Source organism: Petaurus breviceps, unplaced genomic scaffold (genome assembly GCF_028583685.1).
Source record: "Petaurus breviceps papuanus isolate PSGF00001 unplaced genomic scaffold, PetGlider_PUasm1.0 99, whole genome shotgun sequence".
Lineage (NCBI taxonomy): Eukaryota > Metazoa > Chordata > Mammalia > Diprotodontia > Petauridae > Petaurus > Petaurus breviceps.
Window position 1 is genome coordinate 24,187,921 of NW_027187465.1, and position 70,898 is coordinate 24,258,818.

The window sequence follows — 70,898 nt, forward strand, 5'->3', positions numbered from 1 at the left end:
CTTGTCAAGAGATTTTCCCAGTTAACACTCTTTCACGAAAACAATAAAGTGGGGAAGGGAAGGGTATGTGTTCTTTTTTCCCCCTTCTCTTTAAACAAAGGGAAGAAAACAGCTGTAACTTTTCCAAAATGAAGTTTGAGCTTTCGGCCAGCAGACGAGGGACTGGCCGCATAGGAAACTTGCAACACGGCCTGCGCAGTGCAAGCAATCCCGGGCGGGAAAGACCACGAGCCCGGTTCCCCCGAAGTCCAAGGAGCGCCCACAGTGCGCAGGGATCCCGAGGCTCGAAAGCAGAGCCTGCGAAAGCGCTCGCTCTCGGCGCTTTTGAGGAAAGATGGCGTGGGGGAGGGGGAGAGGGGCGCCAGTAGGTGGGGAATGCAGCGTGCCGCCGCGTCGGGCCCTCCCTTCCCCCACGCTCTTGGCGAGGGCTGCTCGGCACCCCCGCTTTGGGGGCGCAGGGAGTTGCGGGGGACCTTTTCAGGTCTGCATTTGTCAAAGGGCAGGACGAAGCGCGGGTCACCCAGCAGCCCCCCGCGCAGAAGCCTTCCAAGGCCTCTTTACTGATTTATTTATTAAAGGGGAGGGAAATGCGGCAGCCCCCGGGGCGTCGCACGCTCCAGAACTTGGCTCGGGCGCGTCCCCGGAGCGCAGGAGCCCCCCGCGGTCGGCTTCTCCTTCACCGCGGTGACCCGGCCGCTGCAGCCCGAGCCGCTGGCCCTGCTCGCTGCTGCCTCTGCCGCCGCTGCCCGGAGCTGCTGCTGCTGCTGTAGCTGCCGCCGCCGTTGCTGCGGCGGCTCCTCCTGCCGCCGCCGCCGCCGCCGCTGGGCGCCTGCGCACTGGGCCCGGAGCGAGCGGCGGCAGCAGGCTTTGTGTGTATGTATGTGTGTGTGTGCGAGTGTGTGTGTGCGTGCGGGAGTGTGTGTATGTGTGCGAGTGTGTGAGTGAGTGTGTGGATGCATGCATGTGTGTGTGTGTGTGTGGATGTGCGTGCGAGTGAGTGCGCGGCTGAGGAGGGGAAAGCGAGAAGGGCCAGGGCGCGCTCCAGCAGCCTCGCTCGCCTAGCCAGCACCATGTCGGGCCGGTCGGTTCGAGCCGAGACCAGGAGCCGGGCCAAAGATGATATCAAGAGGGTCATGGCGGCCATCGAGAAAGTGCGCAAATGGTAAGGGGGGGCGGGCCCCCCGGGAGGGGGAGGGGAGGGGGCCCGAGCGAGCCGGCCGGCCGACCTCCGGGCGTGCGCGCGTGTGTGAGTGTGGCCGTGTGTGCGCGCGGGAGTGTGCCCGCGGGGGCCCGGGCCCGGGCCGGGGAGGGGAGGCAGGAGGGAGCCGAGCCCGGGTCACCTGCCCAGGGGGCGCCCGCGCCGGAGCCGAAGCCGAGCGGCTGCCCCAGGTGCGCTCGCGCCGCGGCTCCCGCAGCTCCCCACCCCACCTGGCGCGGCGGCAGCGGCCCCGAGCCCGGCCGTGCGCGAGCCCGCAGCCCGCAGCCCGGAGCCGCTCCCCGGGGCGGAGGCAGCAGCGGCGGCGGCGGCGGCGGCAGCGGCGGGGAGGGGAAATCCAGGCAGGACCCAGAAGCCATTTCGTTCTCTGCGAGTCACATGAAGGCAGCTTTTTGTGCGGCGGCCGCGGGGCCCCGGGCGGGATGCGCTGCGCTGCCGGGCGGCGGAGGCGAGGGCTCCATTGTGCCGCCGGGGGGGGGGGGCGCCTCCTGCTCCCCCCGCCCTTCCCCCGCCGGCGCCCCGCAGTCTGCAGAGGCCGCTGAGCGCTTTCGGAGGGGGAGCGAGCGAGCAGGATTGGGGGCCGGGGCCGACCCCCACCCCTTCCGGCCCGGGTGTAAGCCCGGGGCGCGGGGCTGGTTAATTTCCTTGTAATTGACCCGGGGCACTGAGAAGCGCCAGCCGGGTCCGGTATTTGGAGTGCTGCTTCTGCTCCGGAAAAGAGGGTGTTTTGAAACGGGGGTGTGTGTGAATACACCCCAGCCGACTACTGTTGGGGGGCATCCGCCTCATTCAAGCAGATGGAACCGCTCGGCTTCTCATCAAAACTTGACTTCTTGTTAACCTTGGGCTAGTTTGGCTCCCTTCGGGGGGTGGTCAGTGAGGTGGGGGCGCCTACCTTGGTTTCCAGACGCCGGCGTGTACGAGGTTAGCCAAACCCACTTGGGTGGAACCCTTCCCCGTGTGTCCCTCATCTCAACTTCACTTTCCCATGGATTTACCAGCCCCCTCCCCTTGGCCTGTGAACTGGGAGGAGGAGTGTTCCCAGAAGTTCGCTGGACCGCTCTGTAATGTTTCAGGATGTTTTGACCTATATGTAAACACGCATACGTACAACTTTAGGTTTGGTTGACAAGTTTAGGGGATGGTGTTACTTTTTTTAAAGTCCCCTCCCCTGTTAAGGTCGCTGTGGTCTCAGTTTCTAAACACTGGAAGCAGTGCTCCCTCATAGGTTGTCAGAAGTTAGTAGTTACCCTCTGGAGCCAAACCCAACCAAAAAAAAAAAAAAGAAAAGGGGAAAAAAATCAATAACGTCCACGTGCTCCGAGCCCTCCTATTGAAATGGGCTGCCTCCGAGTGGCTAGATGCCGGGACAATGGACTGATTTGGCTTACCAGGGGACAAAGAATATTCAGAACCATGAGAAGAGGATTGTGTGGCTGGGCCGTTCCAGTCCATTCTGACTCACAACCCCGGTGTTAAAGGATTACCAAATTCCGGAAATGCATCCCTATAAAATGATGAAAAAAAAATCACCATCCACTAAAAACCAAAAAGAGACCTTATCATAGAACCTTCTTCTGTCGCTTGATGGGTTGGGTCAGGAAAGTTTTCCTTTAAGAAAAGTGTTGTTTTTCTGGGTCCCCTTATCTGTCACTACGACCACCGGGTTTCCTTTAGGAGAAGGAGCCCAACGTTTTTCTCATTGCCTTTGCGTCCAAACATACAAATAGGGAGAGTGGACACGTTTCTTTCTGTTTTTTTTGCCTCTTCTCCACCGTGCCGGTGGGCCCCCCACCCCCACCCCATTCAGAGGAGAACCTTGTGGAGGGCCCCAGCGACCTGACAGCTGCTCCAGCTGGTTGCTTATTAGGCTCTCAGCAGCCCAGCAGGACTCTCCAGCTGCTGCACCAGGGGCAGATGGAGCCACCTCATTTCAACTCTGAGGGGCTGTTCCTTGTTGCCTACCCCAGAGTTCAGCCTGGACGAGAATGGGTGAAAGCCAGACCACTCATCGTCTCCTGTCCCTTGTCATTTTGCTTTTTTAGAATTTCATTTTGGGACCTGCTTTTTTGAGGCTGGCTCCCCATCCCCACTTTGCTTTTGTTTGTTTGGTTACCAGAAGAGATTTTTGGAGTGGGCCTAGTTACTCCAGACCTTTTTGCTTCTTTGGAGCCTTTGAGTGGAGCTCTCGCAATGTGGGGGCACCAGACCAGCAATGTACATAATTATATCTTAACTGGACCCGGGGCTGCAAGGAAACTTGCAGCACCTTGGTGGTTGGTACTCATCCCTTTAGAAAATCTGATTTGGTGTATCATTTGGCCTACAAGCTCCACAGCAGCGATCCTTCAAAAAAAGTTACCCTTCCACCCATACCCCATCCCATCAAGGAGCTGGATGCCCTTGACTCTTCTGTTTCCAAGGCAAGGTCTACCATTTCCTTCTGTTGAGATAGCAAACCCATTGTGGCATTTCCACAATCTAAGAAACCCAATGGTACACAGCACTACCAAAAGATATCTGTGGGAGGAAAAAATACCAAAATGGTGGTGTCCTCTTTGATGAACCAGCCAATGGAGAGGAAAAAGAAACCCAACCCCAGTGGGTTGGAGGTTAAGGGAGAGAAGGGCCATGGGTCCCCAGAGAGGCAGAATTGTTCTGTGAAATGTTCTGTTACAGATTAGAGCAGGTGGCACTGGCCCAGGCTGCCTTCGGTCAGGGATGCGGGACATAAACAGTAGACAGCTGTACCCTAGGGCAGGCCAAGGCCTGTTTCCCTTAGAGTTGGGTCTGAATGTTCCCAGAGTTGGCTCTTGGGGCTGGGAAGGCCAGATGGAGCTATTTTGGGGAGAGAAGTTTTTTTTTTTTTTTGTTAGGGTTTCCATTCCATCTTCCATACTTTAGTTTTATTTACAAGAGGCAGGGTTGATTCAGTGGGAAGAGTGATGGAATCGGAGAGGAGAATTTGGGTTTCAGTGCTGTCTAGGTGACCTAGGGTCAGTCATGTCCCCTCAGTGGGCTTTTCCTTGTTTCTGTAGTGACAGGGTTGGAATAAATTAGTGCTAATGGCCCATTCCAGCTTGAAACCTCTGGTTCTCTATGAACTCATTCTGTTCCCAGATGCCACGGGCTTCCAAACTTGTGTCTCAATGTCTCTGATGTTCTTCCTTGGCTGCTTGGTAGGCATTTCTTTTGGTCAGGTCTGCTTGCCACCCATGTGACCTTGGCCAAGTCCCTTAGTTTCCTCATTTGCAAAATGGTGTTGGGGGTGGGGATAGATGTCCCTTCTGGTTCCAAATCTGTGCTCCTTTGAATGATCTCTAAGGTTGATTGCAGCTCTGAATCTGCCATCCTGTGATTCTACAAGCATTAAGTGCCATTCTCAACAGAGCTTATGTTCGATGGGAAATTTCAAGATAATTCAAGAAGGTAGAGAGCAGTGTCAATGAGGAGGATAGGGAAAGGCTTCCAGTAGGAAGAAAGCAGTCCCTGAACTGAGCTAGGAATGGAGGATTTTGAGAGGGAGAGGTGAGGAGAAGGGAGGGTGTGCATGGAGGTGGGAGATGATTCTGAGTTCTGGGCACAACCAAGAAAGCCGGTACCTTCCAGCCCTGGATTCTGTGGTGGAGGTCCCCTCGAGAGTCCTGTGGCCAGTGGTTTGGGATCCATTGGATGAATAAGACTAAGGCCCTGCTGAGGTTTAGACAGGGCCAAGGAAGGCCGAGGGACAAGCTTCCTGGGAGACTTGAATGCCCGAGGAAGAAAAGCCCCTTTGTGTGGAATGAAATTCCCTTCTTGGGGCACAGAACTCTCTTTGAGTCAGCAGGTCTGTGTGTGGGGGTCATGCGGCATCGAGGCTCTAGGCCAAGGTCAGATGGGCACTTAAGGCAAGAGAGGCTTTTTTTCCTACAAAGGACCTCCTCTGAGCTGGGGGCTTCTCGAAGGCCCTTTTAGCAGGCTGGGGCCGATGGTGAACCCCTCCACCACCCTAGCCTGGAGAGTAGGGGAGAAGAGAGAGCATGCTTCTGTTTTCAGGTGCTCGGTTACAGGAAGTAGCACAGGTGGAGACCGGCTCTAGCAGAAGGCCACAGCATTTACCAGGGATGTGCCATTCATACTCACCAGACATGATTTTGATATTTTTATCCATGGCGTGATTTTTGAGATTTGTGTGTGAAATGTGGCTTCAGTCCCTGCCTCACCCCACCCCGGATTCCTTCCCTCCCTTCCCTTCTACCCACTCTTTGTCCTGTCTGTGGTCCTCTGGGACCTCATTTTGGGGTTTGTTTGTTTTTTTTTAGCTCTTTCTTTGGTCCAGTCTGTCCTCATTTCTTTGTTTCCCTCTGCCCTTGACCTGTGTCTGTGGTCCTGTCTCTTGCTATGGGCCAGTCTCTGCCCACGTGCCTGTCTCTCCCTACCTCTGACCTCTTGTCTCTGATTCATATTCACTCTTTTCCCTTCTTTCTTACCTTTTTTATCTCTCTCCTTTTCCCTTCTCCCTTCTTTTCTTCTCTCCCTCCCTCCTTCCTTCTCTCTTTCACTTCTCCCCTCCCCCAGTCTCCGACTGTCTCTGACTGTGTCTCTTCTTTGGCTCAGTCTCAGCTCCAGTCTCTTTGTCTCCTTTCTCTCTCCCTCTCCTCCCCTCTTCTCTCCTTTCTCTCCCTTCCCTCCTTTTCTCTCATTCTGTCCTCCCTCCTTCCTCTCTTTTCTCTCTCCCTCCTCTCTTCTTCCCTCCCCCCTTTTTCCCCTTCGCTCTTTTCTCTCCCCTCTTTTTCTCCCTCCTTCTTTCTGTCATCTTTCCCCCTCTTTTCTCCCCTTTCCCTACTTCCTCTCACCTTCCTCTCCCCCCTCTTCTCTCCTTTCTCTTTCTACCTCCTCTTTCTTTCTCTTCTCTCCCCCTCCCTCTCTCTTCTCTCCCCCTTTCTCTTCCTCTTCCTCTGTTTTCTTTCCTCCTCTTCTCTCTTCTTTCCCCCTTTTCTCTTCTCTCCCTTCTCTCTCCCCCTTTCTCTCCCTTCCTCCTTCCCTCTTTCAGTCTTCTTTCCTTCTCCTCTTTCCTTCCCCCCTTTTCTCTCCTCTCTCTCTCCCTCTTTTCTCTCACCTTTCTTTGCTTCCTTCCTCTCCTTTTTTTCTCCCCCCTCTTCTCTCTTCCTCCCTCCTTCTCTCTCGCTGTCTCTCTCTGTCTCACCCTGCCTCTGACCCCTCTGCCTGTTTGCTGTGCCCATTCCTGTCTCAGTGGTATCTCTTTGTCTCTCTGTCCCTCCCAGTCTTTGCCACTGCCTCTTATGCTGATGCTTGGCACACAGTCAGTGCTCCATAAATGCTGGTCCGTCCTTCCCCCTGCCTTTGTCTCTCCCCGCCTTCGGCTGTCTCTCTTCTCTTTCTCCCGCTTGGGCTCAGCCTCGGTCCTTTCCCGTCCGGCCTCTGCCTGTGCCTCGATCTCCTCTGGTTCTGCCCCCTCTGGGAGTGAACCCTCTGCTCCTAAAGTGAGGCCCCCCTCCCGCCCAAGCCCCACTGGTGCATTTGGGCACGTGTGTTTGTAACTCGCCGCTGCAGCATCTGCCGGGCGTGGAGCCTCATGGCAGTGACTTTAAAAATAAACTCCCAGAACGCCAGGCACGAAGAGTGACTTCTGATCCCGAGCCGAATGAATGAAAGGGCAGGGCTGGGGGGGGGGGGAGAGCTGGGGGCGAGGGCGATTCCTGTCTGGGGAGGGGCCGAGCGCCAGCTCCCCTCTGAGCAAGCACGTGGGCCTGGGAGTCTGGGGGAGCAGCTGAGGCTCCTGGCTTTGGGCCGCGGGACCGGGGGCACGCACAGGCATGCCCTGGGCCCCAGAGGTGATCTGGGCTTTATTAGGGTCAGACCGGCCGGCAGGCTCAGCTCTTCAAGGCTTAGGGTTGTTTACCGAAGTCTGGGGACCCTCCTTATCTGCCCAGGTCCTTGGAATTGGACCCTCCCCTCCCTTCCTCTCCTGCTTTCCCTCCTTCCCTTCTTTCCTTCTTCCTTTCCTTCATTCCTCCCTTCCTCTCTTCTTTCTTACCTTCCGTCTTCCTTTCCTCTGTTCATCCTTCCCTTCTTTCCTTCCTCCTCTCCTCCCTTCCCTTTCTTTTCTTCCTTTCCTTCCTCCCTTCCTTCTCCTTTTTCTTCCTCCCTCCCTTCCAATCCCTAGTTTCCTTCACTCCCAACAAGCCCCTACTATATGCCCTGTATCCTGTGCTAGGTACTGGAGACTATAAAGACAAAAATGAAATGGTCCCTGCCCTCAAGGAACTTACATTCTCTCCGGAGAGACAACATATACAACGTTATAAAAATATATACAAAATAATTGTAAAGTATATTGGAGACAGGAAATTAAGGATTCTTCAGAGGTTGAGGTGTGTGGGGAGGGCCGCCCTGCTCTGTGGAACCAGCTCTGGGACGGCATGGAGATGAGAGAATGGTGTCCAGTGTTACAAAGTAGCAAGAAGGACAGGTTGACTTCAGGAAGAGAAATAAGGTATAATAAGACTGGGATAGAGACCAACCTTGTGAAAGGCTTTTTAAGGCCAAACAGAAGAGTTGATGCTGGATGCCAGATAAAATAGGGAGCCAGGGTAGTTTATGGAGCTAGGCAGCAACTTGCATGCATACACTTGTCCTTCTCTTTCCAGCTCCCCAAATTGGGGAGTCTCTCCTAGAGAGAGGCCTGATCCTCTTCCTTCCTTCTCAGTTTATCAAGGTTCGAGGTCCCCCCCCCTTGAGGTTTGCTCTTTGAAAAAAATTATCTTGTATATACTTAGCAATTTACATGGTATATTTCTCAGGAGGATATAAGCTCCCTGAGAGAAGGACTTCTTTTTCTTTTTCTCTCTGTGTTTCTCCAGTGTCTGGCGCATAGGCCATCAGTAAATGCTTGTTGAAGAAAGGGCCCCTTTTCACTCAAAATATTTATAGCAGCACTTTTTTTTTCTTATTTTGGAGGGGCAGTTGGGGTTAAGTGACTTGCCCAAGGTCACAAGGCTAGTTTTTTTGTGTGTGTGTTAATTGTCTGAGGTCGAATTTGAACTCAGGTCCTCCTGACTCCAGGGCTGGTGCTCTATTCAGTTCACCACCTAGCCACCCCCCCCTAGCAGTACTTTCTTGCGATAGCAAAAGAAATAGGTACCCATTGATTGGAATAGATAAACAAATCATACAGGAATGTCATGGAATTTAGTGCTGAAATGTATGATGAATACGGAGAATCATGAAAAGACAGCTCAGAACTGATGCAGGGTTAGGTAGGATTTGCTGAGAAAAGTCCACAATGATTCCATCAGTGGAAATAGAACCATCACCAAAAAAAATCTAAAATGAGTATTACAAAATTAGAAAGAATAAACCTGGCCCCAAAGAAGAGATATGAGAACCCCCACCTCAGCCCATCCCTTTGCAGTAGGACAACCCCAAGTGTTATTACATTGTTGTGTGAATTTTCATTTTTTTTTTGAGATATTGATCATTTAGCTAATTGTTTTCCTTTGTCTTCATAAAAATACTTTTTTTAAAAACGGGATAGCTCTCTGGAAGGGGAAGGAAAAGAAAATGGGGAGGAAAGTTATGGTGATGTTAAGAATAAAAGGTATCAATAAAAATTTATTTTAAAAATTATTAAATGTTTGTTGGATTTGTTAGATTTCATCTGCTGATACTCTGGAAGACTAGGTACTTTCTGGCTTTGTGACCCAAGGCTTTGTGTGACTAAATGTAACTGCCTCAGTTTCCTCCTTTGTAAAATGAAGGCAGCAGTATACTACTTAACAAACGGAGTTGTTTGTGAAGAAAGCACATAATTAACCCTGAGGGCCCGTGTGGCCATAGTGGGAAGAGCTTTGAATGTGGCGCTGGACGCAGTCTGGGCTCTCCCTGGGTGACCTCCGGCAAGTTACTTCCTTCTTAGGGTGAAATAGCTATTGTTTATGTGGGGGTTTCAGGTTTGCAAAGCGTTTCATAAATACTACCCCATTTTGTCCTCATAGCCACCCTGGGAGGTAGGTGTGCTTATTATCCCCATTTTATAGTTGAAGAAACTGAGGTAAGTGGCTCAGGCAAGATTTGAACTCAGATTTTCCCCCATGCTCCCAGCTGCCTCTGGGGCTGGATTTCCAAACTCAAAGTCAGATGATCCCTGTGGCCTTGGAAAGTTCTATAAACGTGTGTTCTTTTTGCTGGCTCCTTTATGGCTATTTTAAAGGAGAGAAAAACAAAAGTAGCACCATGAGATCAGGAAGTAAGAGCTAGAAAGCAGGTCAGATCTCCTGATCCAGCCCTTTCCTTTGAGATGGAGAAACTGAGGTCTAGGCACTTGCCAAGATTGAAGCATTGGACTCAATTGAGATGAAATAACAAGGCTGGTGTTTATGCTAGAGAAGGAAAGAGGAGCCAGTAACTTCGATTTCCTCCTGGATGCTGATGACAGTTGTTCCCATATATTGTGGCCAGCTGCCTAAAGGAGACAGCGGTGGGCAGCCGAGTGGGCTTCTGGAGGCCCTGGCAGGGGGCTTTGGACTTGCATGTCCTTTTCTTAAGAGCTTTTTGAGTGGTGGGGCAAGCTTGGAAACCCGGGCTCCAGATGGTTGGGTAGAAACCAGATGCCGGAACAGTTGAACTTTTGCAGGTCGATGGCCAGAGGGAGGGACATCAGCCCTAGGAAGGCAATGGCCAGGGTTTTTAATCCTCATCCTTTTTTTTTTTTCTTTTTGGAGAGGGGAAGGTAGGGCAATTGGGATTAAGTGACTTGCCCAAGGTCACCTAGCTAGTTTTGTGTCAAGTGTCTGAGGCCACATTTGAACTCAGGTCCTCCTGACTCCAGGGCCAGTGCTCTGTTCACTGTGCCACCTAGCCACCCCAGTCCTCATCCTTCTGATCACCCAGAGCACACAAGTGATTTTCTCCAGGGGTCTGCTTACCTGATGGCCCAGTATCACCAAGCCAGAACTTTTCATGCTAGAATGAGGTACCCATGGAAAGACAGGGAGAGGAAAAGGCTGGAATTGCTCTGAGCCAAGACCCAGAGAATGGGAAGGGGTTTGGAGGCTCTGTTTTTTAGTTCCTGAAACAGCTTAGGAAAGAGTGTCCATGAGTATGTATGGGGGAGGGGGGGAGTGAAATATCTGCCACTCTCACTTCCAGCATCAAAAGTTGTTTTTAGGGGGAGTTTTTTAGGTAATTGTTGTTTTAAAAGCAGGTTTTGAATAACAGAGCTAATTAATTCAACCAGTTTTGTTTTTTTTTTGTTTATTTAAAAAAATTTTTTTTTAGAACTGTCATTTGGACTTTGTGCACCCACAAACCAAGACTAGATCGGGCAGCAGAAATGGGGCTGGGTTTTGAAGGGAGAGACGAAAGTTCTAATGTCAGCTCAGAGGCTTATGACCTATATACTGACTACCTCACCTCTCTGGGCCTCATTTTCCTTCTCTGTAAAATGAGGGGTTTGGATGAGGTCCCTCTGAGATATGGGATCCCATAATCCTATTTACAGTGAATACAGGTGGCATACTGTTCTCTGGATTTTTATAATGGGAGACATGGCCGCCTGGGTGGCTGTATCATAGGCCTTCCCAGTGCCTCTTGAATCTAATCCCTCCTCCCCACTCCATCTTGGGCTATCCCAGCATCTTCCTCATTGAACAGCTGTTGAGTTCTAGGCCACTCCGATGAAACCACTTCAATGCCTCCCTCCCTATCCCTTCTAGGACCAGAGATGTCCTGTCCCCCTTCTCTTCCCTCCCCCTCCCCCCCCCCCCCCTACAGCTTTATGATCAAGATCAAGCCCACTTTCATGTTTTATTGCACAGTAGAAGTTTTTGTTACAAGGAGAGTCATCATGGCCTCAGAACCAGGAGGACCTGAGCTCAAATGCTGTCTCTGACCAATTCAGGCTCAGTGACCCTGGACAAGTCACAACTCCTCAGTGCCCCAGGACCCAGAGGTGTCACCGAGTGTGACCCAGACCATATTAAAATGTAATTGGAAAATGTTTAAGCAAAAATACAACAGAGTGCAGATAATGTTAATTTGTGGTTTTCTAAGTCATTATGTCCAACCATTTATGTTTGAGTCTGATACTGCTGCTCTAGGCAATTCTCTAGGACTTTATATTACTTAGAGGGGTCAAGGCTTTGTTGGTAGAGGAAGAGGGCCTTCTTCTGGGGAATTTCCTATATCATAGAAATCACCCGTCCACTGGCTAGTGTTTGATCTGGAGTCAGAAAGGCCTGAGTTCAAATCTAGCCTCGGACACACTACTTTTGTGAGCCTGAGCAAGTCACCTAACCTCTGTTTACCTCAGTTTCCTCAACTGTAAAATGGGGCTAATAATAGCACCTGCCTTCTAGGGTTGTGAGAATCCAGTTTGTAAAGCACTTAGCCAGTGCCTGGTACATAGTGGGCATTTTGAATGGGTTTGAAATTTGGGCAAAGAGGGGCTGGGTCTTCCTTGGCTTGGGTTAATCAGTCTCCTCTGTCTTTTTGCAGTGAGTTTGTCCTTCATCTTCACCTTTGCTGCACTTGGCTGTATGACTAGAACAAGTCATTTGCTATGGGCATGTCTCAGGTTGCCTTCTCTCTTAGCCTAGGTTTCCTCATCTCCACAATGGGAATAACCATAGCCCTTATAATAAATGCCCAATGTGAGGTACACATGCACATAAAGCCTCCCAACTTCCTCTCAGCCTTAGCTGAAATCCTACCCTCTTGCTGGAGGAATTTCTCACCCCCTCAGGGCTAATGTCTTATACTCTTGAATTGTTGTTCTTCAGCCGGATGTGACCCCATTTGGGGTTTTCTTGACAGATACTCATTTAACAAGTGGGGAAACTGAGGCAGACGGGGCTAAGTGACTTGCCCAGGGTAACACAGCTAGGAAGTGTATGAAGCTGGATTTGAACTCAGATCCTCCAGACTCCAGGTCTGGTGCTCTGTCTTGTGTTGCCCCCTTGGCATATCTTGTATGTAGCTAACATTGTCTCCCTCATTAGAGGCATTGTTTTTCTTTTTGGAGGGCAATTGGGGTTAAGTGACTTGCCCAAGGTCACACGGCTAGGTTTTTTGTGTGTGTGTGTGTGTGTGTGGTGTGTGTTAAGTGTCTGAGGCCGGATCTGAACCCAGGTTCTCCTGACTCCAGGACTGATGCTCTATTCACTGTGCCACCTAGCCGCCCCCATTAGAAGCATTCTTGAGGGCATGGGCTGTTGTCTGCCTTCCTCTGTGCGTCCTGGATTATCCCAGTGCCTGCCAGCACTTTTGATGGTAATTAATTGATCAGAGCACTGTAATCTCCTTGTCCCCACCCTGGTCCTCTCCTGCAGATGTTAATGGAGCAGTTTTAGGACCTATGGAAGGTACTGGGCCCTGAAGGACTAACAGTGTTTGGGTTCAGGTGGCCTGTCTTTCTGGAAGGGGAGGGAGTAGAGGAAAGGACTAAGCATTGATTAAATGCTCACAGGCCCTGTGCCAAGCCCTTTCCCTGTATCACCTCATTGGATCCTCACTACAGCCCTTCCAAGCAGGGTTCTTGTTATCCCCATTTTTCAGGATAATAGAATTGTGGCTGTAAAGCCAGAAGGGACTCCAGAGGCTACCTGGCCCAACCCCCCTTATTTTACAGATGAAGAAACTGAGGCTCACCGAGCTTAAGTGACTCACCTGAGGCCACCACACCAGAATTGAAACTCGAGCCCTCCGATGACCAACACATCGTTCTTTCTGATACCACCCTCTGCCAACAGTAGAGTGAACTGGCCCTGAACAGAGAGGGATCTGTGTTCCCCTCATCCTCACATCCCTGCCCCGCTGCGTTGCTTCCTTGAGGATCTAGCCAGCCTTCCGCTAGATCTTGGGGCTGTGTGTTCTACGTGCACGTGTGACCCAGGAGAGGGACATGAATAATATATAATGGAGACAGCCAAGGGCTGGGGGGAGCAGAGCCCATTAGCATGTTGCTTTCCAGTCGGGCTCCTCTTACCCATCTGCGGCCCCTGCCCTTGAGCCAAGAGGCCTGTGTTGAGTTGCCTTTCAGACCACATCAGCATCAATACTGAGCTGGCCCTCGGGTGCAGCCAAGCATGGCTCCAAATTCTCTGCTCCCCCCCCCGCCCCCCCCCTCTCCCCCTCTCCCCCCTCTCCCCTTTCCCTTTCTCACTCCTTCTCCTCCTCTCTCTGTCCTGTCTCCCTTACTGTCTTTTTCCTTCCCTTTCCCTTTCTTCCTCCCCTCCCCTCTTTTTCTCTTCTGTCTCTGTCTCTGTCTCTCCCCCCCTTTCCCTTTCTCACTCCCTCCCCCCTCTGTCTCCCTTCCTGTCTTTTTCCTTCCCATTCCCTTTCTCTTTCTCTTCTCTCAATCTCCAGAGGTGCCTCCCAGTAGGGTTTACGCTCTCTGCAGAGACCCCAGGCCCTTCCTCCCCAGAAGAGCCCAAACAGGAATCCTTGGCTGTTAGACATGTGTGGTGGGTGAATGGCCTTTGGCAAGGTTCCTACCCAAATGACAAACGAAAGTGGGTCAAGCTGGGTCTGGTTAGGGGGTGTTTCTGCCAACTTGCCACCGTGGGCATGGTGCCCAGGGCCTTCTGCCTTCTGCTGACCCAGATAAAGGACCCCAGGCTCTCTGTTGCAGGGGGATGGCCTTTTCCCCAGTCATGGGTTGTGGTGCAGTGGGCAGATGGCTTGAGTTGACGTAGTAACAGTAGCTGACATTTATATAGTGCGTGAAGGCTTACAAAGCTCATTTTATCCTAACAACAACCCTAGAAAGTGGGTGCCATTGTTCCCATTTTGCAGACGAGGGAAACTGAGGCAGAGAGGTTAAGTGACTTACTCGGGCTCACACAACTAGCAGGCATCTGAGACTGGATTTGAATCTCAGTCCTCCTAGGTCCTCAAGCCCAGCACACTTCCCCCGCTGCCCCAGAAGCTCTTTTATTAACTCCCTGTATCATTTTTACTTCTCTGAGCCGTTGGGGGTTGGACTAGATAACTTGAAGAGGGGGGTGTTGGGAGAGTTGGGCTGGAATGATCTTATTCCTCGGTCGTCTTGGCTCTGCCCCCAGAGGCCCTTCCAGCTTTAAATCAGTGATTCTTACGCCCCCCCCACCCCAGCTCAGCCCTCACCATCTCTTGGTTATCATAATACCTTTTTAAAAAAATAAAATTTTATCAGGGTGGGGTTAGGTGGTGTAGTGAATAGAGTACCGGCCCTGGAGTTGGGGACCTGAGTTCAAATCCGGCCTCAGACACTTGACACAGGACTAGCCGTGTGACCTTGAGCAAATCACTTAACCCCAAGTGCCCTGCCCTCCCCCCTCCAAAAAGCAAAAAAAATAAAATAAAATTTTATTCATAATTTTCATTCATAATTTCATTGTTCAGTTGTTTCAATCCTGTCCAACTCTTCGTGACCTCATTTGGGGTCTTCTTGGTAAAGATACTGGAGTCATTTGTCATTTCCCTCTCTAGCTCATTTTACAGATGAGGAAACTGAGGCAAATAGGGTTAAGTGACTTGCCCAGGATCACACAGCTAATAAGGCCTCTGATGCCAGATTTGAACTCACAAAGATGAGTCTTCAGGTGGCAGGGCTTCGTGCACTCTGGCATCCGCTCCCTAGCCCAGATTTTCCCCCTGTATCCTTCCCCCTTCATCTCCATCCCCAAAGTTTTGGGATACTGTCATTTATCCGGTGCAGTTTTCTGTTGTTTTACCCACCACCTCCTTAGGATTAAATTATGGAGTCTCCAATTAATTTTAATGGAGTTTTATTAATTTCTTTTCATCACCTACATTTCTCAGTGAGCCATCTGTCCCTCATAGCTGTGAGGGGGGAGGAGGAGGAGACATCATTGTAGCAAGCTGACGGCATCTGCACATGTATGTGCCAGATGCCCATCATATAACAAAGGATTCTTTTTAGGGAGAGAAGAAGAGGGGAAAAAATCAGCAAAAGTGATCAGAACATTGAAAAATCTGACGGAATTAGAATAAAATAGCCCCTTCCTTTGCACCCCAGCCTTTAGTCTCAGCCCTCCACTCCGTTTTGTGTGCATCTCCCAGGCTGCGGTATTCCTAAAGCTTGGATCTGACCATATCGCTTCCTGTGCCTCTAGGATAAGACCCAAGCTCCTCTGTGCCCTGCTCTTAACCCTTTCTCAGTCTGGCTCTAATCCATCATGCCATAGTGATTTCACATTATCACTTAATGTTCCAGCCGTTTTTTCAGTTCCCCTCTCCAAGCCTTTGCGTAGGCTGTCCCTCATGCCAGGAATGCCTTCCTGTCTCTCCTCCTGGAGTCTCTAGCATGCTTTACGCCTCATCTCAGGGGCTGCTTCCTAGCACTCTTTTCTATTATCTCTCCCTCTCCCCCCTCCCCAGTCTGTTAATTCTCTCTTGAAATCACTTTCTGCATATTTCTGCATCCCTTGTTGTGTCCTCTCAGTCAGCTTCTTGAGGGCAGGGACTGGTTTTTTCCTCTTTGTATTTGATTGCTCATTGCCCAGCACAGCCAACCTGATAAATAATGATCCCCAGATGCCATTGTCATTCCCATTTTACAGTTAAAGAAACTGAGGCAAACAAGTTAAATGCCTTACCCAGGGTAACTAATAAGTGTCTCAGGCAGGGATTAGAACTCAGACCTTTCAGACTCCAGGCCAAGTGTTCTATGCACTGAACCACCCAGCAGTCTAATACAGCTAGATGTTTACAGAGAAAAACAAGAAAGTCCCTGCCTTCAAGACGCTTAACCTTTTTTTTTCTTTTTAATTGTTGTTGATGTCTTTCTTTTTACATCACGATGAGTTCTAGATATGTCCTCTCTCCCTCCCCTACCCAGCGAGCCATCCTCATATAACAAAGATCGAAAAAGAAAGAGTTTGTTAAAACTGGCCCCACTTAGACAGTGATGTATGCGGCATTCCCTACCCGTGGCCCCCCACCTCTGCGGTGTGGAGGGAGCCCAGGCCACGCTTGGGCCTGGTTGCTCAGGTTTGTTCTGTCTTTCCTTTCTGTTTGTATTGTTGTACTGGGGTGTGTGGTCCCCCAGGTCCTGCTTGCCTCATTCTATGGCCTCCCTGCATCCTCTGAATCCTTCAGAGTCATTGCTTGTCCCAGGTCAGTGATATTCTGTGGGGTTTGTGTTTGCTGCGCCATGCCCCAACCCTTGGGCGCACACACACACACACACACACACACACAAGCTGCGGTGAGCATTGGGTGTGTCTGGGGCCTTTCTGTCTCCGACGAGGAGTTTGCATTCTCCCAGACAGACAGACTGCTGAGGAGGGCAGGGAGTGCCCCCTGGCCCGGTGGCCAAGCCCTGCATCGGCCTGACTGGAGGAGTTTGGTCTCTGTGGGCAGAGATTGGTCTTGAGCACCTTGGACAGATCCAGCGTCCTGCCCCCAGAACCCTGCCTCCCCCCGCTCTGCTTGTTGCCGGCCCCCTCCCCAGGACCCCAAGTAACCAGGATCTCTTTGTCCATCATCCACAGGGAGAAGAAATGGGTGACTGTAGGCGACACGTCCCTCCGAATCTACAAGTGGGTCCCCGTCACCGAGCCGAAGGTAGATGACGTGAGTATGCCTGGCCGCTGTCCTGTAGATTTGGGTCAGGAAAGGTGTGTGTGAGGGCCTGTGCTCTGCACTGGGGACAACACAGGAGTTATTATTTATTAACAATAATAACAGTGCTTGCCATATGCCAACACTGTGCTGAGTGCTCTACAAATGGGATCTCATTGGAGCCTCAGCAGCAGCCCTCAGAGGTGGGTACTATTAGGATCCCCATTTTACAGGTGAAGAAACTGAGGCAGGCTGGCTACCTGATTTGCCTAGGAAGTGTCTGAGGCTGAATTTGAATTCAGATTTTCCTGTTCCTGGGCCTCAGTTTTCTATTCATGACTCCTCCCAAGAAGAAGACTGGTCATTAAAACATATAGTATTATATAAATAGCTTTAAAGAAAGTTATAAAAACACAAGGGCTGTTTGAGATGGGACGGGGACAGTTGGTGGGGACCATGAAAACATCACAGAGGAAGTGATGCTGGAGATGAAGTCCGTGTTAACAGGTCCTTGTGGGGAGAGAGATGGGGTCCAGGTTCCACAGGGAACAGGGTGGGCACAAGGCCTGCTTACACGCCAGAGAGCAGCCCAGTTTGGCTGGCTTGCAGAGTGTGTGGAGGGGAGTTATATGAGCCAAGGGCCAAAGGTACCATATTGCATGAGCCCGTTACCCCCAGGACAAAATAGGGAGGCCTTGGTTAGGCATTTCGAGCCCTTCCCACAGTGTTGCATGCTCAGTTCCCCTCTAATACCCCTTCTCCCACCTCTCACCTTTACTCTGAAATACCCGCAGGCAGCAAACACTCAGCAAGGTTCAGCTCCTCCCATTTTTCCAGCTTCTTGGTGTCAGGATCTCCCTTTAGCTGCTTAAAAATTACTGAGGATTCCAAAGATCTTTGGTTTATGGGGATTATTTTTATTGATATTTGCCGTTTCAGACATTAAAACAGATAAATTTTTAAAGAATGTTTGGCTCTGAATAGAGCACCAGCCCTGGAGTCAGGAGGAACTAAGTTCAAATCCAGCCTCAGACACTTAACACAAAAGTAGCCATGTGACCTTGGGCAAGTCACTCAACCCCGAATGCCCTACCTTCCCCCCTCCAAAAAGCAAAAAAAAAAAAAAAAGTGCTGGGCTCAGAGTCAGGAAGACCTCGGTTCAGATGCAGCCTCAGACACTTACTAGTGGTGTGACCTTGGGTAAGTCACTTCACCTCTGTTTGTCTCGGTTTCCTTATCAGTAAAAGGGGGATCATCATAGCACCTACTTCCCATAGTTGTTATTAGGATCAAATAACATAGTATCTGGCTCATTGTGAGCTCTGTATAAACGGTGGTGGTGGTGGTGGTGGTAGTAGTGTGAGCAGTATATAAATGTCAGTAGTAGTAGTCACAGTTATGTTCTTCTTCCTATTTCCCAGGGAAGTTGTGAGGCCCCAGCAAGCTCCAGTGCTTTGCAAACTTTAAAATGCTGCATCAGAGTTAGGTATTGGCACCACCACTGTCATCATGACTAGTTTTGAATCTCATACATTCTGTTTTGTTTCTGCGGAGTCTGCAGGCTTCACCAGACTGCCTGGGGGTCCACAACATAAAGAGGGGCCGACGGTGTGGCTCACACGGGCATTAACAGAGCTGACATCAGGGGAGGAGGGAAAGGGGAACCTGGGAGCCAGGGACTGATGGAGAGATTTCAACCTGGAGGTCCACGTATGCCCATAAGGAGGATGGGGAAAGGCTGGTACAAATTAGGCCTTCCAAGAAGAAAATTCGACAACTCAGCCAGTCACTTATTAAGGGTTCTCCATATTCCAGGGCAGCTGGGGGAGCCATAGTGCGCAGAGCACAGGGTCTGAGCCAGGAAGACTCATCTTCATGAGTTCAAATTAGGCCTCAGACACTTACTAGCTGTGTGACCCTGGACAAGTCACTTCACCCTGTTTGCCTCAGTTTCCCCATATGTAAAATGAGCTGGAGAAGGAAATGGCAAACCGCTCCAGTATCTCTGCCAAGAAAACCCCAGATGGGGTCATGAAGAAAGAGTCGCACATGACAGTTGAATACCAGTCTGTTCCAGGTACTGTGTTGGGTGATAGAAACACAGACAAAAATGAAAGTCTGCCCTCGAGGAGCTTATATTCTATTGGGGACACTGCAGAGAATCATAGCTACATTTACACATTCAAGTTTGTACAAAGTAAACACAAGGTAATTTTCTTTCTTTTATAACAGAACTTTATTGAGATCTTTTTTGTTGTTCAGTTGTTTTCAGTGTTCCAACTCTCTGTGATGCCATCTGGGGTTTCCTTTTTTTTTTTTTTTTTTTTTTTTTTTAAGCAATTGGGGTTAAGTAACTTGCTCGAGGTTACACGGACAGTTATTTCTGAGCCCAGATTCGATCCCAGGTCATCCCAACTCTGGGGCCGGTGCTCTTACTCACTGTGCATCTGGGGTTTTCTTGACAGAGACACTGGAGTGGTTTGCTGTTTCCTCCTCCAGCTCATTTTACAGAGGAGGAAACTGAGGCAAATGGGGAAGTGTCTTGCCCAAGGTCACTCCCATTGCTGTACACCTTGTGTGGGCCTTTGCTTTATTTCTGGGTCTTTGCCATCATAAAGAGGACTGCCGTGAAAGGTTCGGGGTATCCGGGGAGACTTTCAGTCAGTGACTTCACCAGAGCTTTGACTAAGTGCTTACAAAGTTCCAGGCTTAGTGCTGGGGATTCCAAGGCAAGACTCGGACTGTTCCTGCCCTCGGGGAGTGTCCTTTGAGTTGGTCACGCTTCACCACAGTCCAGTAAGCTTTGTTTTGGTTTGTTTCTAAAGGGGCTTCTGTGTACCTGGTTCTGTGCTGTGCCCTGGGACAAAAGGGTCCCTGCTCCAGTAGAACTTAAAGCCTTGTGACTCTGCTTGGCAGCCACAGCTGATTGTTGGCTTGGGTTCCCGTCCCTGGGGGCTTGTGTCACTGGACTGTGGGCGGAGATGAGAACACACCCTCAATTCCCCCAGTTAACCACCGAAGTGAATGGCTCCCCTGCCCCGAGGATGGGGTGGGAGGGCAGAGTCTATTCCTCCTGAGACATTGGCCAGAGGATGGCTGGGGCCAGCTACTCGGCCTTCCCCAATGTAAGTAGTCTCGGCCTCTCCCCTCTCTCCCCCGTCACCCCCTCCACTTCCCAGGGATAGCATCTGACTGGCCAGAGGCGCAGCTCACTCTCTACTCCCAAGGAGACACACCTCTCCTCCCTTTTCACTGGGGTGGGGAAGGAAGAAATTCTCACCTTGGTAAATCGGGCAGGTGCAGAAGCAGCAGCCCATGCCCTCCCTGTGGTAATAAATAACAGCCAGCATAGACACCCTTGATCTCACAGCCGCAGCTGCTGTTGTCCCCATTTTACAGATGAGGAAACTGAGAGGCTCAGAGCCGTTATAAGCGGTGACTTCCTTCTAGACTGGGCCAGGTGCTGCCATCTGCAGAAGACCCTTCTTGGTATCCCCCACCTCGTCCCTTCCACCTGTTCTGTATACAAACCTGTATGGACGTATCATGTACACGTTGTTTCCCCCATTAGAATGTACACTTCCTTGAGGATTGGGAATGTTTGTCACCGGCACCTGAACACATTAAACACTTAATAAATGCTTATTGATGGAGGGACTAAAATCACACAGTCAGTGGGTAAAGCCCAGAAGGGAACCCTCCCCGGGCTTCTGGCTTTGAACCGGTGTCCCCATCCCCACATTGTCTGAGCGCAGGCCAGCGCTCCTGCCACCAGAACCACATTGCTGGGCCACGATGGTTCTGTGGGCCCGAGGCTGCCTGCCTGTCCCTGCTCTGGTGGTGCCCAGCTCGTAATTGTGGCCTTCCCAGGCTCCTCCCCTCCAGCTTAGCTGCATTCACTTCTTGTTATGAATCCCTGAACCCGCCCTCACTGGCCTTACCTTGTGACAAGGCCTTACTGACAAGCCCTTGAGCAAAATAATAATGACAGTAATCAGAGCTTCTGTAGTGCACCTGAAGGCCTGCTAACTGAGATGGCGACATGAGATATTTCATCTGGTCCTCATACAAACCTGCAAAGTAGGCGGTCTTCTTTATCCCCATTTTATAGATGAGAAAACTGAGGATGGAGACATTAAATGACTTGCCTGGAGTCACTTGCATAAGTAACCCTATGAGTGTCTGAGATAGCTAGCTCTAGTGGATGGAGCTCTGGGCCTGAGTTCAAATCCAGACACTTACTAGCAGGGTGACCCCGGGCAAGTCACTTAACCTCTGCCTTAATCCACTGGAGAAAGAAATGACAAACCAGTATTTTGAGGAGCAACTAGGTGGCAAAGGAAATCAGGAAGACTCATCTTCCTGAGTTCAAATCTGGCCTCAGAAACTTACTAGCTGTGTGACCCTGAGCTGTTTGCCTCAGTTTTGTGATCTGTAAAACGAGCTGGGGAAGGAAATGGCAGACCGATCTAGTATCTCTGCCAAGAAAACCCCAGATGGGGTCATGAAGTATCAGACACGGCTGAAAAATGACAGAACAGCCACAGCAAGGCGTTGGAGGCAGGATCCAAATGCAGGTCTTTCTGACTCCCCATCCAGTGCTTCCCACTGGATCATGCAGCTACCCCTGCATCCCTTGTCCCTCTCCACACTTCTAGGGCATGTTCCTCTGAGAGACAATGCCGCCTCACCCCACCGGGCTCCAGTCACAGACCCTGTCAGTGAGCACTTTGTAAGCCCTCACATTGCTGATCCCTGGGGGTTTATGGGAAGATACAGACACTTGTCCCTACCCTCTAAAGTCTATTGGGACCGACAGCCCACAAACAAACGTGTAGGTCCAGAAAGAGAAATGGCAGATAAAAGTATGTGTAGAGTAATTTTATCTACACACACACACGCACGCACGTGTGTGTACGTGTATACCTGTTTGTGTCTCTTTGTTTGCCCGCTCCGTGATGGATGGGTGCCTACTTTTTTATCCAGGTGGGGTTTGGTTTTGTTTTTTGCAGAATGGCAAAGCTTAGTCAGTTGTTCAGTGAGCATTTGTCAAGTGTCTTCTGGGTTCAAGGCCCTCTCCGAGGCGCTGGGGATACAAAGACAGAGCTGAAAACAGCCCCTGCCCTTAAGGAGCTTATGGTCTGCTTGGGTAAATAGAAGGTAATTGGGGGCAGGGTAGGGAGAGCTCTTGAGAAAGACTCCAGAGATGAGGGTGGCCCCTGAGCTAATAATTAGCCTTGGAAAAAGCTGAGGATTCTGAGAAGCAGAAATGAAGGGGAAGTACATTCTAAGCAATTCAATTCCATAAACATTTATTAAGCACCTAGTATTTGCACTGTACTAAGGGCAGGAGATACAAAAAGAGGCTCCCTACCCCCAAGGAGCTTACAGTCTCTTGCAGGCTTTATAGGATAGAGGATACATAGGAAATCATTAGCAGAGAGAAGGCACTGAAATTAAGGGGAACTGGGGAGGACTTCTGCGATTTTAGTTGGGACTGAAAGGAAGCCGGGGAGGTCAGTAGGAAGAGGAGGGAGAGCATTCCAGGGCTGGGGGTTTGGCCAGAGAGAACCTGTCTTGTTCATGAGACAGCCAGAAGCTGGAGGCTGTGTGCTTAGCTGTTGTAACTCTGATATAAGCACCTACTGTGTAACTGTCAGCTGTCCTTAGTCTGGTTAGGATGTTCATTCACATCTTTGGTGGGGTTTGGGTGGAGATCGCCCTGGATCCTGGGGTGAGCCACTCTCTTGATAAGTTGTTTCTGTCTAGGTGGGGCAGTGGACAGAACTCTGGGCCTGGAGTCAAGGCCTGCCTCAGACACTTCCCTGTTGGGTGACCCTGGGCAAGTCACTTCACATCTATCTGCCTCAATTTCCTCAGCTGTAAAATGGAAATAACAATAGCGTCCCTCTCCCAGGGTTATTGTGAGGCTCTAATGAGATGATGGGTGTCCAGAACTCTGCAAATCTGAAAGCGCCGGTAAATGCTAGCTATTTTTAGTTAGTTCTTGGTGGACTGTTGGGACATGTACCTGAAAGTAATTGCTGCCTGTAATTGAGTAAGAGTAGTTATAAGAAGAATAAGAAGTGAAAATATGTTGAATATGAATGTATCTGTAGAACCAGATTACAAGCCATCTTTGGGGAGGGGAGGGGAGGTTTGGGGAGAAAGTTTGGAACTCAAAATCTGATGGAAGTGAATTGCACAAGCTAATTAATAAATTTAAAAGATAATAAGAATAAGAGGCTGACCAAGAACTTTTTCAGCCCAGCTGAACAGAGAAGGAATGAGGCCTGACCTGTGTATACGAGCATCCAGCACATATGTCCTTGATTTCTTCTACGAGGATACTATAGTTTGGAAGTTTTTGTTGTCAGCCAGTCATTAATAATTATTAAGCACCTCCTAAATGCTAATGAGCACTGGGGGAACAGAAAAAGGGAAAGAAAAAGACAGCCCCTCCCCTCAGGGAGCTCACAGTCTAATGGAGAATTAAGGGACAGAAAGTACCAAAATTAAGAAGGGCTGGGAAATGCTTCCTGTATAAGATGGAATTTTAGTTGGGGTTTGAAAGAAGCCAGGGGGCAGAGATGAGGGGAGAATATTCCAGGCATGGGAATGACGGGAGCCCAGAGATGGAGGGTCTTGTTCCCGTACCAGCCAAGAGGCCCTTCACTGCATCAGTCAGGAGTCAGGTGTCAGAAGATTGGAAGGGTGGGAGGGGGCCAGTTGGAGATCCCAGATAGGAGATCATTGGAGATTGGGGCAGGGTAGGCAGATGTGAGAATCACCAGCATAGATAGAAATGGTAATTAAATCCATGGGAGCCAGTGAGATCTCCTAGTGGGAGAAGGTGGCCCAGGACCAAACCGTGAGGGACTTATGGTTAGAGAGCATGATCCAGCAAAAGAGACCAAGAAGAAGTGGTTAGATAGTGAGGGAACCAGGAGAGAGGGGTGTCTAGAAAACGCAGAGAGAAGGAGAGAGCAGATCAGCAGTGTCAGAGGCTTCAGAGAGGTCAGGGAGCATGGGAATTCAGAAAAGGCCATTGGAACGTTGGAGAGAGCAGTTTCAATGGAGTGAGAAGGTCAGGAGCGGGATTGTGAGGGGTTAAGATGGAAGTGGAATTTGACCACAAAGGGGGCACAGTGATGGGATGATAGAGAGGTTTTTGTGGATGGAGGATATTGGTAGATAGTAGGGGAGGAGCCAGTAGAGAGGGAGAGAGGAATGGAGATGATTGAAGGGGCAGTGCTTATAGGAGACGGGATGGATTGGGATTGATTAAGCAGAGAAGCAGGATCGATCGCCTGTTTGTGTGAGGCAGGGGTGAAAGGGGAGCAAGGCCAAAGGAGGTGAGGAAGAGGAAGCTCTTGGCAAATGGCTTCCATTCTTTTCTGTGAAATGTGAGGCAGGGCCCTCCACTGAGAGGGCGGAGGTAGGAGAAGCCCTGGGAGGTTTGAAAAGGTATGACAAGGTTTGGAAGTGCAGCCAGGGAAAGTGAGTTGTTAAGGGAAGCAGAGTAGAATTGCCTTGCAGCAGTGAGAGCCCAGTTAAGGTTATGCAACAAATTTTGTAGCAGACCTAGGCAGAATGGCTGCAGAATTGTCTCCACCTTTAATCAGTAGCACTTTTTGAAGGTGGCAAATGATGGGAGTGATCCAAGGCTGAGGTTTGGCTGGATATAGCAGGTTATCACTGTTAGTAAGGGGGCTAGAGAATCAGAGGACAGTGTAGAGTTGAGCTCATTCAGCAAGAGGTCAAGATGCGGGAAAGGAGGACAGTGTGATGACTGCAGGGGTGATGATCTTTGAGAGAACTGAGGAGTCTAGGGGATTGGAGGTCACAGTGTGGACAAAAGAGCCTAGAGGTGGAATGCTAATGAATGGTGATCAGATAAAGGATGTAATCAGGGCAGTTGGCTACATGATAAGGGACTGGGGGTTTTAGAGAGGCCAGTGTAGAGATGAATTGGTTCATGCAGGGGCCAAGATAGGGAGACAGGATACTTGGCCCAGGAGAGAACTGAGGGACAAGGGTGCCAATAAACAGTAGGGTTGTGTAAGGGAGGGCAGAGGGAGAGAGGTGGAAAGCCAATAGATTATGGTCAGAGAAGAGGATTTTGGAGTTCTTTTTTTTGGGAGGGGGGAAGGTAGGGCAATTGGGGTTGTGACTTGCCACAGCTAGGGAGTGTCGAGTGTCCGAGGCTGGATTTGAACTCAGGTCCTCCTGACTCCAGGGCTGGTGCTTTATTCACTGTGCTACCTAGCTGCCCCTGGATTTTGGAATTCTTGAACAGGGAGATGGTACGTTTTGTGGTAATTGGCAAGATCCAAGAGCGTGACCATCTCTGTGTGTTGAGGTGGGGTGGAGGAGAAGGTCATAGGAAATGATTGCATTGAGAAACGGTGAGTAATGGGATCAGAGTCCCCTTGTATGAGAGCAGGAGTTGGGGAGGAGAGAAAGATTGTAAACCAGGTAACAGACCCATTGAGGAAGGAAGGGGAGTGACTGGGGGTCTGTAGAGAGCAGCTTCCAGGGTTTTGATGGGGTGAGAGGAAAAGCAGGAACCTCCAAGGAGGGGAGAGATTACTGAATGGAGGGGGTAGCGAGAGAACCCAGGAAGTGGCCGTCTTCCAGCTCCCCATCTTGACCAGTGAGCTGGGGGCAAATGAGTGAAGGGGCAGCACTATTGGAAAGGGTGGCCAGGGAGACTGTGTCCTCAGAGGGGGTCCAGATTTCTTTTTAAAATTAATTAATTTTTAGTTTTCAACATTCTCTTTTACAATATTTTGAGTGCTAAATTTTCCCCCCTCCCCAAGTGTAGCAGCAAGCACCCCAAGCGCATCCTCAGGGTTTGCTGCCCATACAGGTTCTTGGATCTGTTTTGTTAAAGGAAAGCAACTCAAAATGGGTTAAGAAGCTTACTTTAATCAGTCAGACATATATCGTTTACCTTGTTCAGGGGAAAAAGGTCAGCACCCCAAACTTCAAAATATACAGACAGAATTATCAAGACATTAACAGATCAAGTAGACAGCTTTCCAAACTGTCCAACCATTACATCCATACCCAGTCAACATCTGGGTTTCCACATCTGGGTTTTTCAAAGCCGGGGGACTCTCAACAACGGCTTCCCATAATTCAGATCAAATCACAGAACACTTCTCAAAGTGAGTCCCAAAACAAAGCTACACATCAGGGCTTATATAGCCTTCTCCTGGCTCAGAGAATGTAACAACCTTATTGACTCACTGGCCAATCAAGAAGTATCTGCTGAAAAACAAGCCTCCCTCCCCAGGCTTCAGGTGCATTTTAGCCTAGGGGCAGGGAAGATCTTCCAAATTTGCATTCCCATTACACCAAGACAGCTTGCAGTCTAATATGGGGATCCAGATTTCAGTGCAAGTTAGGGGATCCAGATTTCAGTGCAAGTTAATCTAGTTAATAGGAAGCTGGCCTCAGCCTTGAAGATCTGAGTTCAGGTCTCATCTCTGACACATTGATTGTATGACCTTGGACAAGTCATTGAGAGCTTTCAGTTTCCCTGGGCAACTCTCTAAAACTATAAGTAACAAATAACAGTAATAATGCTTAGCATTTCAATAGTGTTTTAATATTTGCAAAGTACTTTACAAATGTTGTTTTATCCTCATCACAGCCCCAAAGGGTAGGTGCTATTATTATATCCACTTAAGAAGAAATCAAGGCTGGCAAGAGTTAAGTGACTTGCCCAAGGCAACACAGCTATTAATTGTCAGGTAGGATTTGAACTCAGAGCTCTTGACTCCAGGTCCATTGATCTATCCAATGTACTCCCTAACCCCCTAGGAAAAGAGGAAAGAGAAAAATGAAGGGAGCAGGATAGAAAGGGAAGAAAGGTGGATGGAGGGAAGGACGGACGGATGGATGTCAGGCACTGTACTGAACACAGGCAGGGGCTGATCTCTTGCTGGAGGGTGAGGTCATGGGTCTGGTCTCCGCTGCTTTGTTGGATGTAGTCATGGGGTCATGAGTATCTGAGATGGCAACATCTCCCAAGAACGCCAGTCCTGAATGGGTCAGTGTTGTGTCTGGGAGCTTGTGGGTGACTGTTTCCCCACTTCCGTGCTATTACAGTGGATTTGTTGTGGTTTGTATTTATAGTCCAGAGCCTTGTGGTCTGCTGGTTGCTGAAGATTTGTGGGCTTCTAATAATTCGCCTTCTTATTCCTTTTTGCCAGTCCTGGAGAGAGTGCCCCCCCCCCTCCTCCTCCCCAGGCCCGCCCCCTCCGGCAGGTGGAGAATGTGGAGAGTCTGCATTCCTCGTCCCTCACTCTGCCCAAGTCTGAACTTGCTCTAGGCAGACGGGAGAGTGAGAAAGAAAGCAGAATTCCCCCAGCCGGGCAGGTCCCCTTCAGAGGCTCGCCATGAGGGATGCCCCTGACCCTTCTGTACACACCCAGTCTCTCTCCTTGGAGGCCAAGGGTGAGGGGATTGATTATTAGCATCCAAGTGGGAGGTGGGGAGGAACTCAGAGTAAGGTCTCCAATGAAACGCCTTCCAATCGAGAATAATAAAACCCCTCCAGAGAAACTCTGGAATGCTCTATCCACGCGCTGACTTCCCCTACCCCCAGGCGTGTCCCTGGCTCAGTACACACGGAGTTTGGTGACTCGGTCTCTCTTTGTCTTTCCTTCAGAAAAATAAAAGCAAGAAGAAGGGTAAAGATGAAAAGTGTGGGTCTGAGGTGACCACCCCGGAGAACAGTTCATCCCCAGGAATGATGGACATGCACGGTGAGACCCGCTGGGGCCAGCCGCGGGACAGGCCGGGCTCCTCAGGCTTTGTCACATTCAGTACAGATGGAGGCGGGAGGCTGGGCAGGGCCTGGGGCGGGTGGTAGGGAAGGAGGAAGCAGGCGGAAGGCTCCTGAGCTGGGGACACCGAGTCAGACTCACCTGGACACTGCCCGAGGCAGGGGGATGGGGCTCTAGACCATTCCGGGAGATTCACTTCAAAGGGTCACAGACTTCATTGTTGTCTTAGTTATAATAATATGTATGTATAATATGTAATAATTATAACTGTTTATCATAGAGTACCTTAAATTTTGCAAACCACCTTATAGATATCTCAGTACGTCCCCATGGCAGCCTTGGAAGGGAGGTGCTTTGACGACCGTGGATGATAGGTGGTAATTATCATCCCTGTATTCCAGTTAAGGGAACTGAGGCAGACAGTGATCACAGAAGTGATTTACCCACACAGCTAGTAAGTGTCCGAGGCTGGATTTGAACTTGTGTCTTTCTGACCTCGGGTCCAGTGCTCTGTTCACTGGGCCACCTCATTTAGACCTGGAAAGGGCCATAGAGGTCATTGAGTTCCAACACCTTCATTCTACAGATGAGTAAACTGAGGCCCAGAGAGTTTAAGTGACGTCTCCAGGGTGGCCCAGCTAGTAAATCTCTCCTCTCAACCCCACCCCCCCCTTTGCAAGAGAGAGTCAGGGGGAGCCCTGCTATGAGTGGACGGGGGGTGGGAGGGTGCCTTCAGAAGCCTTTGAAGGAGCTTGACTTGGCAAAATCTGTGTCTAATCCTTTGCTCTGTTTGTATGGAGAACCAGAAAGGGCCTCACCAGGATAATAGAGCAGGATTGGCCATTGGAGGACCTGGGTTCCAATCTCACCTCTGCCATTTGCTGCCTGTAAATGGCAGCCTCAGGGCAAGTCATTTAATTTCTCTGGGTCCATGTTTCCTCTTGTCTGGAGTTGCGCAACTTGGTATCAGAGGGGGGCAACCTCAGTGTCAAGGAAGCATCGCTCTGACACCTACCAGCTGTGTTACCCTGGGCAAGTCACTTCCCCCTGGGCTTCACTCTCCTCATCTGTAAAATGAAGGGAGGGGACTCAGAGACCTACTTATGTGGTTCCTTCTAGCTCAGAATCTATGGTCTCATGAAGTAACTGGCCCAAACTCAACAGCAGTTGGAATTGTAAGCGGTGAGATTTGAACCCAGAGCCAGCCACAAGCTGGACTAGTTGGTCCCTAGGGCCCCTTCTAGCTCTTAACCCTTTGTTGCTAAGTTTCACCCTCAAGGTTTTCTTTGAAGTCTGACCTTGAAAATTCCTGCCCACTCTTAGGGGGAGAAGGAATTCACTTGATTTCTTGATGAAACCAGCTGAGTAGCCCAGGTTATGGGCCCTGCCTTGTGCCTTCTCAGTTGAGGAACATCCAGATTTACAAGTAAATTGGGGGTGGGGTAGGGGGTTTATTCACTTCACCTTAGTACCAGCAGCTGGCTTCATTTCCCTAATGAGCTCCCAGCTGGGCCCCTAAAATGGGATTCCATTTCAGTGAGTTGTGTTTATAGGCAGCTTTTCAGACAGTAGGCCCTGTTGTCCGCTGGGAGGTTTTCTGTGGCCGTATGAAGCTTCATCCCCAGGTGCGGGGTGTGACGAAGTGCGGGGAATGGTGGGGTTTAGCATCCGTGTTCCCCTGGGCTCACCAGGACCTGGCTTCAGGTCCTAATTCTGTCCCCCAGCTACGTGTGTGTGTGACCCAGAGAAAGAGGAAGGGACAGTCCTCGATTAGAAAACCATCCCCACCCCACACATACCTTGTCTTTTTAGAGGCATCTAGGTACCTAAGTGAATAAAGAGCTGGACTTTGAACCAGGAGTTCAAATTCAGCCTCAGATGCTGTGTGACCCTGGGTGAGTCATGTCACCTCCATTTTCTTCAATTTCCTCATCTATAAAATGTGCGTAATTATAGCTCTTACCTCCTAGGGTTGCTGTAAGGAGGAAATGAGATCTTTTTCACGTGCCCAGCAAGGCTCAAATTCACTATATAAATGCTAGCCATTATTCTTCTTGTGGGTGAGAGGCATTGTTCTATAGAAAAAGATCCAGGGATTTGAAGACAGGTTTTGGGTCCAAATCTCAGCTCTGCCTAGGAGACTTTGGTCGAGTCATTTTACTTGGTCTTCCCTGGCCCTCAGTTTCCTCCTCATCTTCACAATAAGAAGGTCAGATTAGATGACCTCTGAGGTCCTTCCCAGATCTCACATCTAGGATCCTGTGAGTTTCAGTGACCAGAAAGATTTCAGATTCTAGAATGACAGAGCAGGGGGCTGGAGAGCTCCCCCCCCCCCCCAACACCTTGTAGCATCCAGAGCCTAGTAGGGTATGGCTTTTATGAAGCTGCCCCCACCTCCCCAGATGAAGACAGGGACCTCCCTTGCCGTTGCTCAGGATAAAACAAATGAAGGGAAGAGTCCTGGGTGACTGGGTAGCTTTGGGGAGACTCTCTCTTCCTAACTGGGCTTCTTGGCTCTCGGTAAGTGTGAGGGCAGGCCGGCAAGCTTCCCAGGAGTTTCCACCTTTGCCACAAGGGTCTTTCTCATCTTCCCCCTCTTCCCCTCTGCCCAGATGACAACAGCAACCAGAGCTCCATAGCCGATGCGTCGCCGATTAAGCAGGAAAATAGCAGCAACTCTAGCCCGGTGCCAGAAGCGAACTCGGCAGCCCAAGGGGACGGCCCTGAAGCGAAGTCCGACGAGGTCCATGCAGAGACTAAGGAGCAGGCTGGATCAGAAGGTAGATATCCCATGCTCCGCGCTGATCTGACCCTCCTCCCTCCCCTCTTGTTTCTTGTCCATAGGGGTGGATTTCTCGTCTGCGTGGACCAGGATGGCATCTGTGTGTCTTCACTACAGGCTGGGGTGGGCTGGGCGGGGCGGGCCTGTGGGGCAGATTTCACCTGCATTACGTCCCAAAGGAGTGACATGATTTTATTTTTCCTAGTGGAGCCGTAGCAGTGGTTACCGAAGTTACCAGGGAACTCCGTGCCAAGCATGGGATGCTTGTTCTCCTTCTGAAATGTCTGTTGTGATCTCACTTCTGCCTTTGGACTGTTGGAAGGGCTCTGGTCCTATCCCCGAGAGCCTGCTGAGGGCTTGAGTTTACTGCATGCATTGGGCAGTGACCACAGAAGTTGTTCAGTTCTAGTGGCTTCTTGCTGGTCTTGCTTTCTGCCTGGTCATGAATTAAACTTGCCTCGGGCAGGCACAATTCTTTAGTCATGAGGAGATTTTGCACAGTCCAGTTGGAATTCTGAGGTTGTGGAGTGATTCCAAAGAGACTAGTGATGTCATTGCTGGAATTAGCTTTTTTTAAAAAACAAATTAAATTGCAAATGTCTCTGAGAGTATTTCATGACTTAGCTGGGGGAGGATGGGAAGGCAATGTTTTCTGCTTGTGTGGGAAGGGTGTGCCCTTTTCAGGCCAGGTGGGCGAGGCCTTTAGCAAGGTAAGGGAGACACTGCACAGTAACAGAGGCACCCCCAGCTTTCTCTGCTGTGCTCCAGCAAAGACCTAAAGCAGCCTCAGACAGAATAAAGATTAGGGTGAACAGAGAGAAGCTACAGTGAGCCCCTTCATCTAGCTCCAGGCTGCACAAAAGGCAGCTGGAAGTCTATGGGCAATGAGAAAGGGGTCCCACCAGAAAAGCCAGTTCCAGGTCCAGCAAGTAAACAAGCTTGAAGCCTGCCAGCACAAATCAGAGACCTGCCAGGGGCACCTGAAACCTGTCGAGCTCCGTACCTGTGGGTAGGAAGAGCCAAGTCTCAGACAAGGAAACTCCAGTGAAGTCAAAAACACAATGAGCTCTGACCCAGGCAGCAAGCCAGGCGCCAGCAGCACCCAGACAAACATGTCTGGGGAGGCTGGAGACTTCAGCACTCTGACCAGAGACCCACAAGGACCCTGAAGACATCTACAATCTTAAAGCAGATGCATTGTCGGAGGCAGAGCTCAGCAGCCGCAGCCCAGGACCTCCATGTGGTGACCAGACGTCCCATCTGGGAGTGCAGGAGGGAACAGACCCTGACTGGCACAGACTCAGTTCAGGTACTGAGGCTAGAGATGGGATAGAAGAAATCACCAAATACTTTGAAGAACTATTAAGGACCCAGAGGTATCTGGAAGAAGAGAGTAAGCCTCAGAGTTTTAAAAAAAATGACTCCACCACAAAGAAGAGGTTAGATGAATGACTAGCTGGATGAAATGAAGCAAGGGCTAAAGCTCTGGAGGAAAGAATTGGAAGGAAAATATTAATAGCTTAGAACAGATGGTAGAGAAAAAGTAATGGACTCCCTGATGATTTAGAATGAAGCAAATAGAACTAAATCATGCCGTGAGACAACAAGAAACATTAGAACAAAATGGAGAGTGGTAAAGTAGGAAAAAGTGTAAAGTATCTATTATTAAGCATTTAATATAAAAAACTTTGATCAGGCCAAGGAGAAATAATTTAAAAAGTCATAAAGGAAAATTGTTAGAACCAGAGGGCAAAGTAAAAATTGAAAGGATCCACAGGTCACCTCCCAAAAGAAACTGTAAAATGGATGGTAACAGATTGTGATGGGAACACCTTTGAATATATGACTATGGGTATTCGTTCCCCTGCCCCTCAGTTTCCACAACTTTGAAGTGGGTATAAATAATGTTAGTCAGACGAGGCTTGCGAATGATTGAAGTTGACAGGATTGAAATGAACATGGTCTGAGCCTCACAGGCTTTAGGAGAGGAGGGAGGAAGGAAAAAGGTAAAAGGAGAGGGAGAGGAGTGAAGGAAAGGAAGGAGGAAGAGAGGAAAGGAAAAAGGAAGGAAGAAAAGATTAAGTTCTTAATAATATAGCACTTATGTGGTGCCTACTATGTTCCTGGCACTGTGCCAAGCTCAGAAATCCTCACAGCTGTGGAGAGTAGGTTCTATTTTTATCCCTGTTTTACAGTTGGAGAAACTGAGTTATACAGAGGTTTAAGTGACTTCCCATGGTCACATCGAGCTAGTAAGTATCTGAGAGATTAGATTTGAACTCGGGTGTTTCTGACTCAGTGTCATGAGTGTGTGCCAGCTTCTGTACTAAGTTCAGAGCATGGTAGACACATGAGCCCCTGCTGTTGTCATCGTCACCATGGAGGCAGGGGCACAGGTGCCCAGGTGTCTGAGGGAGGCCTCCTACACCTCCCCCACTCTGGTATAACTTCATACGGCCTCAGTTTCCTCAGCTGTAAAATAGGGCCGGTAACAGCCCCTCCCTCCCACAGTTGTGAGAATCAGATGAGATAATGTTTGTAAAATGCTTAGCACATTGTGCCTGGCCACCTGAAACAGCTTCCAGGTGCAGTGCTTCGTTAAGGGGGTAGGGCAGGAATGAAGACTCCAGGCAGCTGCTGTGCCTGAGGCTGCTGCCTCTGTGGGTGGGCGTTCCTGGCTGCTCTGCCCCCAGGGGTCATGGAATCAGCAGGCCTTCATCCCTAGCACCCACTCCTGGAGGCTTTCCCACCCTTCTCAAAAGGGAGCAGAGAGAGAGGAGCTGCCACCGCCTGAGCAGACCCAAGCCGGGAGCTGGTGTGGCTTTTCTGCCCAGGAGCCTCCCTGCATCCTGATTTCTTTTGGGTCATGGCCTAATTTCTTTCAAGATCTGGGCTCTTTTTATTTGTCATGAGGCAAACCACTTACGGTAAAATAGAGCAAGTACCTGGGTTTGAATCTGCTTCATTTCTCTTTCCACCTGGATGACCTTGGGCAGTTCCCAGGAGGCCTCAGTTTCCTCATCTGGAAAATGAGGAATTTAGACTAGATGTTGAACTTGCTGGCCTGACAGAAGCAGATTGAGACCTTAATGGGGAAGTGTTTAACAAAAATAAAAATACAGACCCATCGTAGGGCTTGGACCTCAGGTCTTCTGACTCCCTACGTCCACTGAGTCATACTCCCTCTGTGTAACAAGAATTATTGTCATTATTCACCAGGCTGGGACCTTTTCAGGGCACCTGTACGGCCTCCCCTCACCACTGAGCAGACCGACTCTGCTTTAAGCTTGTTTCCTGGTGAGTTTGAGGAGTGACACAGTGTCCATGCACCCAAGTACTAAATTTAGGTTTCAGGAAAGTAATTTGCTCTGAGTTCGTTCCAGAGTTAAGCTGCCAATGACCAGGCAGCAGGAGGCGCCACTGAACCCTTTTGGACACTGGGCCCCAAGCCTTAAAGCATCATCTTGGAATCTCGAGGCCCTTTTCCAGGGCAGAGCTTTAAAACCCGGATGGGAGCACCTGGCTTCCTGTTTCATTCAGGCCATTCTTTCTCTTTCTTTTTCCTCTTTTCTTTTTCCTTTTTCTCTTTCTTTCACATCAGATGAGTGCCCGCTATGGGATACAAGTAGGGACTCAGGTCTTTTCTGTTTTCAAAAATTTTTTAAATCTGATTTTAAACAATAAACAGAGCATTTCTATCTACACAACAAAACACAAAAAGTGGATTTTATATGAAACTACTGTTCCTCTCCATTTCACACTGTCGGTGAAAAATGTTTGTTAAGCACCTACTGTGTTCCAGGCTAAACTGGTGATACAGAGAGAGACAGGAGACTGCTCCTGCTCCTAATGGGGGAGACAGCGTCCAATCAATGTGTCCGAACAAGCTGTAGACAGGACCAACTGGAGATAATCCACAGAGAGAAGGCACTGACATGAAGAGGACTGGGAAAGGTTTCTTTCAAAAGATGGGATTTTAGCAGGGACTTGAAGGAAGATGAAGAGGGAGAGCATTCCAGGTATGGGGACAGCTAGTGTGAAAATTCCTGGAGCCGAGGAATTGAGTGTCTTGTTCATGGGACAGCCAGGAGTCCAGAGTGACCAAAGAGTGTTGGAGAGTAAAGTGTGAGAGGAGTGGAAAGGCTAGGAGGGCACTGGGTTATGGAGGACTTTGAATGCCAAGCATTGCTGTTTGTTTGATCCTGGAGGCGATAGGGAGCCACTGATGTTTATGGAGGAGAAGAGTGACGTGGTCAGACCTCAGCTTTAGTGAAATCAGTTTGACAGCTGAATGGAGGATCGATTAGCATAGGGAGCTACATAGCCTGGAGACCAACCAACACGCTATTGCAGTAATACAGGCATAAGGGGATGAGGGCTTGGACCAGTGGGTAAGTATGTAAGAATTCTGCATGTTACTTTCAAAACTGTCTTGCTTGTCTATGCTTCTTTCTGAGGGAAAATGATTCTTTAAGAATCCTGCTCTGGAGTCAGGAGGACCTGAGTTCAAATCCAGCCTCAGATATCTAACACTTACTAGCTGTGTGACCTTGGCAAGTCACTTAACCCCAATTGCTTTGCCTTCCCCCCTCCAAAAAAAACAAAAAATTTTAAAAAGAATAATAAGGAGCTTGTTGGAGTTTTTAAAATTAAATTTTCCTTCAATGAATAAAAATCCATTTTTTCTTTCTTTTCTCCCTCCCCCCATCAAAAAGCAAAGACAAATCTTTGTAACAAATGTAGTTGAACAAAACAAATTCCCTCATTTACTTTGTCTAAAACTCCATACCTCATTCTGTACCTACAGTCAGTCACTTCTTAGGAGGTATGTAGAATGCTTCATTATGTATATGAATATGTATATGTCAGTGGCCCTCCCTTTTGATATCACTCTTGCTAATTCTCTCCCCTCAATTGAAAACAAGGGAGAAAAAAAGCTCCTCGTAACAAGTAGGTGGCATCATCAAAGAAAATGAATCTACACGGTAACCATGGCCAGAAATGTATGGGTCTTTCCTGGTCCTTTTTCTAACATAAATATATACTCATGAACACACTTCCTATCCAGCCTCTCTTTCCTCTCCCCAGAAATCTCCCTCAGAGGTGAGCAGATGGAATCTGACCATGTGCTGGGCAGGGGAATGGCTCAGGTTACTGTCAGCAGCCAGAACAGGGAAGCCACACAGAGAGGGGAAGGACAGATTTCCTGTCTTCCTCAGTGGACCCCAATCCGGGAAACCAATGATTATCAGCCTACTAAATATTTTAAGCCCTTGTCCAACAAGAGCCACCTGTTTGATAAGAAATTGCCCCAGTGTGAGAAAGCCTATCCATCCCACAAAGTTGGGCAGCAATGCTATGTAACCCGAGGAGCCTAGTGCACTGTTGAGTGGAATGCATCATTTTCTATAGGACCCTCTAAAGCACTTAGGTGGACGACAGAGATTGGGGAGGGAGGGGCCAGACTTCTCCAGAAATATAAGACAGATAAAAGGAAGCCAGTCCCCTGCTTGCTGTCCCCAGACTGTAAGGTAACTCTCAAACATCACCCAGTGAGATAGAGTTTAAAAGGTTTCACTGATGCCTTTTGTCCAGTAATTTCTCAGTATACCACCCTCAGCCTAGTATTGCCCTTAGTACCTTCCCTAGAAACTAAGAAATGCGTGTGCTGCATTCTGTACCTGTATTGCTTCACCTCTCTACCTAGAAATAGGTAGATGCGCTTCATAGATAGGGAATCTTAATGTCCTTTGGCTGTGGATCCACTGGATGGTCTGGTGAAATCTATAGACCCCTTCTCAGAATAATGTTTTTTTAAATGAAAAAACAAAATACAGAATTACAAGGGAAACCAAATAATGGTGTAATTTTTTCTTCTAAGTACATGGGTCCCCTGAAATCTGACTGCAGAGCCATTGTTTTAGGGAGATCAAAACCTTTTGCTACAGTTTCTTTCAGCAAATATTTATTGTCTACTCTGTGGAGGGTAACATGCTGAACACCAGGGGAGAGGGAAATACAAAGTTAAGATAGAATGAGGGTTAAGGAAAAAAATGCTGACTTTGGAGTCAGAGGATCTGGGTTCAGATTTAGCCTCTGAGGCTTAAGTGGTGTAACATTGGGCAAGTCATTTCTTCTATGGGCCTCAGTTTCCTCATCTGTAAAACCAGAGGCTCAGACTCAGTTCTGCTGTCCCTAATGTTTCCATGACTTTGCTCAGACTCTCAGTGGCCACTGAAGTCCCTCCCTACTCCAGATCCATGATTCCACCCCTGTCCCTGCCCAGCAGCTAATAGTCTGATTGGAGAGAGGGGGAGATAAGACACAAACCTAGATAAACTATAATCCATGATATTACATGGCAAGAGAGTTTCAGGAAGGCCCAAAGCACTTTGCATAGACCTCTTTGGGTGGATTTACAGGACATAGGCAAGTTGCCCAGGGCGGGCCAGCATGCATGGGTTGTGATCTGCCAGAACTGAGAGCCCCCATCAGATCACCAACTCACTGACATGTCAAATTCCCTTAGAAAGTTACAAAGAGGCAGCTAGGTGGCACAGTGAATTAGAGCACCAGCCCTGGAGTCAGGAGGACCTGAGTTCAAATCCAGCCTCAAGACACTTGACACACCACCTGGGTGACCTTGGGCAAATCACTTAACCCCAATTGCCTTGCCTTCCCCCCTCCAAAAAAAGTTACAAAAGCCAAGAGGTCTGAAGGGGGTATTGTTGCTGACCAGAGATAAATCCTGGAAGGCTTCCTGTAAGAGGTAGCCTTTAAATTGGTGTTCAAGGATTGGCAGAAATTCACCAAGGAAAGAAGAGTAAAGAAGGAATTTCACCACAGTTCAGTAAGGGGAATCGGACAAAACTGTACAAACCAGTACAGCAGTATAAATGGGAAAAAAAAAACAAACACTTCCCGAATTATAAAAACCAATCTTGGTCTCAGGAAAAAGCATGGCTCTTTTTTTTTTTAAAAGTGGGGGGGGGGGGGAGTCCTATGGGCAGATACTGGATGTGCTAGCAAACTCCTTTGGCTAGTTTCACCAAATTGTTGGGGTTTTTCACTTTCTTTTTCTTCTTGGTGGCAAGGTTTGGTCCTCTGGGGATGAGGGAAGGCTTATATAAATTCAGAGATGAAGATAGTATATAAACAAAACATACCATTAAAAATGTTTTCTGGGGGTGGCCAGGTAGCACAGCGAGTAAGAGCACTGGCCCCCGAGTCAGGATGACCTGGGGATGGAATCTGGGCTCAGATACTTAGCACCACACCCAGAAATAACCTTGAGCAAGTTACTTAACCCCAATTGCTTAAAAAAAAAATGTTTTCTGTCAGTCAACAAATATTTATTAAAATGCTAAAGGTTTCACTTTTTAAAGGTTTTCCATTTTAACAAGGCAGGAAGTCATCTACTGGCATTTTTTTCTTTTTAAGAGTTTGCTACTGGGGGCATTTAGGTGTTGAAGTGAATAGAGCACTGGCCCTGGAATCAGAAGGACCTGAGTTCAAATATGACCTCTGACACTTAACACACAGACACACAAAAACTATAGCCGTGTGACCTTAGGCAAGTCACTTAACCCCAATTGCCCTCCAAAACGCAAAAAAAAAAAAAAGTTTACTACTAAATACGTAGGATATTATGAAAGTAGGTCCCCATAGAGAATAGATAGAAAATAATCTGAGGGGAGGGCCTCCTGGAGAAGGTGGCTTCTGATGGAAGCCAAGGGAGGCTGGGAGGGGAGTGGTCCGAGGCATGAGTGATAACCAGTGCCAAGGCCCAGACCCTAGAGAGGGCGAGTTATATATAAGAGGAACAGGGAAGAATCCAGTGTTGCTGGCTTGTAAGGGACATGGGTGGGAGTAAGGACTGGAGAGGCAGAAAGGGCCAGGGTGTAAGTGAGAACCAGACCCCAGAAATGCTAGGGGCCAACTCTCTGAACCTGTAGAAGGCCCCAGATCTGTGTGAACCCCAAAACTTTGCATGCACTAGACAGTTGGGGACACGAGTGCAGTTTGTCTGACTGGCCAGTTGCTGGGCTTACTTGCAAGAGATCAGTGGAGTGAATGATAGAGTGGTTTCTTAAAACTAGCTCTTAATCACCACACCACTGCTGGTGGGCAGATGCCAGCAAACTCTTAACGTGATACAGTGGTTCCCAGCTACTTCCCTACCTCTCTGCCAAGGAGGCCTGGCCCCTGCACTAGCCCAGAGGAGCATGGAGGACAGAGCTCAGGGCTTAGGGGAAGTGGGTGCGAATCACACCTGTAGTGCCCACATCTGAGGGGGACAGTAGTGAGGTTCAAGTGAAATAGCATATAAAAAGATTTATAAACTTCATTTTTCAGGCAGCTAAATGGCTTGGGATAAAGGTTCTTAACTCTCTATACTCCGGTAAAACTGTATGGACCTCTTCTTGCTAATTTTTTTAAATGCTTAAAATAAAACACCTAAGATTATAAAGGGACAGTTATCCAAGCCTTTTTAAAAATTGTTCATAAACCCCTGACACCATAGTGGATAGAGCCCTGGGCTTGGAGTTGGGAAGACCCAAGGCCAAATCCTGCCTTGGATACATAGTAGCTAGTGACCTTGGACAAGTCATTTTATTTTTCTCTCAGTTTACTTATCCGTAAAATGGGAGTAACAACCGCACCTGCCTCCCAGGGTTGTGGTAGGGATCACATGGGATAATGTATGTGCATTTCTATTGTTTTGCAAACCTTAAAATGCCGTGTATATGCCAGCTTTGACTAAACTTTGAAGTGCTGTATTAATAGAATTAGAATCTGGGTTTGGTTTATCCTGGAAGATCAGGGCCAGTGTGACTGTGATCCTTTTTCGAGGCCAGTCTTGGGTAGTTGATACCTGCCTCCAGTCAAGGGGTGACCAGGCCAGGAAGGACAGGGTCTGTCAGGTGTCCAGGCACAGCTTCTCTGGGTTGGCTTGTCCCTGGGCTCTCTAGGACCAGGAGTCAGTGGGGTGTGGTCAAGAATCCAAGGGAGATGGACCCAGCTTAGTCCAGAGGATGTCTCTGTTGGTGCCCTACTATGTGCAAGGTCCTATGCTCAATGTCACAGGATACAAAGATCAGTGAGGCCATGTCGGTCACCACTAGCTCCAGGGGAACAGATTGTGCACTGTTTTTAGAAGAGCTTCTTAACCTATAGGGACAGAGACCTTCCTCCTCTAGTTTTGTCCTGTATTTTCTCTGAGAGACCTTGCCCAAGTCCTTTCAGGAGTTTAGCTTCTTAAATCATCTGAAGTCTCTCAGCCCTGACCTCCTCTGTTCTGAGACCCTTCCTAGCCCTGACATCCCCTGTTCAGGCCCCTCCCAGCCCTGACATCCCCTGTTCTCAGGCCCCTGCCAGCTCTGACACCCCCTGTTCTAGGGTCCCTCCCAGCTCTGACATCCCCTGTTCTAAGGCCCCTCCCAGCCCTTACATAGCCTGTTCTAAGGCCCCTCCCAGCCCTGACATCCCCTGTTCTCAGGCCCCTGCCAGCTCTGACATCCCCTGTTCTAAGGCCCCTCCCAGATCTGACATCCCCTATTCTGAGACCCCTGGTCCCAGCTCTGATATTCTGTTCTAACATCCTATTTCTAATACAGACATTCTTTGTTTAAAAAAAAAATAGAATAATTTATCCTGGCTGACTTTGAAGGGGAACTGAGGCATTTTAGATCAGTCTGTTAGAGTCCAAAGGTATTGCCCATTTGTCTCACACAACCAGCTGCTCTGAGTAGAAATTGAGGCTGGAGCTGCTGCGGCCTCTGTGTCCACTAGATGGCACTAGACTCAAGCCATTGGAGAAAGGAGCTGGGTTGGGAGAAGGCACATGTCTCATGCCTTTGTTCCTGACTTTGCAACCTGGGTCACCAGGCCCTAGGAGAAAGACCAAATACTCCCAGCACAGCCCGGCAGGCACAGCTGGAGAGGGCAGCTGGACTGGGGCCCAGCTGTGCATCCCGGCTACTGGGAGCCCTGGCAGCTGTTTGGGATGCCAAGGGTTGCCCAGCATAGGGGAGCCCTCAGCCTTGGAACCATGATGAATCTGGACCCCCAGGCCGGAGCGTGCCTCCTGCTTCTTGGCTGGGAGATGCAGAATGGCACATCCATTTTCAGACAAGGGCCAGTGTATTGATGTGGTTTTGCTTGATGGTCCCTATTTGTTATAAGGGAGGCTTCTCTTGGGAACCTCAGTCCCAATTGGGAAAATAAGCGATGTAAGAAAAGAAAAAGCTTCTGGGAAGCTTTTCAAAAGAGAAAAAAAGCCACCAAACAAACCGTGGTCCGTGCATCCTGTGGTGTATTATTGTGCCAGAAGTGACAAATGTGAACAGTTCAGAGAAGGCTTGTGAATGCGTGAAAAAGGAAATAAATAGCGTCAGAAAAACAACACCCACGATGATGACAGCCTTGTGAATAAAAAGAGACAGTGAGGGGTCTCTGTGGATGGAGTCAGGAAGGCCTGAGTTCAAATCCAGCCTCAGGCACTGACGCCCTCTGTTTTCAGTGATCCACTGGGGAAGGAAATAGCACACCCGATCTCCTGTCTTTGCCAAGAAAACATCATGGTCCATGGGGTCATGAAGAACCGGACACAAGTGAATAATACAACTAAAAAGAACCAAAACATGCAAGACTAAACCAAGTAATTATAATAACAGAGTTAGTCCCTATAGACAACTAGATGGTTCAGTGCATAAAGCTGGGGACCTGGAGTCAGACCCAGATTCAAGACTTGCCTCAGATTCTTACTAGCTGTGTGACCCTGGGCAAGTCACTTAACTGGCATGCCTCGGTTTCTCCATCTGTAAAATGGGAACAGTAGTAGCACCCACCTCACCCAGTTATTGTGAGGAAACAAAGAGATAACATGTCAAGTTTTGCAAACCTTAAAGTTCTATAAAAATGCTACCTATTATTGTGAATAAAAAGAGCTTAAGAGATGAGGGGTGGGGGAGTGCCTGCTATGTGCCAGATACTTTACAAATGTCTCGTTTGAGATATATGCATCTGAGATGCACATGTATATGTGTGTAAGTGCTGGTTAGCTTTGTGGAGCTGGGTTGGGTTTTTGTTTCTGGTTTTTTATTCTTTACTGTCAGGGTTAACTCTTCCAGTCGGGGAGGAGGACCATTTGGCCATAAGGGTGGCCCCTCTGGAGTGCAGACCCATGAGTGTTGACTTCTTCCTGTTGAACTTCCTGGCTTCTTATTCCAGACCAAAGAAACCAAGGCCTCTCTTTGCCATCCTCCAGAACCAGAGGGAAGCCCCTCTGATAGATGGTTGGATGGAAGGTGTTGGCTTCCCAAACCAACAGACTTTGAGTTTTGTTAGACTGTGGACCCTCTGCCAAGGTGGTTGACAATGGCTGCTGTCTTTCCTTTGTTTCCTTCAGATACTTCTGATGAACAGAATTCACAGTCCTCGATGGAAAATTCAATGAACAGTTCAGAGAAAGTCGAAATGCAACCCTCTGGGGACAACGATATAACCACAGAAGCATCAAATAACTCTCAGGTATTCACCTTCTAGACAGGGAAGGGCAGCCAAGTTTTCCAGTGTGTCTTTTGTTTGGGGGAGAGGAGGAAGGCTGGCACATTAAGGAGGCATTATTCAGAGTGATTTTTATCAGTATTTGACGTCAGAGTTGCCCCAGTGCTAAGTCAAACACTTGAGTAGGTCCTTTATTTGTGTCTTTTTTTTTTTCCTTTTTCTCTTTGTACTTTGGTCTGAACTATAAAGAAGCTGTCTCTTATCCTCTGGCACATTGAGTAGAGCACTGGATCTGGAGTCAGGAAGACCTGAGTTCAAATTCAGCCTCAGACATGATGCCAAGCTAGTCAGTTGACCTCAGTTTCCTCATCTGTGAAATGGAGATAACAGCAGCACCTTTGTCCCAATGTTTTTGTTGTTGAATTAATATTTGTAAAACACTTTGGAAACCTTAAGCTATTGTTAGTAGCGTTGTTGGTATTATCATTTCTGTGGGTCCATTGTACCCAAACCTCCTCCTGTAGAACTGGTCAAAACCAAGAGCTCTCAGGGCATTCATTCAAATGTCAAAGCCCGAAAACTTCCTGGACCATGAGAGTAGTTGTTGAATCTTAACTCTAGACTATCCTGACCACACAGCCGGGGCATAGTAGCTAGAGCAGGGGTTCTTCACCAAGGGTCCACACACTTGGTGTTTTAGAGGCTTTGTGGCCTGGATCCTTTTGGCAGTCTAGTGAAGATGGCTCCTCAGAAAAAGGTTTTTTTTTTTAGAGGCAGCAATGGATAGAGTGCCAGGCCTGGAGTCAGGAAGACCTGAGTTCAAATCTAGCCTCAGAGTAGCTGTGTAACCTTGGGCAAGTCTCTTAATCTGTTTGCCTCAGTTTCCTCATCTGTAAACTGGGGATAATAATAGCACTTAATTCCCAAGATTGTTGTAAGAATCAGATGAGATTATATGATGCATGCAAAGCACTTTGTAAATCTTTAAAGCACAATGTTAGTATCAGCTGTGATTACTAACCCCCCAAGTCTCTCCTTTGAAATCACAATAGACTCACTTAAGACAGCCAAGGTCCTGGAGGTGTTTAAAACTCCATCTAGCAAAAATACTTTTCCTTCACTGAACCTTTCCTCAGTTTATAACAGTCTGAGATTGTAGGACTTGGGCATTTTCTTTTTCTTTCTCTTTTTTTTCTTTCTTTTTTCTTTAGATTAAAAAAAAAAAGATTAATTTTATTTTTCTGTCACCTTAATTTCCTAATATACCTTGGCCCCAGCACTTCAGCAGAGCCACCTACCTCTGCAAAGGAGACAGGGAGGTGAATTCTTGTCTCTTCTTTTGGACCATTTCTAAGATGATTCATGGGAAAATACAGATTACAACATGATTTAAAAGAGTCTGAAGGCCTGAGTCCAAGTCTAGCTCCCACACTTACTAATTTGTGTCCTTACACAAGTCACTCTGGTTTCTTCAGAGCTATGTTCCCAGAGGAAGCACCAGCTCTGGGGCTGGATACCCTACCATGTAATAAAGAATTGGGGGGCTGCTAGGTGGCTCACTGGGGCGGCTAGGTAGCACTGTGAGTAGAGCACCGGCCCTGGAGTCAGGAAGACCTGAGTTCAAATTCGACCTCAGACACTTAACACAAAAACTAGCCGTGTGGCCTTGGGCAAGTCACTTAACCCCAATTGCCCTTCAGAAAGCAAAAAAAAAAAAGAATTGGGGTACGGCCCTTCTCTGTTTCTCTTTTACAGGGACCTTAGCCTAGCTGAGTTGGTTTATTTATTTTTTTCATATTTCAAGTTTTTAGTGATATGAAAAAAGTTTTAGGTAAATTGTACAGATCAGAACATCTAATTACATTGAAATGAACATTGTACCTGCTTCCTACTGTACAAAGCAAATCTGAATGTTTCATGTCCCAAAGGACAAGCCAGGGATTCTGCAAGGTCCAGTCTCACTAGATTTGGAGAGTCATAGGCCAACAGACCCAGACAGTCTTGGTTGGAGACCATCTAGTCCAACCATAACATCTTATTTTACAGAAGAGGAAACTGAGGGTCAGTGTGATAAAGGGACTTGCCCATGATCCTACAGGTAGTAAGCATCATAGATCAAACCTAGGTCCCTTATACCAAGCCCTCACCACAAACAACCCTGGGAAGTAGGTGTTATTATTATGCCCATTTTACAACAGAGGTTAAGTGACTCGCTCAAGGACCCACAGCTAGTAAATGTCTACCTAGGTTTGGGTTTTTTTTTTTTTTTTAGCTACTTCTACTCACAAAAACCATCTGATATGTTGAGGGTTAAAGAAAAGAATCTACAAGTCAGCACTCCCAGTTCCCAGTTCCTTAAAGTATACAAAAAGAACCCACTGTGCCAGTGTGTTTCAGCCAGGACTTCCAAATTTAGCCCTTTTTGGAAAGCCCTGCCCAGTCCCCTCTTGCACAGAGGCCATTGGAGACAACCAAGGGGCATTTTCACCCTCCCTTCCCCGGCTAACCTGCACATTGCATTTTCATCTCATTCCTCTTTCTTTCTTTCCTCCTGCCCTCCTCCTCTTCTTTCAGGATTCGGAAGGAGCACCACCTTCTAAAAAGATGAAATTAGAGGCTTCCCACCAAAACTCCGACGAGATTTAGACACAGAAGTAGATTTTTCCCATGCCGTTTTTACCGAAGGTACACCGGTGGGGGCTTCATTCTCGAACACCCTGACCTACGCAGCTTCTCAAGGATGAGAACAGAACTCCTAACTTTTTAAAGTTTACTGAGCAAAAAAAAAAAAAATAAGGAAAAAAGAAAAAAAAAATTCCAAGGAGACCTAGGAAGGTGTGACTTCTCTCAGACACTGAAAAAAATACAACATGGAACACTGTTTTATTTTATTTTATTTTTCCTGTGAAAGCAAACGTTCAGAAGTTCTAAGTTACTGGCTTTGGCAAGGTTGGAGTCAACAACTCAGGAGGGTCTAATGCACTGTTTCTTTAAAAAAAAAAAAAGGTCCCGGTTACATTTGCGTTGCTGCTGTATCTTTTCATTTCTCTATTTAACCGTGTAAGATATTTAAGGATGGTACAGGTCAGTTGTTCGCTTTTTTTCTTGCTTGTTCCAGCAATTCCATCCGCTTTGTTTTCTGTGCCTTGTGTCCCTGATGAGAATAGCTCTCGAGGTCTGTTTTTTCCCCCTCTCCCAATCCCACCCCCAATTGCTTTTCTTCTTCTTTTGCCAAGTTCCTGGGCTGTTGCCAGCTCCTTCTTAATCCTTGCCCTGTCCCTGCCCTACCCCTACCTCGAGAGGAGCAGAGATGGAGGAAACGTTAGCCATTTTCCCCCTTGGAGAAGCCCAAGGATTCTGGGGCTGTATGCACATGTTTGGGGTTTGACCCATCTAGCCCTGAGCTCCAGGCCCTTGATCCTTGAGGTCTTAACCTAGCTGATACTGGTGGGGATTTTCTTTGGGGTCTTGGGGCAGGGGTGGGGGGAAGGGAAGCTCACCACAGACTCTTCCAAAGTGGCCTCCTTCCATTCCCCCAGAGGAGGGGTTCCTGGCTGGGGATGCTGTAATAGCTCCCCAGTTTGCTGCTTTTTTTAAATCTCTCTCTCTCTCTCTCTCTCTCTCTCTGGGAAGCTGAGCTCCATCCTGGGGGACAACCACCCCCACCCCCTTTCCACTGGCCATAGCCTTGGGACCGGGTTAATGATTGTGCAAACTCTTCCTTTAAACTTGTCCCAGCGCTTCCAGTCCTCACTGGTCCTGAAATGCATCTCAGATCTCCAAAGTGGAAAATGGCATGATTTTTTTTTTTTAATTTATGTATTCTTGGCAGGCTCTGTATCAAGGTCTGAGACTGGGGAGAGGGATGGGTGGGATGGGGAGAGGCCAGGATGAGCTGGTGCTGACCTCACTTTTCATAGGATGCAGCTTGGGTTTGCAAATCCAAAGTCACGTGCTCTGTCCTCTGCCTCCCCCCAGCCCCCCCAGCCTTCACCCTTCCATTCTGCCAGAGCCAAATCCCCCACCTTTTTTGTTTATTCCTTCTGGCCCAGCAGAAAGGGCGTCCTTCAGACAGGTAAATGCCTCTGCTCCAGAAATGGGCTCTGCATGGAGGAGGTGGAAACCTTTGCACTCTGTTGGGAGAACAGTGGTAGCAATGGCCCTTGCTCACCTCCCATCGGTACAGGTGACTTGTTCAAATGCAGGTGCCCCTTCTGGGTATGGTTAGGAAAGCTGGCTCTTCAACCCCATCTCCCATGGGGAGATGGTCTGGCCTACTGGCTCCGGTAGAATAGAGACCTGTTCAATTGTGGACTTGGGAATCCCCTCCTTTTTAGGTGATATTCTCAGCCTTCTTTCTTACAGCCTTTCCGGTTGGGGATTCTCTCTGGACGTCCGTCCCCTTTACTCCGGTGACAACCTCTGCTGGCAGCTGACTGCTGACCGCCATCAACCTCGAGCGTCTCCAGGCTTGGTTTTCGATGACTTTCCAAGGGGGTCTGGCTTTTCTTTTTTAAATAAGTCTATTCCTGCACTTCGAGAAAAAAAAGTTTAAAAAAGGAAAAAAAAAGTTCCTGCATTTCAAATACCTCATGCAAAATTTCTCCTTAAATAAAGGGAAAACAACTCAGTCTTGAATTTTGAGTTAGTGACACTCAGAGTAGCTCTCTTTTTAAAACTTAAAAAACAAACAGATCCTTGTATCCATGAATTTTTCTCCCCTGGGCAGTCATTCATGCTGTGAGAACTGTGCATTGCAATGTGTAAAAAAAGAAGGAAATAACCTTGATCCCCCTTTCACTTTGTGAGGTGAAAGGCTTTATCCACAAGATCTTTGATTACAGCTCATCTCCGTTTAAATGAAATGAAGGTGCATTTCCAGCTTTCTTTCCTTTTCTTTTGGGAGACCAGAGGTTCCAGTACAGACAGCCAGAGGAAATGTTGGTTGTTTGATTTTTTTTTTTTAAAGAAAGGACACGAAGTTCATTGGGGTTGTTGACATTTCTTCAGCATCATCCCCTCTTGGACTCGACTGATGGAGCGAGGATGGAATGCTGAGACCGAGACCGTCGCTAGTCTTTCTCTGAAGTGCCTGAAAGTAGGAATGGCCCCGCTGCCATGCTCGGGGAAAAGGGGGTCTTGTCAGACCCCAGCGGTCAGAAGGGCGCGCTGGAAGACGTGGGCAAACACAGGCTGGCCTGCCCTGGGCTTGACGGTGACCGAAAGTTCTGCTGACCACATTTTAGAAATAGTGCAAAAATCCAAATGCGCTTCCTGGGCGGAGTTCATGGTCCTCACCGACCTCCACCCAAGGCCACCACCCCCTCATAAAGGACCCTGCGGCTTGAGCTGAGGGCAGGGAGATAGACCCAGAGGCCTTCAGCAAAGACAAAACACTTGGCCAGACCAGCCCCTTCCCCTCCCAGGATGAACTTGAACTTGTTCCTTTGGGTGGGGGCCTGTCTTGTGCCGGGTCACTGCAGCAACACATTCCAAATAGTGCTGGCACTTCATGAAACCAACCATCAATGACCCTCAGGGCAGTTAGGGTCTCTCTTTTCTGGGTGGTGACCTCCTTTCATAAAAGTGTAATGGTTTGGAATGTTTGTTATCTCTAAGGACCTGTTAGAAGGTGTGAAGAATTTTTTTTCAATACCTAATCGGTTTTTTTTTTGGTTCATTTTTTTCCCCCATTCTCATGATTTTTTTTTCTGGTGTGTTGTATAGAGGTATGATTTTTTCTTTTTTCATTTATTTATTCCATCAGTAGATATGGTTTGTACAATGTACAATGACTCCCATTTAAAAAAATAAAAGAAAAAAAATTAAAATATGAATGCCACATTCTTGTTGTTTTGTCTTTGTTGAGCCAGAGACCTGTATGTTGGGGACATTGGCATGGAAATTCTTGAGTGACCTCCAAGAGTTCAGGTGGAAACCCACCCCCTCCTAGAAGAGTAGCCTGGGTCTCAGAGAAATAAAGTAACCTGCCTGAAGTCACACGGCTAGGTAAATGTCAGAGGCCAGATTTCAGCTAGGCTTTCCTGACTCCAAATCCAGCCATTGGTCAATCAGGCATCATTTATAAGGCCTCTTATATGCCCTGCCTTCAAGGAGTTCACAGTCTGATGGGGGAGACAAAATGCAAAAGGCCACATCCCTTCCGGATTTGTACTCAGTGGAACACCCTTGGCAGAGGTGGGGATGTGGCCTGGGAAGGGCCTCCTGGACAAGGTAGAATTGGAGCCCAGCCTTGAAGGAAGCCAGTGATGCCCATCTGGTAAATGTTTATTGTGAAGTTGGACCTACTGTAGTCCCTGGGTTCAAATCCCACCTTGATATTTAGCATCTTTGTGAATACGGGTGAATATCCACCTCCCTCAGTTTCATCATCTGTAAAATGAAGGAAATTTGTGCACAGGGTTGTGAGGACATTAAAATGCAACTGAAATTAATTACAGAACTGTGTAGAATAGAAAGAATATGATCTCTCCTGAGCACCACAATTTCTTCTTGAGGGCATTTATTCATTCAGCAGATGTTTATACATTAGGTGCCTGCTGTATGCAGAGCACCGTAGAAGGTGTCAAGGGAAAGAAGCTTGGATAAAACAGCCGTGTGTTAGCATCCTTCTTCTGTGTCCATATCTCATCTCCGGCCAGACTGTAATCTCCATGAGGGCAGGGCCCATATCTTAGATTTCTCTACCATAGCATCTGATAAATGCCCAGTACTTGTTTGGTTTTTTTTAAATAGTGCAAAATAGTTTGTTTTGTTTTTTTTTGTGGTGGGGGGAAGGCAGGGCAATTGGGGTTAAGTGACTTGCCCAAGGTCACACAGCCATTAATGTTAAGTGTCTGAGACCATATTTGAACTCAGGTCCTCCTGATTCCAAGGCTGGTGCTCTATTCACTGGGCCACCTAGTCGCCCTGCAAAAGAGTTTTTTTAAAGAGTTGTCAGTATCTTTAGCTTTTGAAAGTTGTTGGAAAGGCTGGTATTTGTATTGGGGTGATGGGAGAGGTGAGGATTCAGTCAACCAGCATTTAACAGCACAAGACCTATGCAGAGTAGGTATGTGGAAGGTCATATCTAAGGGGAAGTCATTAGCATTGTGGAGGCTGGGAATGGTCTCCTGAAGGAGGTAGGAGTTCAGCTGAATCTCAGAGGAAGCCAGCAGTCAGAGGTGAGGAGGCAAAGAGTACCAGGCATGGGGTAGAGCCAACACACAGAGTCAGGAGATGGGGTGTCACGTGTGGGTAGGAGCTAGGACCTATTAAGTAATGAAAAATCCATTGGCAGGCAGATCTCAGGGGCTGTCCCAAGTCGGTACCAAGCCTTTGGCCCCAAGAAGGACCAGGCATCAGTCTGGTAAGTCCCAGAGAGGTGTGCATATGCAAATAGGTTTTTTGAATTATATTGGAAACTGATATTAAAAAATCATGTTAGAAAGCGTGACCTTGCAAGATGAAGAAATGTAAACAGGGAAGGTAGCAACTAGGTGGTGCCATAGTGTACAGAGCACCCGACCTGGAGTCAGGAAGACTCATCTTTCTGAGTTCAAATCTGGCCTCGGAAACTTACCAGCTGTGTGACCCCGGGCAAGTCACTTAACCCGGTTTGCCTCAGTTTTCTCATCTGTAAAATGAACTGGAGAAGGAAATGACAAACCACTACAGTATCTCTGCCAAGAAAACCCCCAATAGGGGCAGCTTGGTGGTGCAATGAATAGAGCATCGGTCTTAGAGTCAGGAGGACCTGAGTTCAAATCTGGCTTCAGACACGTGACACTTAACTGTGTGACCTTGAGCAAGTCACTTAATCCCAACTGCCTTGCCTTACCCTCCAAAAAAAAAAGAAAACCCCAAATGGGGTCATGAAGAATTGGACACAACTGAAGTAATGGAACAACACAGGGCATATGGGATAGCCTTCATCCTTAAGGCACTCCAGTCTTCCTGGCCTCATCTCCACAAAAGCCTGTTGTCATTAGGGTCAGGGTGGGGGGCAGTCTCTGGGGCCCCTTGGTCTTCTGCAGTCTGATTGTGGTTGGCCCCAGGACTGCAGGGACGGCAATGGAAACCTTCACAGTTCCCTGTTAATTATAGAACTGTGTGGCCTCACAAAAATGGGTAGCCCCAGACCCAGTAGAGTGCTTACCCCGGGAGCTTTGCTACAAGACAGTGTAAGAGGAGTTTGTAGCTCCTGAGTTGTCATTGGCCTCCCTCTCACTCTACTACAGCAGCTTTCCCCTTCTGGGAAGTTCTGGCATATCTCAGTATCCCACCCCACCATTCTACTCCCTCTGTATGCCTCAGTTTCCTTATATGTGAAATGACTGGTTTGTCATGTCCTTTTCCAGCTTATTTTGTAGATGAGGCAAACAGGGTTAGGTGACTTGCCCAGGGTCACACAGCTCCTAAGTGTCTGAGGCCGGATTTGAGCTCATGAAGATGAGTCTTCCTGTCTTCAAGCCCAGCATTCTATGCACTGCACCATCCACATCCATCTTTTAAAGACCTTTTCAAATGCCACCAACCCTTGGCAGATCAGCAATAGCCTTCCTGCTCAAACCTCTCAAAGGAATTAGTCAGTGGTTTTTTAAACACCTATTATGCTAAGTGCTGGGGACATAAAGAATGGCAGGAACTACTGTCCCAGCTCTCAAGGAGCTCACAGTCATAAGAAGACAATAGGCAAAGAAGCTATGGTACAGGATAAGTTAGAGATAAGAGTGTGATAACTTGGAAATAATCAATGTTATAAAAAAAAAAAGATAATCAATATAAAGAAAGCACCAACCTTTGTTCTGTCCCTCTCTCATGCAGTTAGCAATCTTCCCCTGTTTTGTCTTCTCCTCTACTAGACTGTAAGCCTGCTAAGGGCAGGAATTGTGGCTTTTCTAAATTTTGTATCTCCCCCCCAACACCTGGCACAACATCCTGTACACAGCAGGCATTTAATAAAGAATTGAGTTCAAGGGGCAGCTAGGTGGCACAGTGAATAAAGCATGGGGCCCTGGAGTCAGGAGGACCTGAGTTCAAATCCAGCCTTAGATGCTTGACACTTACTAGCTGTGTGACCTTGGGCAAGTCACTTAACCCCAATTGCCCTGCCTTCTCTTAAAAAAAAAATAAAAAGAATTGCGTTCAAGTATGGCGAAGATTCATGTTTGAGATATGGTACAAGGAAAGTGACAAAGGCATTTGGTGAATACTAAGCACAGCCACATTCCAGCTGCTTCCTGGAGTTTATCTCCCCTGAAACAGAAACCATTCCTAATAGATTATGGCTTTCAACAGTCCATTGACTTTGGGAAGCCCTCACGCTGTGGATCCTGACATCTGGGCACAGGAGCTGGTCCAGTCCAGGCTCTGCTAGAGCTGGGACCTGCACAGGAGCCCTGAGGCAGTCACCCGGCATTCACTGACCCTTGGAATGGCATGTCAGAAAATGCGCATTGATTTTTGTTTGTCCTTCCTTCTTGAAAAGGACCATGGCATCAGGAAGGTGATGCCAGGACCCTGTGAGTGAATTGGATTTAAGTGAGGGAGGGCTGGGCACTTATTAACCACTTACTGTGTGCTACACACCGTGTTAAGGTCTAAAGACACAAAGAAAGACAAAAATACTGTTTCTGCCCTGAAGGGACTCTAATAGGAGAGACAGACATGTAAATAAATAGGTACATACACAGAGATGGGAGGAAATCTCACTAAAGAAGGTACTGGAAGCTGCAGGGAAAAGGCCTCTTGAAAATGAGCTTTTAAGCTGAGTTCTATAAGAAGACAGGAAAAGCAAGAGGGAGAGGTGAGGGGCAGGGCATTTCAGGCCAATGCAAAGGTGCAGAGATAGAAAATAAAATGTAAGGAAGGAACGTCAATAGACCTGGGTAACTGGATTGGAGTGTATAGAAGGGAGTGAGGGGTCTGACAACTGGGAAGGTAGGAAGGGGACAGAATAGGAAGGGTTTTATAAGCCAAATGGAATGTTCCATTTGATCCTGGAGCTAATAGGGAGCCATCAGAGTTTATTGAGTGGTCACACTATGGTTCTGCAGGATCACTTTGGCAGCTGAATAGAGAACCAGCTGGAGACATGAAGCAGAGGGAACAGCCCAGAAAACTATTGTGACTTTTAGTTCAGGTGAGAGGGGAACGAAGGCTTCCACTCCAGGGGTGGCAGCATGGGTGAAGAGAAAGGGACTTAAAGCATCCTAAAAGTTTTACTTCAGTTTAACATTAAGGCTTTGGGAACACTCTGACTATGAGAGATTTGGCCATTTGGATCAGATACGTAGGAGAGGGTAAGGATTGAGGATGATGCCAGGGTTAGCTGTGTGGGAGGATGGTGGTCTCCCCTGGCCGTAATAGAGAGGTTCAGAAGGAAGATGATGGTAAATCTATTTCAGACAAGTTGAGTGGGAGATGACTATGGGGTATCCAGTGTCCAAAAGGCAGTTGGTGATGTGGGATTGGTGCTCAGGAAAGAGACTAGGGCTGAATGTACAGATAAGAGAATTAATTATCTGCCTAGAGGTGATAAATGAACCCCTGGGCATCAGTGAGATGACCAAGTGAGATAGCACAGAGCCAAAAAAGGAAAGGTCAACGGGCATGACGTGGATGAGGAACCAACAAAAATCAATGAACATCTCTGTATTCTGGGCAATTCTCTCAAGCTCTAGATGCAGAAAAGTTGCCAACCTGCACAGGCAAGGGGAGTTTCCTCACTCAGGGCTTCTTTGTACCAATGACATCACAAGTCCAGACTCTACCTGATGGCGTACACATAAACACTCATGGAGAGAAGGGAACCGCAGAGCAAAGAAGCATTTCTGACAAAGGAAAATCTGGCGATAGAGAGAATATTTTGGTGAGGGTTGGAGGGCTGGAGAGAGAGATCAAAGAAGGCTGTGTGGAAGAAGTGGCATGATTTGAGCCTTGAAGGAGGGGACAGAGGAGGGAGGGCATTCCAAATGGGACGTCATTGAGAGCCATTGCACTCTGGACTGGACCTAGGAAATAGGAAACTGATGAGGATCCCACTCAAAGGTATCTAGGGTAGAGCACTGGGTCTGAAGTCAAAAAGAAGTGAGTCCAAAGCTGGTCTGTATGACCTTGGACAAGTCACTTAACCACTGTTTGCCTCAGTTTCCTCAACTGTAAAATAGGGACAATAATAGCACCAACCTCCAGGATCGTGAGGCTTAAAAGAGATGATGTTTGTAAAATGCTTCACACAATGCCTGGAACACAGTAAGTATTTTTAATAAAGACTTGTTTCCTACCTTCTCAGAGTGTCTGTAAAACAGGTGCTGTTCCCTTAAAGTCCTAAGCCAAAAGGGATAGGAACATTGTCCTAGAATGCCCTAGACCCCCTCCATACATGCCTTGTATACGCCTGCTTATTGACATGTCTCCCCCATTAGACTATGAACTCCTTGGATGTCAGCTCTAAAGAGTCAGACCCAGGGTGGGCCGGCCAGTCAGACTCCATTACTGGAGATCAGATAAAGGAAGAGAAAAATCAGAAAGTGACCGCCCAGACCACACCCTTGGACACTAGGTTTTACTAAAAAGCAAAACAAAAGAAGGGCTCAAAGTCCTGTTATTCCCCCTTGATCTCTGGCTTTTTTTTTTTTTAACACTCCTGACACCCCACCTGGGGCAGCTAGGTGGCTCAGCTTTCCAGAGTCAGGAATACTTGAGTTCAAATTCAGCCTCAGACACTTACTAACTGGGTGACCCTGGACAAGTCACTTAACCTTGTGTGCCTCAATTTCCTCATCTATAAAATGAGCTGGAGAAGGAAATGGAGGATCACCCCAGTATTCCTGCAGAGAAAACCCCAAATGGGGTCACAAGGGGTTGGACGAGGTTGAAAAACAATTAAACAACAGTTGGTGAGCTTGAAGAGTTCCCTTAGAAGGCCATTCCTGTTTGTTGTAAAGGGGATTTCTCTTTCAGGACAGGGTTGGAATAGATGACCATCATTGTGCAGTGGAAAGAATGCTGAATTTGCAATCAGAAGAAGCAAAAAAGAGAGGAAGGAAACGTGCATATATTAAGCTCCTACTATATACCAGGTGCTATGATAAATACTTTAGAAATATGATCTCATTTGATCTACAACAATCCTGAGAGGAAGGTGTTATTATTATCAACATTTACAGTTGGGGAAACTAAGGCTATACACAGCCAGTAAGGGTCTGAGGATGGTTTTGTTCTTGCTGTTTCCAGGCCTGCTGCTTTATCCACCGAGTACCTAGCTGCCTGCCAAAAGTCCCGGGTTTGATGCCTGCTTACTTCCTATGTGATGTTAGACAAGACCCTTTTCTCTGGGCCTCAGTTTCCCCACCCGTAAAATGAAGGGGTTAGAAGAGATGCCCTTTGCGGCCAGGTGGCTCAGCGAGTAAGAGCATCGGTCCCAGAACCTGGATGACCTGGGGATCGAATCCGGGCTCAGATACTTAGCACCACACCCAGAAATAACTGGCCGTGTAACCTTGAGCAAGTTACCTAACCCCAATTGCTTTAAAAAAAAAAAAAGAGATACCCTTCAATGTTCTTTCTAGCTCTAAATTCATGATTTCACTTCTCCCAGGTCCCCTCCAGATCCAGTGGCAGCCCAAGTCCCAAGTCTATTCCTGTGGTACATGGAGCCTCTGGTGGCATTCCTGAGTTCCCAGCTTCTGCCCTCAAATCCCTGAGCCCAGCCCTAGAAGGAGGCTTCTTGGCCGTCAGAGTGGGGTGTTTTTATCTGGGCTTTTCTCTTCCACCAGGCTCTCTGTCTGCTGGTCTGGCTCTAGGCCTAAGAAAGCACTGAGTCTGGGGAATTAGTTCACCTGTCACTTTAACTTGGGTGGGTCCAGATTTTAACAGCCATACCTCGGGCCTTTATGGTGAGGCCCAACTTTTGCCAAACATTGTCTTAAATTCAACCTGTTCATCCCCACCCACTGCAAGGAAAGGGAGGCATTTACTTCGTCTCTCCAGGAAAAGAACCATAAACTCCCTGGGGTTGTAAAAGCTACTTGGGTTTGGTCTCTTTGGCTAGAATTCTTTGAGGACAAAGACTGTTTCATTTCTGTCTTTGCACAATGCCTGGTGTGAAGTAGGCACTAAATAAATCTTTGTTGATTGATCCTTTACCAGATTCAGAGGAGGTGATGAATGCTGTCTTGACACCTACCTTTGCAGGTGAAAGAGGCAGCTTGGCAAAGAAGATAGAATAGTGGCCTTAGAATCAGGATAGACCTGGCTTCAAATCCTGCCTCACATATTCACTAGATGTGTGACTGTGGCCAAGTCACTTAATTTCGATGTACCTCAGTTTCCTATTCTGTAAAAATGAGGAAAATAATAGCTCCTACTTCACAGGGCAGTTTCAAAGATCAAATGAGATAATATAAATAAAGTACATTGCAAAATTTTTTTTAAGCAATCGGGGTTAAGTAACTTGCTCAAGGTTACACAGTACAAATTTTAATATCATATAAATGGAAGCTATGTTTCTTGTCATTAATACATATTATATATGTGTGTATATACATGTATGTACACATATGTCTACATGTTCTCATTGTTCAGTCATTAAGTTATGTCCAATTCTCCTTGACCCTGTGGACCATACTGTCTATGGGGATTTCTTGGAAAAGATACTGGAGTGGTTTGCCATTTCCTTCTCCAGTGGATTAAGGCAAAACAGAGGTTAAGTGACTGGCCCAGGGTCACACAGCTAGTCACTGAATTTCCCTTAGGCCTCACTTTCCTGATCTTCTAAAACTAAATGTCTCTTTCAGCTTTAGATCTAAGGTCCTATGAGCCTATGAGTCATGTGATCTCTCTGGCCCTTCTAGCTCCAAAGCTATGAACATAGGCCAGTTGCCCAAGTGCTGATTCCAAGGGTGAGAAATGGAGCTGACTTCTAACCCAGAATACTCTGAGGAACTACTTGCACATCAGGTTGACTAGGGCAAGACAGCACTATTTCCTTTCTTCTAAGACTATGATGTTGGTGAGGGAAGAGAGGAACAATGACTCTCCTCTGCCAACAGCTTTTAGGAGAGCTGGTTCCTTTGGGAAGAGGAAACGTATGCATTTAGCCATGAACACAGCTGCTGCTGTTATGATGACAGATGCTTGGTCCTTTATCTAAATGGCCCAGCTCTACCTGAAGCTTTATGACTATATCCTTTTAATTAGGCTTTCTAGCAATAAACGTTTACTAAATCACGCCTCGAATTTCTTTGTGAATCACACGGAGTAGAGAAGAAAAGACTCTTAATGGGAAATGAGACAGAAGCTATCCCTTAGCTATACTTGGAAGTTTTCTGGGAATAAGATGGCAGGCAGGTTCAAAGATTTATGCTAACGGCAGGATGTGTTTATGAAATATTACATGAGAACCGTTGGCTTGATGGACAAAGAATTTGAACGGCTCTTAGAAGAAGAGTTGGCATCTAGAGATAGAGACACAAGAAAAAATGCTCCAAACCCCCAAGTCACAATAGGCACACAAATTAAAATAACGGAGATGTACCTTCATACCAGGTAAAATAACAAAAATTGTCATAAATGGGAAATAGGCAATTCAGAATTATTTTTAAGTCAGTGTGAGGTTGTGTTTCTTTTTCTTGGGATCTGAACTGGTCTAGCTGAATAGGAATCCAGGAAGCAAATGGGAAGAGGGAAAGTCTTCCAGAGATGGACAATAGTGCATTCGTCTCTTTCTTCTTTAAAAAAAATTACTGCCATTGCATGTATAACCTCTATCAAATTACTTGCCTTCTCAGTGAGGGGAATAGGGAGGGAAGGAAAGAATTTGGAACTCAAAATTTTAAAAACAAATGTTGAAAATTGTTTTTATATGTAAGTGGAGAAAACAAAATGTGAAATAAATTTCTTTCTTTTTTTTTTTTTTTTTGCCTTTTGGAGGGCAATTGGAGTTAAGTAACTTGCCCAAGGTTACATAGCTAGTTTTTTTGTGTGTGTGTTAAGTGTCTGAGGCCGGAACCGAACTCAGGTCCTTCTTACTCTGGGGCTGGCGCTTTACTCACTGTGCCACCTAGCCACCCCATGAAATAAATTTCTAAAAGGAAAAAATGATAAATTATGGTTGTTGAATTTACTGAATTGTCACTATAAACAAACATTTTACATTCCTAATTCAATTTTCAACTGTAACTTATCCAAAGTTGTAGTAAAGTTTGTTGTGAAGAGGACCATGGTATCAGGGAGATTATGACATGACATGCAGTTGGCTTTGATTTGAGTGAGGGAGGGCTGTGCAAGGTCACCAGCCTCACTTTCTCCTCCAGAGTCATCTGGGTCCAGTGACCAGATATTCATCAGGATGACTGGAGATGGCCCAGGATGCAGTGGGAGACCCTGACCCTTTTAGTCTAAGGCCTTTTCAGGTATTGACTTAGAGTGAGAGATGAAAGGAAGGAAGGAAGGAAGAAAGGAAGGAAGGAAAGAAGGAAGGAATTTAGCCAGTAAACCCCAAGTTAAGTGGGCATGTAGCAAAGAAGGGGGGAAGGCAAGAGGGGAAGAAATAAGGGTTTAAGGTCTAAGAAGACAAAGACATTACCCATCCTGCACCTTTTTGCCTCGACTCTTAGTAGTTAAACAAAGATGTCCAATTACCTCCAAAAATAGATATGCAAGAACATTAGTTATTCATTAGATAAGAGCCAATTGGCTCAGGTCATCATTTTGACTTTTACAGTTCCCAGTGATGACCCTTTAGCAGCAGAAAATGCTTGAAGTTTTAGCATCTCAATTGAATATGGTCCAGTCCTTTTACTTTAGCCTTCCACCAGATAGTTTCTTTCCTAGCCATCATTTACAAAAATGTCAGATAGATTAAATTCATTCTGACATCCCTTTGCATCTTAAGTACAGGACCTTAAAAACATGGAGGCATTACAATGGAGACACTAGAAGAAATCCTTGGCTGAAATCCTCAATTGATGAAATTCAATTCACTCTATGTATTTATGGTTACTTGTTTTAATGGCATTATATGCAGACCTGTTTTGAATGACCATAAGAACTTCCCAATACCTAATTATTTCAATATGCTTTTATTTTTAAAGCAGGTCACAACACTAAACTTAATCCCATTCTGCCATAGTATGAGCTACAAATGCTGATTTAGCAGCTGAGGGGCAATTTTTAGTACATATTTGAAAAGCAAATAAAAATTCATATAAGGCAAATATTAAAATAGTTTCCATAGGAACACATCTCTTAGTATAACACCCCTCCATCTCTTAGTCTTCTTAAAAAATCTTTCAAAACTCTAGTGGGGCAAGGAGGTGGCACAATGAATAGACCTTAGTGCCCAGAGTTAGGAAGATCTGAGTTCAAATCTAGTCTGAGACACTTACTAGCTGTGTGACCCAGGCAAGTCACTTAACCCTGTGTGCTTCAGTTTTCTCATCTGTAAAAAGATCTGGAGAAGGAAATGGTAAACCAGCTAAACAACAATGACAAAAACTCTAGAAGGAACTTGGAACTATGCAAAAGGGCTATAAAACTGTGCACACCCTTTGACCCAGCAATACCACTTCCAGGTCTTCAGCCCAAAGAGATCATAAAAACAGTAAAAGGACATACATGTACAAAAATATTTATCACAGCTCTTTTTGTGGTGGCAAAGAATTGGAATTTGAAGGGATGCCCATCAATTGGGGAGTGGCTGAACAAGCTGTGGTATATGAATGTAATGGAATACCATTGTGCTATAAGAAATAATGAACGGGCAGACTTCAGAAAAACCTGGAAAGACTTACATGAATTGATGCTGAGTGAGGGGAGCAGAACCAAGAGAACATTGCACATAGTAACAGCAACATTGTGCAATAACCAACTTTGATAGACTTGGCTCTTCTCAGCAATACAGTGATCTGAGACAATTCCAAAAGGCTAATGAGAGAAAATGCTATCCACATCCACAGAAAGAACTATGGAGTCTGAATGCAGATGGAAGCATACTATTTTCACTTTGTTTTTTGTTTTTTTTCTTTCTCGTGGTTTTTCCCTTTTGTTCTGATTCTTCTTTTGCAACATGACTAATGTGGAAATATGTTTAATATGATTGTATTATATACCTATATCAGATTGCTTGCCATCTTGGGGAGGGGGTAGGGAAGGAAGAGAGGAAGAAAAATTTGGAACTCAAAAATCTTACAAAAATGAATGTTGAAAACTATCTTTGGGACAGCTAGGTGGCACATTGAATAGAGCACTGGCCCTGGAGTCAGGAAGTCCTGAGTTCAAATCCGACCTCAACACAAAAACTAGCTGTGTGACCTTGGGCAAGTCACTTAACCCCAATTGCCTTCCAAAAAGCAAAAACAAACCAAAAAAAACCTATCTTTACATGTAATTGGAAAAAATAAAATACTAGTAAGTGCAAAAACAAAAACAAAAAATCTCTAGCAGGAATTAAGTTAATAGTCCTCCAAAATGTACTGATTCTAGCTAGACTTGCAATTAATGACTACAAACAGTATTTATTCATTAATAGTAGCTGAAGTACAAGTTATTGTGTGGTTCTGCATTCCACTTTCCAAATATGATGTATTAATTGCCATGTTGCTTAGTACATGCCTAGAATATAGTAAGTGCTTAATAAATGGAATGATGTCCTCCTGAGGAAGGAATTATTTATTTTTATATATATATATATACATATATATATATGTTTTTCTACTTACCATTTTAAAAACTAAAAGAAGTAGTAAATTTTGAAAAAGCAAGAAGACCAGACGATTATATATGTCAAATGTAAATTATCCTAATGGTATATACAGGCTTTGAGCATGTTCTAATAAGTTCTAAAAATTAGGTGCTGTATTTTATGTATACAATTGTATTATTCACCCTCTGCATAAACTAGGCATTCTCTGGGGTTTTTTTTAATGCTTGATTTGAGGAGTTTTCAGAATTCTGCCTTCTGTGATACTTTGGAATGTTTGGTTTTTTGATTAATCAGTTGCTATTTGAATTTCTTAAGTATTTTTGTTGAATCATTTCTGTCGTGCCCAAGTCTCCGTGACCCTATTTGGGGTTTTCTTGGCAAAGATACTAGAGTCGTTTTCCATTTTCTTCCCTATTTGGGGTTTTCTTGGCAAAGATACTAGAGTCATTTCCCCTTTCCTTCTCTGGCTCATTTTACAGATTAGGAAACTGAGGCACAAAGGGTTGTGTCTTGTCTGGGTCACTCAGCCAGTAAGTGCCTGAAGTCAAATTTGAACTCAGGAAGATGAATCTTCCTGATTCATAGCCCAGTGCTGTGTGCACTGCCTCACTGAGCTGCCTTTGTGAGGCTTAAATCCAAAATAAGGAATGAAATAAATGAACAGCAGTCTTAAAAGATTTGAATGATAATGGAGTCAGTGCCAATTTAGAAAGGTACCTTTAACCCTAGCTTACACATGTACTTTGGTAAACATTAAATCTTCAACCAGAAGGATTCACTTTACAAGTCAGATCAACATAGATTCTTTTTAAGATTCGTCCTTTAGCCTGTTTCTGGCAGTATCTACTTCAGGTACGGGGTTAAGTAAAGATAGAAACAGCAAGGAATATGTAAAAACTTGAATTCTCCGGAGTTTTGAATGAATTATGGGTCCTTGATGCTTAAGCTGGTTGTTGGAAAACTAAATTTAGGGGGGGGGTGGTTTACTGAGATCTGTTGGTTTGTTTTTTGTTTTTTCATAAACAATATTTTTTCCCCAATTACATGTAAAGATACTTTTCAACATTCATTTTTTATAAGATTTTGACTTCCAAATTTTTCTCTTTCCCTTCCTTTCCTCCCCCTCCCTAAAACAGCACACAATCTGATATGTTACACATGTGCAATCATGTTAAACATACTCCCACATTAGTCATGTTGTAAAAGAAGAAACAGAACAAAAGGGAAAAGCCATAAAAAAATGAAAAAAATCCCCCAAAAGTGAAAACAGTCTGCTTTGGTCTGCATTCAGACTCCATAGTTCTTTCCATGTATGTGGATAGCATTTTTCAACACGAGTCTTTTGGAATTGTCTTGGATCATTGCATTGCTGAGAAGAGCTAAGTCTACCATAGTTTATCATGGCATAATGTTGCTGTTACTGTATACAATGTTCTCCTGGTTCTGCTCCCCTCACTCAGTATCAGTTCATATAAATCTTTCCAGGTTTTTCTGAAGTTCTGTTCATTATTTCTTATAGCACAACAGTATTCCATTACATTCATATACCACAACTTGTTCAGCCATTCCCCAACTGATGGGCATCTCCACAATTTCCAGTTCTTGGCCACCACAAAAAGAGCTGCTTTAAATATTTTTGTACATGTGGGTCCTGTTCCCATTTTTATTATCTCTTCGGGATACAGCCCTACTAGTGATATTGCTGGGTCAAAGGGTATGCACAGTTTTTTAGCTTTTTGGGCATAGTTCCAAATTACTCTCCAGAATGCCTGGATTAATGGTAGCTATTCTTTTTTTTTTAAAGGTATTGCTAGTTTTTGCTTTTACATCACCTATATTTCCCAATATGGGTCTCCCCACTCCCTTTAAAAAAAAATCCCTTAACAGGGCTTCTTAACCTTTTTTGTTTCTTAGACCCTTGGACAATCAGTCTAGTGAACCCCTTCTCAGAATTGTGTTTTTAAAATACATTACATCAAAATATAGTCATCAAAATATTTTTAAAACATACATGCGAATAGAGTATTGACCTTGGAGTAAGGGGGACCTGAGTTCAAATCCAGCCTCAGACACTTAACATATATATAATATATATATATATTAGCTGTGTGACCTTGGGCAAGACACTTAACCCCAATTGCCCTGCCTTCCCCCCTCCAAAAAGCAAAAAAACAAAAACACAACCCATACATGCAAATTCATGGAACCCAGGTTTAGAAGCCCTTTGTAGCTGTTAAGTTGTTTTTAGTCACGCCCAACTCTTTATGACCTCATTTGGGGTTTTCTTGGTAAAGATACTGGAGTGGTTTGCCATTGCCTTCTCCAGCTCATTTTACAGATAAGGAAACTGAGGCAAACAGGGCTAAGTGACTTGCCCAGGTTCACATACCTAATATGTATCTGAGGTTGGATTTGAACTCACAAAGATGAGTCTCCATGACTCCAGACCCAGCTCTCTATCCAATGTGCACTAGCTGCCCTTTAGACACTGCCTTATAACAAAAAATAAAAGTGAGGGAAAAAACCTGTTCAGCAAAAGCCAACACATGTCAGAAGTTTGACATGACATGCGCACTCATAAGCCCCTCCCATCTCCCTCCTGTATTTTCAGTTTCTTCTTCCTTCTTGCTCTCTTCTTGGGCAGCTAGGTAGAATATAGAGAGAGTGAAGGGAGACCCAAGTTTGACTTCATCCTTGGACACCTCCTAGCAACTTGACCCTAAGCACATGAGTCAACCTTTCTTATCCTCAGTTTCATTAACTGTAAAATGGGTATAATAATGATGCCAACCTCCCAGGATTATTGTGAGGACCAAACGAGATCAAATGTAGTAAGTAAGTGCCTTATTAATGCTGACTATTCCTGATAATCCTTCCTTTTTCTTATGCTCCTTGAAGTCTACCGTGTTTCCCCGATAAGACACTGTCTTATTATTTTTTTTGGACAGAAAAACACCAGAGGGCTTATTTTCAGGGGAGGGCTTATTTTAATGAACATTGACAGCAATTTTAATAAACAGGTAAATGTGAACAAAAAAATGTACCTTTATTCAATAAGCAAATCACTGGGGAAGAACAGGATGACGCGCTCACTGCTGCAGCTCTGATTGGATGCAGCTCGGAGTGCGGCGTGTGTTTCACGGGGCGGGGGACGGTGCATACAGAGGGTACCGTAATGTAGCGTGTAGCGCAGGGGATCACCTTCACTACAGTAGCAATCTCAATAGGGCTTATTTTCGGGGGAGGGCTTATTTTAGAGGAATCTTACACAGTAAGGGGAGGGCTTATTTTCGGGATAGGTCTTATTATCGGGGAAACACGGTAGTTGTCTCCTAAAGACATTACAATCCCCAGTACCCTTGCTGAGGCTGTCTTACTCTTTTGTTCACAGCCTATGGCACTCATTGCCCAGAGGACTCTCTGTCTTTCCTCTCCATTGCCCCTTTGAGACCTTTCCTCTATCACCATCCCTAATAGCTCACTCCTCCAGCCTGTTCCTCCCATCCTTCCAGGTCCCCCTTTCCGTCATCTAAGAAACTTCCAGATCATTCTCCCTTTTCCTCAAGAAGCCAAGAACCTGGATCACAATCTTCTCCAATAACCACCCTGGCCTTTCAGGTCCTCAGCCTCCTCAGCTCCCATTCTCTCTGCCTCCAGTCTACCTAAACCACCAACAAGAGTGGTCAGACTGAAGGTGATAGAAATGAGCACCACAGCATTCCCAGGAACTCCTGAACCACATAAAAATTCATTTGGGAAATATTAAACAAAATAAATAAAAATATAATAAAACATAAATGATGTTAATATGTGGTTTTCTAAGTCAATATGCAGCCTGGAGGGGTCTTGATGTCTGTTTTAGGGACCCCCATTTCTATCTGAGTTTGACACCATTGCCTTAAACAACATTGGTCCCTCTATAATCATTTCCACAAGTGAATTCTGTCCCAAGTACCAGAATTTCTAGTTACGGCTTTTTTTGACAGAGAGGAGGGGGCAGAAAGTTAAAGGTGTTCAGGAACACAGTGCAGGGAGGGGACAATATAAGATAAAGCTGGAGAAATTTTGTAGCGGTGAGTCATAGTCGGGTCTTGAATGCTAAGATGAAGAATTGGAACCCTACGGAGTGAAGTTTGTGAGCAGAGGAGGGACATGATCAGATCATCACATAAAAAAAGATAATTCTGTGATCAACCTTGGCAGAGAGGAGGAAATATATGGCACCATTTCAACAAGTAGATTCAACAGAGTCAGAGCTGGAAGCCCAGTCCCCTCATTGTACAGATGAGCAAACTGAGATATGGTGACTTGTCTAGGGTCAGTCAGTAGCTGCCTGAGGCAGGACAGTGCCCTCTCTATTACATCATGTTAGGTCCCAAAGAGGTTAAGAAACTTACCCAGTGGGGTCACTAGGTGGTGCAGTGAATAGAGCACCAGCCCTGGAGTCAGGAGGACTTGGGTTTGGATCCGGCCTCAGACACTTAAAACAAAAAATAGCTGTGTGACCTTGGGTTAAATCACTTGACCCCAACTGCCCTCCAAAAACAAAAGCAAAAAAAAATTTAAAAAAGAAACTTACTCAAAGCCATTCCTCCCTCCCTTCTTTGCAGAGGTGAGGGACCCTGGGTCCGGAACATTGCATATACTGCCAGACAAATCACTTGATAGTATTGATTAGTTTTCCTGAACTAGTTTTTTCCCCCTCTTTCTCCTTTTTATTCTTTGTTACAAGAGATGACTTTCTGGGAAGAGAAGGTTTAGAGTTATATTTGGAAATTAAGAAGATATGAAAGCCAAATAAATTAATAAAATTCTTTTAAAAAGAAAAAGATTTTGATAGACATATGAGAGAAGGTGGAATGACTTGGGACTGGTTAGGACCCTAACTGGGCAGCTAGGTGACACAGTGGATAGAGCACCTGGCCTGGAGTCAGAAAGACCTGAGCTCAAGTCTGGCCTCAGACACTTACTAGTTGTATGACCCTGGGCAAGTCACTTCACTCTGCCTCACTTTCCTTATGTGTAAATGGAGATGGAGAATGAAATGGCAGACCATTCCAGTGTCTGCCAAAAAATACCCAAATGGGGGCACATGACTGAACAACAACAAAGAATTCTAATTGAAATAGTGGTAATGGTAATGAAGGCTTGTTCCAAGCCAGGGATTTTAAACCTGGGGTCCATGAATTTGGTTTTTTTTAAATTTAATTGTTAATTTATGAACTAAAACAAGCATTTCCATAACATAGTATAATAAAAAGATGATTGTATATGAAATTGCAAATCTATTATTGCTATTCCTTTTAAATATATAATAAAGTTATCACGTAAATTTCTTTTTTTTTCTCTCCTTCCTCCCCCTGCCCCCCACTGTAGAGATGGCTACTATTAGGCACAAATATCTGTGTGTGTGTGTGTATATATATATAAATAAAATCATTCTATACACACTTGTATTTATCAGTCTGTTCTCTGGGTGCAGATAGCGTCTTCCTTCATATGTCCTTAGTAGTTCGTTTGGATATTTGGCTTTTTAAAAAATTTTTGATAACAATATTTCAATATAACTAGTTTTATTTGCAATCCTATGTATTTTATCATTTGCATTTAAGAACTTACTCTGAGAAGGGGTCCATAGATTTTTGCCAGACTGACAAAGGAGTCCCTGATACAAGAAAGATTAAATCCCCGGTAGTAGGGTGATGGTCGGAGAGATGAGATTCCAGCGGCTTATCTAGAACCATCCCTTCACCTTTCTGCCTCTGCTTCAGTTTTTCCTAAAAGACTGCCCTGTTTGCATTCTTTCCTGTGATTTTGCTTCTCTTTCTTACACTAGACGTTATGAGGGTCTTGGTCTTCTGGAATTACCCTCCTCCAGCCTCATTCTTCGTGTCCCTTCCCACTTTTCCCCAAAGCAGAGAAACCTAGAGCCGTTTGGGTAGCCTCCTGGTGAGCAAGGCCAGGCTTCCACACACTTTTAAGCATTCCACAGTGGCCATTTCCACCTCTTCCCTCTCTAAGTGCTACATAGACCCTGGAGCTGGAGACTGTAAAATGCACAGTGGAATGTCTTGGTCTCAGAATCAAATGCAAAGACCTGAGATGAATCGTGGCTTAGGCCATTACTGGCTTTTTCCTGGGTAAGTCACTTATTGTGTGTTCTGGTTTTATTCTCTGTAAACAGCTCTAATACCCCTGCTGTACAGGATGTTTTGGGTTTGTTTTTTTTTTAGCAAAGTGCTCTGTAAGCATTAAGAGTGATGTGTCCTCACCTGATAAACCTATTAGGACCTCACCTTCTTTAAGCAGCCAGGGCGCTGTGAGCAATTTGCTCATTTGACCCCAATCTTAAAATATGATTTTCTGCTGTAATCGATGTAGGTAGAATGGGAAGGGCACAGAATTAGCCATTGGGAGAGGCTGCCTGTTAGAAGCTATCCCTTGTAACAAAGAATAAAAAAGAGAAAGAGAAAGAAAAGCAGTTCAGGAAAACTAATCAACACTGTCAACTGATTTGTCTGGCAGCATATGCAATGTTCCCAAACCAGGGTCCCCTGCCTCTGCAAAGAAGGGAGGGGGGAATGGCCTTGGGTAAGTTTCTTTTTTTTTTTTTAAAGCAATCGGGGTTAAGTAACTTGCTTAAGGTTACATGGCCAGTTATTTCTGGGTGTGGTGCTGAGTATCTGAGCCCATATTTGATCCCCAGGTCATCCCAACACTGGAGCGGGTGCTCTTACTTGCTGAGCCACCTGGCCGCCCCTAAGCAATTGGGGTTAAGTAACTTGCTCAAGGTTACACAGCCAGGTGTTTCTGGGTGAGTGCTAAGTGTCTGAGCCCAGGTTAGATCCCCAGGTCATCTTGACACTGGAGCCGGTGCTCTTACTCGCTGTGCTACCTGGCCACCCCTTGGGTAAGTTTCTTAACCTCTCTAGGGCCTAACATGGTGTACATGGATAGGGTACTGTCCTGCCTCAGGCAGCTACTGGCTGTTTGGCCCTGCGTCTGTACAGTGAGGGGGTTGGGCTTCCAGCTCTGGCTCTGTGGAATCTACTTGTTGAAACGGTGACATGTATTTCCTCCTCTCTGCCAAGGTAGATCTTTCCTATGTGGTGATCTGATCATGTCCCTCCTGGTAGAAGAGAGCTGTGGTAAGGCTCTGGCTTGAGTCTGTTGCTTAGCTGGGACACAAAGGGGGCTGGGTTTGCTGGACTCAGGGGTCCCTTCCAGATCTCCATTTGTGATTCTCTGATCCTAAGACCTGGGTTCTAGCCGTGTGACTTGACTTCTTAGGCCCCTCATTTTCTCATCTGTAAAACGAGAACAATTGTACCAACTCCAGGGTTGGCATGAGGCTGGAGTGAGACAATGGAGGGCAAGAGCTTTGTGGATTTTTAAAGCCGATAAAAGTGTTATTCGTTCTGCTTGGCCTTGTAGAGAAGTAGGAGCAAAGGAGAAGAGTTTGAGAGAGGCACATTTCAGCTTCATGTGAGCAGAAAACTGTCTAAGATGGGAATGGGTGAGTTCCCCATCACTCTGTCTTCCAGCCAAGGCTGAATGTCGGGGATGTTGCAGAAGGGATTCTTGTTCAGCTACAAGCTGGATCACATGCAGCTCTGCATTTTGTGATGTTGTCTACTCTTATTAGACTAGACCAGCTCTACTACTTATTACCTTTGGGGCAAGGGGGAAACAAACATCTCCTGCCTTCTAGGGGAAAAGGAAAGACACCATTCCATCACGTCTCCTTCCTGGCCTTAGAGGGAAGGGGAGTCACACCATCTCTTCGGCTCTCCCAACTTGTCCCTTTACTTGAGCTGCCTCAGGCCCTGAGAGAACTCTGTGCTGAGGTCAGTAACCTGACAACCTGACTCAACTCATTTCTCAATGATGAACAAACTCCCACTTGGTTGTTTTCTCCCCATCCCAACAATCCTGAACCCTCGGCTGTCACACAAACCAGTTCTCCCTCCCTCATCTCTGATTCACATTCTCCTCAACCCACCCTCTTTGATGTCCCACCATAAAACTACCCACCCCTTTTACTGTACTCCCTGGAATGCTTGCACCATAGACAACGAATTTGCTTTTATCTTAAAGCTTTTCCTTCCCCACTCCTTACTTCTTTTGGTTCTCATGGAGACCTGGGTCCCTTCTGATGACACACCCTCCCTGGCCTCTCTCTCCAGCACTTTCACCCATTCCTCCAGCTCACCAGTCCAACCAAGATGGTGGAGTTGGAACACTCCTTGCTCCCTATTCCCATGTGGGAGGAAAATAGGAACCATAGTTATTTTGCTACATTTTGATGGACTAATCACTCAACCACCAGATGACCTAACATTAGAAAGTCTCCAACTGGTATTGAAAGAAAGATAAAATATAATAAACTGTACAAGGGCAGATGGTCTCAGCCTTTGATATAACAGCTACTAGCTCTTTGAATAAGCGATCTTACAATTTTGTTTCTTTTATAATTGTGAAAGTACTTGGTTACTTCCCCTTGACTCAGGCCTTTGAGTAGGAAATGTTTTCCTAGAATAAATCTTGCCAGCTACATTCCAAATACTTCCCTTTCTTCCCTTGGCTGATCTTCCTCTTTCTCTACCCTTTTCTTTCCTGTGAAATGTTTTACCTATCTATCCTAAGTTACCACAAATTTCAGTTGATTGTGTATTCTATGTAGGCCAGAAAGGTTATAAAAATCCAATCTGCACCCTAGGAAGCTGACTCTAGTATTCAGTGAGAGGAGTCTTCCTTATAATGTTAATATCTTTGCTTTCCATTTGGCCTCCAATCTCTGACTTACAGTCATCAGAACCCCCAAGTGATGGGTATACCTCTCCCAGTAGATCCCATTCTTCTCAGTCAAGTGAATTCTTCCACAGACAATTCCAAGTTCTCCCTGTACCACCATCACTCCATAACTTTTCCTATGAAGTTCACTCAATTCATACTTATAACCCAATCAGAATACTTTTACCTATTGTCTACCACTTTCCAGAAAGCTGATTCTCAGATCTGCTTGTCCAACCCTAACGTCTCTGCTGACCTCCATTTGTGCATCTCCAAATGCCTATTAAACATGTCTAGCTGGATGTCCCACAGACACCTTAAACTCAATATGCCCCCAAATGATCTCATCATCTTTTTCCCCCAAACCCTCTCTCCTTCCTAACTTCTGTATTTCTGTTGAGGGTACACCATCCTCCCAATCACCCAAGCTCACAACCTAGGTATAATCCTCAAACCCTCACTCTTTCTCACCCCATGTCCAGTCTTTTGCCAAGGCTTGTCGATTTCACCCCCCAACAATATCTCTCCAATCTCTCCTCTCCTTCTCTCCTCTTTTCTCCTCTGACATGGCCACCAATCTTAGTGCAGGCCCTCATGACCTTACACGTGCACTACAATAGCCTGCTGATGGGTCAACCTGTCTCAAGTCGCTCCCCACTCTGGTCCCTCCTTTGTGTAGTTAAAGTGACCTTCCTAAAGCAAAAGTCAGACTATGCCACCCCACCCCTACCACTGAATAAACTGCAGTGGTTGGTCAGTCCCTATTACCTATAAAATCAAATATAAAATCCCTTGTTTGGCATTCAAAGCCCTTCTTAACCTGCCCCACCACTTTTCAGACTTCTTACACCTTATAATTCTCCACATACCCCACTGATATCACCCTCCTTGCTGTTCCTTGCACAAGATACTTCATCTCTTAGCTCTGGACATTTCCATTGCTGCCCCTCATGCCCGAAATACTATCTTTCTTCATCCCTGCCTCCTTCAAGTCTCAGCTAAAATCCTACCTTCTATAGGAAGCCTGTCCTGATCCCACTTAATTCTAATGCCTTCTCTCCTTGGTTAATTCCAATTTATACTGTCTATAGCTTATTTGTACATAGTGATTTGTGTGTTATTTTCCCCATTATATTATAAGCTTCTTGAGAGATGAGACTTTCTTTTGCCTTTCTTTGTCTCTGTGGTTATGAGAACAAACTCCAAAATTTGAAATAGTTTTTGAAGAAATTTGTTAGGTCTTTTGGGAGGGAGGGAGCTGGAGAGAAGGTGTAGTGCCTTCCTGAAGTTTTTGTGAGGTTATGGTATATATAGATTTCAGATAAAGGCGTAAGGATATTTGCTTAATTGGTCTCATAGTAGGTAGTCTTGAAGAGAAGGACAGTTGGAGATGTCTATCAACAGATAAGTCAATCTAACTTGGGGAACCCAAAACACAAACTTTGGATGGTCCCATGACAAGACCTGAACAGATCCACAACAAGCACCTGGTGGGAATTTCAGTATTCCTTATAACCACTAGACTTCCCTGAAGGTCTCTGAGGTCAACCTGACCTCCGCAATAAACTTTAGGGTTAGACAATTTTCTTGGCACATAAAGCTAGGTTCAACAATATTAACAAATTAAGTTTTCCCAACAATGCAATCAAATATTTCCCTATATAGCCCTAGAGCTCAGCACTGTGCCCGGCCATACAACAGGCGCTTAATAAATTCTTATAGACTATTAACTAGCCATGGGACCTTAGACAATTTACTTCACATGCCAGTCAGGCAGGACAACTTTCTATCTCCTAGGAACTCACTCATGTGACTTGAACTTGGGGCCCTTCATTATCTTGGCCGTGTTCTAGGTGCTTTCACCTAGATTATCCTAAAATGTGGCACCCAGAACCAAACCTAATACTCCACGTATAGTCTAACCAGGGCAAAATCATGGGACTCTCATGTCTTTATTTTTTATGCCTCCCTTAGTACAACTCAAAATCACATTAATTCTCTCTGCTGCCAAATCACATTATTTGCTCATATTGTGCTTGTGGTTGATCCATCCCTTTCAGACAAATTGCTGTCTAATCACACTCCCCTATTTTGTTCTTGTGAGGTCTCTGAACTCCCAGATCTGTCTTCTTTCCAATACACCACATAATGGCTTTGCTTGTGAACCCTCTGATCTTCATAGAAGCTGAGAGGTTATAGCCTGTATACCAAGAATTAAAGGTTGGCTGCCTGACCAACCTGTCATTTTATTATTGAAGTCAGTTAGCTCTGCTCAGAGAAAACATAAGCCCACACCTCTAACCTAGCCAGTGTTCTATCCATCAACAAGGACTTATTAAGCATCTGATATATCAGAAAGACCTGAGTTCAAATCTTGACAAGACAGTTACTATTTGTATTATACTGGGCAAGTCATTTAACCTTTGTGTGCCTCAGTTTCCTCCTCTGTAAAATAAGGAGAATAATAGCACTTATCTCATAGGGTTGTTATGTTGAGATAGGTTGAGACAATGTCTATAAAGC

At 46.5% G+C, this 70,898-nt stretch overlaps 1 protein-coding gene across 2 annotated transcripts; it reads left to right on the plus strand.

Annotated features, from left to right (window-relative positions):
• The first annotated feature begins 812 nt into the window (after positions 1–812).
• BCL7A (BAF chromatin remodeling complex subunit BCL7A) lies at positions 813–47,714 on the plus strand. Of its 2 annotated transcripts, none has more exons than XM_069081666.1 (6): positions 813–1,162; positions 16,714–16,786; positions 27,465–27,561; positions 30,195–30,362; positions 41,775–41,896; positions 44,447–47,714. In XM_069081666.1, exons 1-6 carry the CDS (start codon positions 954–956, stop codon positions 44,516–44,518), a joined length of 741 nt encoding a protein of 246 aa, XP_068937767.1. In that variant the 5' UTR covers positions 813–953; the 3' UTR covers positions 44,519–47,714. The 2 variants fall into 2 exon arrangements, with proteins under 2 accessions (XP_068937767.1, XP_068937766.1); XM_069081665.1 differs by having other exon boundaries at positions 815–1,162; positions 16,714–16,795.
• Positions 47,715–70,898: the final 23,184 nt, after the last annotated feature.

What these genes read in the sequence shown, in the direction of transcription:
- BCL7A (XM_069081665.1), top strand. Translation starts at nt 954, where the DNA reads ATGCATGCATGTGTGTGTGTGTGTGTGGATGTGCGTGCGAGTGAGTGC. An exon ending in ATCGAGAAAGTGCGCAAATG is followed by an intron (nt 1,163 to 16,713) that starts GTAAGGGGGGGC and finishes CATCATCCACAG; the next exon opens with GGAGAAGAAATGGGTGACTG. An exon ending in AAGCATCAAATAACTCTCAG is followed by an intron (nt 41,897 to 44,446) that starts GTATTCACCTTC and finishes CTCTTCTTTCAG; the next exon opens with GATTCGGAAGGAGCACCACC.